Consider the following 71,062-nt stretch of genomic DNA (forward strand, 5'->3'; position numbering starts at 1 on the left):
GCATGAAGTGAAAGAAAAAAAATTAAAATAATAAAATACAAAGCTGCAGTAAGTAACTTTACAAATTTACACATCTTTAACTTGACTAATGTGGATAATTTTGGATCTTAGATATGTAAAATTGAATCGTTATTTCATTTTTCATTTTTGGATGCATTTTGTGCTTGACAGAGAATATTTAGCTCTTTACTTATAAAGATTTTGTATTTTTTTTTTTTTTTTTAAGAAGATGAGAACTTGCACGTTGGACACCTTTTTTGACATGGAATGTGACATATTTGAATCATTGAATGCAGACTTTTAAAATGATAGCATCAATGATCAAACAAGCAAATACAAAAGATGCAAAAAAGCCTAGTTTGCACTATGTTGGCATTACTTTCTTTGCATTTTTGGATAGAGAATTACACTTCAATTGATCAGATGCAAAAAAACCGAGTAATGAGCTATCCAAATTGGAAGTTGTTACCTATGAAGCACGGGTGTGTTTTGGGACTCGGGTGCGGGTGCAGGTGCGGGTACGGGTGCGGGACTCGGCAATTTTTGAAAAAGGTGGGTGCGGGTGCGGCGGGACTCGGCGATTAAAAAATTATTAAAAATATTTTTAATATATTCCTAAGCATGCTTTTTTATATAATAATAAAAAAAATCATATAATAATAATAATAATAGTATAGAAATAATAAGAATAAAATAAATAGATAATAATAAGTAAAACAAAAACAAAAAAAGTAAGAGGCTCTCACGTGTAGCTTTCTATTAAAAAAGAGAAAAAAAAAAAAAAAAAAAAAAAAAAGGAAGATGTGGCTCTCATGTTTGGTCAGAGTAGTTACAGAACACTTCCAGAGAAAAAAAAAAAAAAAAACAGAGAACAACTCAGAAGACGATGCAAAGAAGAACACGAAGAAGCAAATCAGTCCACCGGCAATAGTAGCATATCCATATCCAGTCCAGTTCAGAAGGTTTTTTTTTTTTTTTTTCCTTACCAGCCGATTTCCTTTTTACGGCCGAAACACGCCGATATTCTGCCGATACGATCTGATTTGGCCCGAATCGGCGCGAATCCGTCCGGTTCGGCGCGAATCGGCGTGCGTCGGAGCCGAATCGGCGCGAGGCGGCGCCGATTTGAGCCGCGTCGGCGCAAGTTGGGAAATCCACGTGGCACGACGCGACACGGACGCGCGGTCTGCGGCGTCCCTCCCGCGTCGCCGCGTCCCGCCGCGCGGACGCGGGTGTGCTGGGTCCGGAGCTGCGTCCGTGCATCCCAGGTTGTTACCAACCAGTCAAGCTAAGTTATTGCCTTTGAAACGTATTTCCTAATTTGCACCCATCACATTAGTGTTCTTCTAGTTTAAATGGAAAGTTAATGTTAACTAGGTGATAGTTAGCCTAAAAAACCATCAATAAGTTCTAATAGTTGATTTTTTTTTTTTTTTTTTTTTTTTGAAACCAAGTTCTAATAGTTGATTCAGATAATAGTTTAGGTGACAACGATTACTTGAATGACATATGAAATTTTTGATATCTTGTGCACTATGCCTGATACTATATATTGTACTGACATCTTGTGGACTATGCCTGGAACTTTAACAAAAAATTGTTTGGAGTTTCTGTCAAATTTAAAATAGGATTAAAATATAAGTCCGTTTAATTTGTAATTAGAACAAATAATTGTGATTTTTTTTTTTTTATAATGAATAAAGTATGAGTACTGAGAATTGTTGGGCTGCGTAAGCTTTAAAAAAAAAAAAATTATAATAAATAAAGAATGAGAATTGAGAATAGTTGGGCTGTATAAGCTGCAAAAAGAACTAGATTTTGAAAATAAATATCTTGAACACTAATGTTAGTTTCCTAAAAATGGATTATCATTTAGAAGCAATCCAAGTCTCCCACAAGAAAATTTCTGATTTTTTTTTCTTAAGCATATCCAAATGAAAAACATGAGCTAAATTAGTAATTGAGTTTCAATTAAACTCTATAAAGCAAAAGGATATAGTTATCTATTTTTCGTGATATGATATTAATTTATTTTTATGATATGTTTTAGCCAAGTTTTCACACCATGTGCATTCCATTTTGTTATTAGTTTCCTCCATTATTTTAATAAATTTTCATATAGAAAGATAATTTATTAATTTTTTCAAATATTTCAATAATTTTCCTTACAAAAATGGTAATATTCTGTGTTCTAATTTAAAGGTAAAATCACAAAACCAAAAGATAATTAAAGTAGTTTAGTGATATGATCATACTAAATGTATTTACAAATTTGAGAATTGTATGATATAGTAAGTTCCATGCTTACTCAAGAATGCAAATATCCTTTAAAAAAAAAAAGAAAAAAAAAAAAGAATGCAAATGTTGTTTTGATAAAATCAAAATGCAAATGTCCTTCAATTATTTTCTTTTACTTTTTTTTATGGGATTTTCTTTACATTCTTGACTGTGTGTTAATATATATTTTTTTGTTGGGTATGTTTTAAAATTTAAGCCCATGATATTTTGTTGTAAAGCCCAAGCCCATGCTCTAGAATTTTCCTTGGTTGGCGTGGGAATTTTTGGCAACAAACAAAATCTTCAATCTTCTCATATTTCCTTATAAAATAATCAGCCGCACCTTCCCATGATTTGCAGAAAATACATAGTGGCTTGTAACATCAATGGAAAAGAAAATTCCTTTGTTTTTGCCTTTTCCTTTTTCACTCTAATCATCTTTAGCTACTTCCTTTTTTTTAGAACTCTAACGCTCTGTTTGTTTCAACAATGATATTTTCTAGAAAATGAATCATTTTTCAAAAATTATTTTCTATAAAACTATCTCATTTTCCAATGTTTGGTAGCAATTTTAAATAAGTTGAAAAACAATTTCTTAACTTCCCTTATTTAGCTTGTGAGATAAAGTTGTTTTCCAAAAAAATTTAATGGAAAACAATGTCTAAAAATAAGCCATACTTTTTATGTTGACTAAAGATAGTTTTCCTTTAACTCATCTTTTTTTATGCTACCAAACACTGGAAAACACAGAAAACTATCTTTACACAAGATTTTCCATCGAAACAAACGAAAAGTAAGACTATCAAAAATTCAGCATATATGATATTAGTTAAATATATATATATATATATATATATATAAATTACTTTTGGTACTCTAGCTACTTTGTTTTTGTTGAAAATTTTCTCTTGGGCATTTGTGACAAATTCAAAACTCTGTTTTGGTACTCTAGCTACTTTGTTTTTGCTGAAAATTTCTCTTGGGCATTTGTGACGAGTTCGAAACTCTGTTTGTGATTGCACATTAACAGAGTTGCCGTTGTATCGACTGATTCATTCCAATGGGGGCGAAATCGCTTCTTAAGGACAGTGGATTTAGTTCCATGTCTCCACGATAAGTTTTACTTAATCCTTAATTTTATACGCTTTTGTACTTGTCTATTTTGCTTATAAGTTAATTTGAGCATATCTTGTTTTTTTGATATATTATTGATATTGCTTTGTAACTTTGTTAATCAATTTGGACAATTTTCCAAACTATATACTTCCAACAATCTTAAGAAGCGATTTATGTTCTTATTGATTAACAAAATGTATGATGTTCCTAATATTGTCTTAGAATCTGAGGCAGCACTTGTTTCGGAAATGAAGTTAGTCAATAACATAACTGATTGGGTAGTGGATACTGGGGCTACTAGGCACATTTGCTTCAACAAGGAGTTATTTCTTAATTATGAGGAAGTAATAGATGAAGAGAATGCTTATTTGGGAGACTCTAGTACTGCAAGAGTTGCTGGAAGGGGAAAGGTACTTTTGAAATTTACTTCAGGTAAGTCTTTAGGCTTGCACTCTGTTCTTCATGTTCCTAACATGTTTAGAAATTTAGTGTCTGGGTTCTTGCTCAATAAGGTAGGCCTAAAAATTGTTTTTGAATCTAATAAGATCGTTCTTAGTCAAAATGGTGATTTTGTGGGCAATGGATTTTGTCATGAAGGCTTATTTGTGCTTGAAACTGATTGTGAGAACATGAATCTATCTAGTAACTCTTTTGCTTATATTGTTGAATCTTTGGATCTTTGGCATGGTAGGCTAGGGCATGTGAATGTTGCAGCCATCAAAAGAATGAAACAAATGAACCTAATACCAAACTTAACTAGTTTAGAGCATTCAAAGTGTGAAATATGTGTAGAAGCAAAACATTTCAAAAAGCCTTTCAAAACTGCTGAAAGGAGCTCTGAACTTTTAGAACTCATTCATAGTGACTTAGGAGACTTCAAAAATTATACGAGTAGAGGAGGTAAAAAATATTATATGACATTTATAGATGACTACTCTAGATATACAAGAGTATACCTCTTAAGTAGTAAAGATGAAGCTGAAAACATGTTCATAAAATTTAAAACGGAAGTTGAAAATCAAAAAAAATAAGAAAATTAAAAGGATTAGGTCTGATAGAGGAGGAGAATATGGTTCAGCTTTGTTTTAAAAATTTTGTGAAGAAAATGGTATTATTCATGAAGTCACTGCACCTCGTACACCTAAACGAAATGGAATAGCTAAGAGGAAAAATAGAACCCTAAAGGATATGATGAATGCCATGCTTATTAGCTCTAGTCTTCCTTCCAACATGTGGGGGGAGGCTATCCTTTTTGCATGTCATGTATTAAACAGGATCCCACATAAAAAGATTAGAAAAACTCCATATGAACTATGAGAAGGACGTGCACCAAACTTAGGGTATTTGAAGGTGTGGGGTTGTTTGGCAAAAGTTGGAATTCCTGAACCACATAAAGAAAAGATAGGTCCTAAAATCAAGGATAGTGTCTTCATAGGATATGGACAAAATAGTCTTGCCTATAGGTGCTTAGTTTTGGAGACTAACACCATAATGGAGACTAGGGATGCTAATTTCTTTGAGCATATTTTTCCCAAGAAGAGAATGAGACTCACTAATGAGTCCTCATCAGTCATATCCCAAGTGAGATCAAGTTCAAACTTAGATGAAAACCACTTAACACAAGAGTTAAGACGTAGTAAAAGACCTAAAAACGGAACCAACTTTGGGCTTGACTTTATCACTACCTTTCTCAATGAAGATGACCCAAAAACTTATCAAGAGGCCATGAAATCAGTAGATGCAACTTTTTGGAAGGATGCAATCCATAGTGAGTTAGAATCAATTATGGCTAACCATTCATGAGAATTAGTTGAACTCCTTAGAGGATGCAAAACGATTGGTTGCAAATGGGTGGTTGCAAATGGGTGTTTAAAAAAAAAAATTAAAAGCAGATGGGTCCATAGACAAATTCAAAGCTAAACTAGTGGCAAAAGGGTATACTCAAAAGAAGGGATAGATTACTTTGACACTTATTCACCGGTGACAAGATTAACTACAATTAGGATTCTGATTGCTATGGCCTCAATACATAAATTGATTGTTCACCAAATGGATGTCAAAACAACATTTTTAAATGGTGATTTAGATGTAAAAATTTACATGGACCAACCAGAGGGTTTTGTGGTTCAAGGACAAGAAAGTAAAGTGTGTAAACTTAGAAAATCATTATATGGTTTGAAACAAGCTCCTAAACAATGGCATGAAAAATTTGATAACACTTTAATTTCTAATGGATTTGTTGTGAACAAATCTAATAGACGTGTGTATAATAAATTCTCTGGTGATAGTGGCGTTATCATATGCCTATATGTGGATGACATGTTAATTTTAGGAACTGACATGGATGTTGTAAAAAGTACTAAAGATCTCTTATCTTCAAACTTTGATATGAAAGACCTTGGAGAGGCTGATGTAATTTTGGGAATAAAAATCATAAGGAATAGTGAAAGGATTACACTTTCCCAATCACACTATGTTGAGAAAGTACTTAAAAAATTCAATCATTTTGATTGTGACCCTGTGAGAACTCCATATGACCCAAGCATACATTTAAAGAAAAATAGAGGGTCTCCTGTTGCACAATCTGAGTATGCTAAAATTATTGGTAGTGTGATGTTTCTAATGAATTGTACACTGATATTGCATATGTTGTTAGTAGACTTAGTAGATATACACATAATCTTGCCTATGAACATTGGAATACACTAACTTGTCTCTTGAGATATTTGAAAGGCACCATGAATTTGGACCTTACATATATAGGTTGTCCAATAGTATTAGAAGGCTATTGTGATGCAAACTAGATATTAGATAATGTGTGACCAACTTCACTAGTGGTTATGTTTTCACCCTAGGTGGAGGAGCTATATCTTGGAAGTCTTCTAAACAAACCTGTAATGCTAGATCAACTATAGAGTCTGAGTTTGTTGCTTTAGAAAAGGCAAGTACTGAATCTGAGTGGCTTAGAAATTTACTTGCTGATATACCAAAATGGGTAAGCCATTACCATCAATATCATTGCATTGTGATTCCCAAGCTGCAATTGGATGTGCAAGAAATAAAATTTATAATGGGAAGAAGAGGCATATACGCCTAAGACACAATATAGTGCGGCAACTCATAAGCAATGGTGTAATTGCCATAGAGTTTGTACGGTCAGAAAAGAATCTTGCGGATCCTCTATGATACATCGATGGGGATAAGACTTAAGCCCATTGAGTGAATCACCCATGATGACAACCCAACCTATGTCAACAAAGGTTCAATGGGCATCATGGAGAGATTCAGGATAACACTATTAGTGAGAATGAGATCTCATTGTCCCTCCCTATGGTGTAGATAGTGCTTACTACCAAACTAGTGAGGTTGAGTTTAAGACTCTTAATGAATTCATAGCCTTTATAGGTGGTGTGTGGCAGTACACACTTGATGAATTCAACTATGTGGGTGTGGAGTTGGGGCCGCCTCCTATGAGAGTGAGGGCAAACTCTCTAGAGCACTCATGAAAATCTAGGTGGGGTGCATGGCTGAAATGTGCCAAATCGAGAACTCGTCCAAGAATTCACAAGCAAAGGTGTTCGTATTCTTGTGGTTCATGAAACTGGTTCAAGATCTAGTATCACCAAGATTTTGTGAATTCTAGAATACAAATACCAAGTGTTGATTCAAGTCCACAAGACATAACATTAATTTCATCTTGTGATTGCCCAATTTTTTAAAAATCAAAATTTTAAAACATGTGGGGGATTGTTGGGTATGTTTTAAAATTTAAGCCCATGATATTTTGTTGTAAAGCCCAAGCCCATGCTCTAGAATTTTCCTTGGCTAGCATGGGAATTTTTGGCAGCAAACAAAACCCTCAATCTTCTCATATTTCCTTATAAAATAGTTAGCTGCACCTTCCCATGTTTTACAGAAAATACATAGCGGCTTGTGACATCAATGGAAAAGAAAATTCCTTTGTTTTTGCCTTTTCCTTTTTCACTCTAATCATCTTTAGCTACTTCAATTTTTTAGAGCTCTAACACTATCAAAAATTCAGCATATATGATATTAGTTAAAAAAAAAATATATATATATATATATATATATATATGTATATATATATTACTTTTGATACTCTAGCTACTTTGTTTTTGCTGAAAATTTTCTCTTAAACATTTGTGACGAGTTCGAAACTTTGTTTGTAAGTGCACATTAATAGAGTTGCCGTTGTATTCTGGAGAGCGACCGCCTGAGTCATTTGCACCAACAGATTTATTCTAGTGGGGGTGAAATCGCTTCTTAAAGACAGCGGATTTAGTTCCATGCCTCGGCGATGAGTTTTACTTAATCCTTAATTTTATACGCTTTTGTACTTGTCTATTTTACTTATAAGTTAATTTGAGCATATCTTGTTTTATTGATATTGCTTTGTAACTTTGTTAATCAATTTGGACAATTTTCCAAACTATACTCCCAACATTTTTTATGGACTTGTTTCAAGTAACTAAATTTGAGTAAGAATACCATATTTCAAGTTAATTGTTTATATATAAATCTTAGAAAAATGACATTAAAATTTAATTATATTTAAATAATTAATCCACCACTTAACATAAGTTTTTTGACAAAAAAATTCATAACATAATTAATATAACAAAATAAATGTATTTATCCTATTATTAACCTCAAATAAAAATAATTTTCTTATTTAAATTTTTTATAAAAAATAATCATATAAAATGCATCACATTTATCTAAAACAATATTCAATATTGCAATTTAGTATAACCACGGGACTAAATCGACACATCATTGAAAATGTTAAGAATCAAATTGACATAATTGAAAAGTTATGGACCAAATTTAGATATAGTATAAAGCAGAAGGACCAATTTTGTAATTTACCTTATATATTGATTAATTTTGAAATGACTTAAATTGGATCCAATGTTCAGTTGCACTAACCCATCTAGATGATGACACGTGTTATAATTGGATACGACCTGCGAACCCAACTTGACACGACACAAAATTAGTAGGTTATAGGTTGAGACTTAATGAGTTCGTGTTATATTTGGGTTAACACGATTAACCTGTTTAATAAACAGGTTGGGTTATTGTTAAATCCATGGAATCTATTCGACCCATCTGGCATGTTTAATTAAATGACATTTTATTAATATACCCTTCAAACCTTAAGTATATAAACTTATTAGTTGTTGTTGAGGACCAAAATTTCACAAGAAAGCTCATTCCATGAAAGGTAAAGAAAGACCATGGGTCTTAACAAAAGAAGGCCCAATTCATGCAGCAAGAAGAATCAACATCAAGGCCCTATGTATGTTCAGATTTCCAACAAAAAAAGCCATTAAAAATCTAGTAAAATCAAGTGAAAGAACTGGGTTGGGATATCCAAAGGCTTGGGATCCTCGGGATGTGTAGCACAGCTAAAGTGGGATTGAGATAGCTCAAAAGGGGTACCACGAAATACAAGAAACGAAGAACATATATATCCTTCTCAAGCACCTAGTGGTGCAGTAAAGAACCAGAAAACTTGGAGAGTGACAATTCATAAATAAAAGGCTGGTATCTCGGGAAACCCAAAATGAAGAACTATGAGGGGAAGTGGCTGGGAAAACCTTCAACCCAACAAGAATGAATTCCGCTCACTTGGGAAAAATGACAGCAAGAAGGACAGCCAAAAAGCTGAGTCTAAAAGGTAAAAAGCCTTGAAAGAAGTGAGGGTGAAGGTTAGATCTCCAAGGACACCCCGGAATGGAAATTCAGCGAGTGGCTTTTAGGAAAATAGGACTAAAAGAGGAAAACTATGAAAAATAGAGAAAGAATCAGCTGTCAGAATGGCTGGCATAACAAGGGCTCTAGTACCCAGGGAGCCAAAGAAGGGGAATCAGTGGTACCCTGAACCCTAAAATGACACTATAAAAGGGGGAGGCAGCCAACATTGAAAGGGGATTCAGCAAGAGAGAATCAGAACAAGAATCGTTGAGAAACCTCTGTTAAAAACTCAAAGAAAGTAGAAAATAGCGCCCAGTATCCCAGAACAACCACTATAGAACGTACTTGGATTCAATGGAATTCAAACTTTGCAAGTTTTAAAGGCTTAGATAGTCATTTAAGTCTGTAATTTTTGAGCTTATTTGGGCTTTGTAACACATCTTAGTGAGCACTTTGTAATTCACAATTAAGAAAAATAATGAAATATCTCATATTGATTTGAGGATTTCTAACAATTATTTCGCGTTTTTCTTTTTTACATTGTCTTCCTTTACTGTTTCTTGTTGCTCAATACATATATTATTGCTTGCTAATTTTCCTTTTACTTAGCCAAAAGCTAAGTCTTTTTACCGGAGTCCTCACTTCGACTTGGGCCTTGGACACACTTAGCCTCCAAAGAAATATATTCCAAAACATGCACACATCAGATATCACTCTCTCTCACAAGAATCATTCTCACCTAACTATCTTGGAAGGCAATGCCCAAGCAAAGCCACTTGGACTTAAGTTCCAAATCCCACAAGTCTTGTGCAAAAGCACTAAGTCAGTGAGAATTGGGGCCAGAATCCTCGTGACTGAATCATTCTTATGAAATTCATTTACATATATGTATATGTATTAAAATGTATATCCTAATTTAAGAAACTAACAATTATTTGAAGATATGTGTATTGTATAGTGTGTTTTTATGTAGGACCCATAGAGGTAAGGGAAAGGACAAAACTCCATTGCATAATAAGCATGGAGAAAGATTGTATAGTTCAGAGAATTAGCAATTCTAGATTCTTACAGGCCTAGTACCCCTGGGAACCACGACAGTACGCCCGAGGTACCACGACAGTAAGCCCAAGGTACCAAGTGAAGAAACTTTTTAAATGTTTACACAATAAAAGATAAGGCTCAAATATTCTATTTCAATCTCTTTCTCATTGTGAATATTATGAATAATTATTTTACTTGTTTCGTAAAAGTAAAGGGTCATTTTATAACACTAAAACACTTATAATGGTACTTTATTGCTTAGGAGGAATCGCATTTTGTCTTGAGGAGATTTATGTGATTTGTGCACAACTTGGTTTGTAATCAGCCTCCATATAGCTGCGGTGAACCAAGCCCAGTCCACCAAACAACAAGTAAAGAGCCTAGGATCCTTGTTTCTACTTAGGCCTGGGTACTGTCCAAAAAGGACCCTCACAGTTGTTATGGTTTTACTTTCTTTGACATATTGTGATTGATTATTTATTATATTGAGATATATTTTAGTTTTGAATTATTATATGTAATGCATTTACTTGTTAGTTTTGAATTTTAAATTTAAAAATATTTTTTTGTTTGTTTTTTCATATTTTTTTCTTCATTTGATAAAATCTAATAAATAGGTCGACACGACTAACCCATTTAATAAATGGGTCGTGCTAAGGTTGAGGAGTCTTGACCCATTTAAAAAACATGTTGGGTTAGTGTTGACCTATATAATCGGATATTCATGAGTTGACATGATAAGAATCCGACACGTGAACACGAATTGCCACCTCTACAATTTGGTAACTTATATTAAAAATGAAAATTTTTAGGATTTACTATGAAAGATATTGAATTATATGTGTGTATAAATGTATGTGTTTGTGCATATTTATGAAAGTTTGTATAACCTAATAAATTAATATTATAAGTTGGCATTCTCAAATAAAAATTTTTGCCTACACCCTTAACCATTCCTCACTTTGATATTAAATAGCCACAAAACGTTTATTATTTTATTATAACTATCTTCACTTCAAATAATAATAATAATAAAACTAGCCTTTTGTTTTTGAAGAGGGGGGGGGGGGGGGGGGGGGGCAACTATCCTTTTGTTAAATATTGATAACGTGATAAAATTTCATTAAATGAAATGTGTATCGCTTAATTGATAAAGTTTTTTTTTCTTCCCTTGATTAAGAGATTTCCGATAGAATTTTATGCACTGTGATTGTGATGAAATTTTATCTTAGGGTGGGGGGGGCAACTATCCTTTTGTTAAATATTGATAATGTGATAAAATTTGATTCATTAAATGAAATGTGTATCGCTTAATTGATAAAGTTTTTTTTTCTTCCCTTGATTAAGAGATTTCCGATAGAATTTTATGCACTGTGATTGTGATGAAATTTTATCTTTCCGATAGAATTTTAAGAACCAATAATTATGCAGTTCATAATCCGCTGAAGTTTTGCCTAACTGCTATGTCTACATAGACTGCCTTCCTTTATTGGCTAATGCAAATCTTAAAAAGGATTTGTTTTCAAAACATTAAAAATTTAAAACATTACCTCTAATTAAAATCTCTCATACCCTCGCTTTCAAAAAAAAAAAAAAAACTCTCATACCCTCTCTCTCTCTCTCTCTCTCAAATTCAACCTGCATTTTGCAAATCCAAGAAAAATCCAATCTTTACACTTTTTCGGGATCTGGGTCACCTTATTTACCCTGAAAAACGAAGAAAGAGAGTACCTTTCACAGTTTCACACGTACAAAAATTCTAGTTGAAGTCAAAAAAGTGCTTTCAATCATTGAATTTTTATAGTAAAATTCTGAGTCTTTGACCCGAGACTTGAAATGGGTATCTGATACCTGATTTTGGGTCTTCTTAATTTTTGCTAAAACATACAGTCACACACTTTTTAGAAGACACACACCCAGTACTTCAATGATTGTGTTACAGTCATCTTGAAAATTGAAATGGGTATCTCTATCTTGTTTCTAATTTGAGCATTCTTCAAATTTTTAAATCCTTTTTTTCTTCTAAAAGCTTCACAGTAGGAAGGGGAATATATGGCTTATTTAGCAGCAGAGCATGCTCATGTTCTTTTGAAGGTGGTGTTGATTTGCTCATTTTGTAGTTTGTTTTGGTGCGTAGTTGGACCATATCTCTTTAAGGAGAATTCAACTGTTGATACTTCTTCATGTCCTCCATGCCGCGTTTGTGATTGCTCTTTAGACAATTTCCACTCCATATCTTTAGGTGAGGTTCAGTTTTCAGCAGTGACCATTCAAAATTTTCTGATAGTATAGAAACATTGGTCAGTTTGGAAATTTAGGTCTGTCTACTTTGTTGAAATTATGTTCCAATTGAAAAATTACTATAGCATTGTTTGTAAGTTATTAGAGTAGAAATGATGCTTGTTTTGTTTTTGATTGTAATGGTGAGGAATAAGCCACATCAACTGGATGGGAAAGCATTGTGTATATCACTCATAATTGGGTTAGCATTTAATGGACAATTAATTCTTAACATTTTTGTTACTTTGATATTTGTCTCTTCTCTATTTGAATGTGGAAAAGTAGCTCCACTCAAACTGATTTGCTATTGATTTATTAAAGTATGTAAGTGTAAATCAAGATTATACAATTTTGAAGAGCAGGATGCTTGAGGAATATGTATAATTTGTATGACTGTTTTGACATGATTAAGCTAGGAGTCAAATTAGGCATCCAGATACATTTGGAATGGCTATATTGTTGTTTCTGCTATGGTTTACAAGTTTAGAATAAGGGATATGGGTGACTATTTGACTGATAGGTTTGTTAATAATTTACTAAGCCTCAACATTTGTTGTGTGTCTATCTTTGAGCTTTCTGATAATTGTTATATTTCGATGTCACTTCTTTTAATGCACTGGTTTGTTCTTTATCTTCTTGCAGATGTTCTCAACAGCTCATTTTCAGGTCAGTTCATGTGTCTTGCTTCTGTTTTTGTTGTCAAATTTTTATTGGTAGCTCAGTATTGGGATGGGATCATGTGGATCTGGCAGTTAGAACCACTAAAACTTGTAAACACTTCAGCTTTGCATCTAGTGGGAGATTAATTCAGTGCTTTCAAGAATAGGGTGCTGATGAACTTATTTCTAGAAAGAAATGAAATAGTAATGTGATTTACTGCAGATTTAAAATGAAGGGCAATTAGAAACTGTATATAACTAGAGATTTTAATTGAATCTATATATATATTAAAAAAAAAAAAAAAAGGAAAAAAGGGAGTGCATTTAGCTAGAGACTGTAATTAAGAGCTGTATTTGCTTCTTTTTTGGCAGTCTAAAGCTTTGTGTTGAAAATATTTTAAACATCCAAAGATTTAAAATTTTCTGATACATTAATGTTTATTTATTTTTAAATTGTACTAAAAAAAGTCAAATAAAATTTAATTCAAAGGCTTTTCATGTTTTTTGTTTGAAAAGTAATGATTTAAACCTTTATTAGTTTTTTTTACCATATTAAACTCAGTAAACCAGCAGTCTTCTGGAAAGCAATGCACACCTGAGATATGGTTAATCCTTCATTCGAAATTGGGGTCAAATGGTGGAAATTTAAGAACAATTTGCAAAAAGCTTGGCTTTCTGCCATTGATATTCAGATGGAATGTTTAGTTGCTTAAGAACTCAACTTGTTTTCTTTGAAATGTCATTATAGAGTTTATGATCTATGATTGAAAAACTGAATTTTGTAAGGAGATCCCTAACCTGAGAAATTGTGGTTTTCTATGAAACTTAAGGAGGTCAATTGCAAGAGATTAACTGGAACCTGAAAAGACAAGTTTTACTTGAAAAAATGGATAAAGCACCAAAAAAAAGAAGAAGAAGCTCATAGGTGCATTTATACATTTGCTTGATGCATGCCTTCTGTAACCTCAGATCAATTTGCAACATTCAAACATGACTATGTAGCAAGTTTTCTTCTGTATATTGTTTGTTCATAATATTCTTTATGTGCAGACTGTGATAAAAATAATCCCGAGATGGATAAGGAATTGAAGAAGGATTTAGTAGATTTACTGTCAGAGGAGCTAAATTTACAGAAAGATGTTGCTAATGAAAGTATTGCACACACCAAGGTTTTAATACTTGATGCTACAAAAACCTTGTCACACTATCAAAAGGAGGCAGAAAAGTGCAATGTTGGAATGGAAACTTGTGAAGAAGGAAGGGAAAAGGCTGAAAGAGAACTCATAGAGGAGCGCAAGCTTTCTGCATTGTGGGAGAAACGAGCTCGTAAACATGGCTGGAATGACAGTAGAAAAGTGCAATGCTGGAATTGAAACTTGCGAAGAAGGGAAAGGGCTGAAAGAGAACTAATAGAGGAGCACAAGCTTTCTGCATTGTGGGAGAAACGAGCTCGTTACCATGGGTGGAAAGGCAACAGAATAATACGTTCATGATTTTGGTTATCGTATTATTCTTTCTAATGTTGATGTTAGGCTTTTTGATTGTGACATATTATGTTTATGGTTAGGCTTTTAATTTTGATATAGCTTGTACACTAATCCTCAGAGGTCTTCTTGTGAATATAGGTACGCTTGACAGAATTTACTTTTCAATTGGTCTATCTATTGAGAATGAAAGAAAGGAAAGCAGTTTAGTGATAAGGGATTTGTTTTGTGGATTTTAGTATTTAGAGCTTCTCGGATCTATTTGATGTTGCCCAAATCTCTTGTTTGGGTGGAGGTGGAGGAATTGGTTTGGGAAGCATTCAATGGACATTTGGAATCATCTTCTGTTATGCCTGATGTAAATATTGTGGAGAGAATGAAATATTTGCACTTTTAAAGATATGGAAAGATCAAATCCCTGGTTGGAATCATTGTTGGTTGGTCTCAAGGGTGGGGTCTTTCACATAAGAGCTCCAGTTTAGATTTCATAGAATCACTTAAGTTTTGAGCATATATTTCTTTTGGGTTACTCTGTGATCACATTATATATAGTCAGCGAAAAAAAAGAGATTTTAGAATTCATATAATGTGACATATATTTTTGCTCTTGTTGATGATGAGCTAAGGTGCATAGTGTTCACCATGATAAGAGAGTGGCAAGTTTCTTTGGGCCGTGAGGGAAGGTTTAATGCTAGCTTGGATCTAGGCTTTCGGAACCTTTGGCAAGTTTCAGTTAAGCACCATCTACATAGAACCAAACTAATGTGGTGATTGGTGATATATTAGCTTCTATGGGAAATCTACCTATGCAGGTTCATTACTTACTTTGGACTTGTACTCCTTTTATGTATTTTTGGGGCTGATCTGATATTTTGAAATTGTTCTCTTTATAACATTATCCTTATTAATAATATTTACTGGAGCTTAGATAGAATTTAACATGTTTAACTTAACTGAAGCAGCTAAAAAAAAATACAGCATTAAGAAATCAGAAAATGCTTGTGTGCCTCCAACCCTACTTGGGTATACGTCGAGTATCAAATTAATGGGGTTAATTTTAGCCTTCATTAGGGATGAAAAATATATGTATATATATCATTTCTCTAGCTAACAGAAATGACCTCCAGTACAATATTGACAACTTTGACCCTACACCTTTGTAATAATATGGTACACTAACGTTTGTGTTGGAAATTAAGCTTACCGGTTTCAAATATAAAGCCAGGCACTCGCAGCCAACTTTTAAGTAATGGATGACCATTTTGACCATTATCATTACTATGACATTTCTGGATTATGAAAATTTTGATAATGCTGACCATTTTTTTAAATAAACCTCTGAGAAAAACCCCACTCAAAAAATATAGAAAAGTAAAAAAATAAAAAGCTGCTAAGTCTGAAGACTCCTAACTGAAGCTATACATTATACATCCTTAGTTTCTTACAGAAATTTTCATTCGAGAATTCATAAAACCCATGAAATCTAGGAAAGAATACAATGTAAATTTCCAAAAACTCAAAGCTGTTTGTATCAAGAGCATAACAGAATGCTCTTCCAAGAATTTATGGTTAGCTCTTTATCGTTGAAGTTGTGCCAAACTGTCGACATGATACAAAGAAGAACAACCCCCAAATCTCACCCTTCTCACCACAACAAACTCTCCATTTCCAATGAGGCAACTATATCTAGTTATCTACCACCTTTTGAGACATCACATTTTGAGGCATCATGTTAGTAACTGTCTGTGTGCTGTCAATTTCCTCGTCTTTGCAACATAAACATGTAAATGTGTACAAATGAGAGTTCTGTCAGCAAACAATGAGAATCTATACATATTAAAGAAACTGAATTTAGCATACAGGACAGAGATGTATAATGAGCAACACAAACATCATCAACAAATGCCAAGAGTCTTGTAACTCAATTGATACCTCTTACTGTTTCAACTAAGATGTCTAAAGTTCAAATCTTCCCTCCCCCAACAATTGAGTTATAAAAAAAAAAAAATTATCTACAATGCTTCACAAACTGGCACCATAGATGTTGATGGTCGAAATTGTCTGTAATACAATCTGGGAACCTCTGGCAAGTAGGTGTCAATATTGCAATCCTACAGAGAAGACATTTATGATTTATTAAAGACTTCTAAGCTTTATATCATATCACAAGTCTCCTCAAGGAAGAGACATAAATGAAAAGAAAGCTAATTATAATTCCAGATAGATTATCAGTGCATCATGCATGCACTGAGTACAAACTGAAGCAGCCACAGCATGGAGTGTAAGTGCAGATTTAGTAACAGCCAAATATCGCATTTTTATGCTATGACTGAGACGATCCATTATGAATACAATCATAAATATAAGGACAAAAAAAACTTTACATATCAGGTAATATTGGCTATCAAAATGAATTAAAACTCTAGCAATTTCTTTATTATCAAACAAATTGAGTACATCCACTGCTGCATTTACTGTCTATCATCCAACAATAAAATTTTTCTTTCTATCATGAATAATAGTAACTTATTTAAGTTGATAAAAAAATAAGTAACTTATTTTAGAAACAGTTATAGCTAGGAGAACAATAGTATTTGTTTGAAGAACAAAACTGGTGTAAATTTAACTTATTCACAATCCTTATGTCCTCATCAGGGCTCACAATTCACAAGGTTGGCTCTTACTTTGTATTAGGAGTGTAGTATATGAAGTTTTGCAGCTAGCAGACATATATTAAATTCTTTGGACTTCTTATTATAGTACTTGTTCACAATAAATACCTTAGCATATCATATTGGATGTGGATCAATCAAGATCAAATTCAAAATTCATATTACGGCGTACCTTTGGCTGGTTTTGTAGTCATCTCCTACTCCTCTGTTTTTGACTTTCCCATCATGCTTGTTGAGCGGTGGAATCTTTTTGCCAGAGGTCTTGGAGCCCTTGTTTTTCGGTCAAATCCTCTCACACAAATAAACCCTGCAAATCAGTGATTAATTATATTTCAGAAAGTTCTTAATTTCAAATGGTATCATTAGACAATAAGTATACATTTTAATTCCTTCTCTTTAGTTAGTTTTTATTTTTATCTTCTAGTCTTCTTTCTTTCTTTGAAAGAACTTCATAAGTTTTTAGCTACAATATGAAAGTATATATATTAGATGCATATTTGCAATTTTAATTTTCTTGGTAGTCTCTTTAAGTAATTTATTTTAAACTTCTTTTATAATAGCTGTCTTTGGTGCTCATCCACACTTCCAAAGTTACTTAGTTTTTTATTTTCTTTTTCTTTTTCTTTAAGTTAGGTATTTGATGTATGCATATAGATGTTATTTTTTTTTTTTTCTTTTTCTTTTTTTCATAACTAAATAATTACTTAAAAATGTCCAGGGGTGCCAGTATATCCAAGTCCCCCACTGCAACCAAAAAAAGGGAATAAAACTTGAATAGAAAAGAAAAAGAAAGGTGCATTGTACTGATATAACATATATTGAAGTGAATGAATTAAGAGAGAACCTTGTAAAAATATTATTAAACTCTTGGTTATGTGTTTAAAACATATGCAAATATAAATCTATACTATTTGGAGAACCTTTAACAGAACCCATTTCATTGTAGGCATGGAAAGGTTCATACCATTGACGAGATTATTTTTATTTCTACAATGGGTAGGGGAGACTTGAGCTAGCTAATTACTGTGGATACAATAAGTTACTGTTCCAAACCAAATAAAAACATGGAAAACTTATTGGATTATATGTCAGTTTTGGCCTCTCATGTTGACATTTAACTATGGAGGGACTGTTGTAATAGACAATGGGATCAGCTCCTTAAAACTCACTCTTCTAACTTTCATACTTCAAAAAACAGAAAAAAATCCAGTTAGGTGAAGCAGCAGCTCCTGAGAGGAAAATACTTTGACAAAAAATTGATATGACAGAGTTCCAATCTCTCCTTGTGCCTAAAGCTTTTTTTTAAAAAGATATCACCAAATCTAAACCTATCTACTAACATCCCAAGTGCGTTTTCTGTTGAACTCCCTACATGACAATTGGTTGCACAAAATGGACCAACGACCCCAACAAAAAAAGAAAATCAAACTTTTAACTAAAAAGCTAAAAGATCTAGAAACCAAAATGAGACAAATAGCTCGAAACAGACTGCTAAGTGGCTTCGGAACAATATCAAGTCTCTCTCTCTCTCTCTCTCTCTCTCTCTCAAAAAAAAAAAAAAAAAAAAGACGATAAAGAGCACAAAGATTTACTATCAAGATCTACTATTATGAGTTCAAAGGCTGATCAAGCTAATCTTACTTATATTTTAAAAAAAGGCTGATTAAGCTTATCCAGATTCATAAATTTTGTTGCTATTCGTGAGTGATATAGGCTCCTATTGTGTCTTTAGTGAAACATATTTCCTTTAGTCAAATACGTGCATTGGTTATATGGGATACTAGCCTCATTTGCAAGCATGTCATAATTTTTGTACACTGTATACTTTTCAGTCAGTTTTTTTTTTTTTTTTTTTTAATTATTATTTTTTTTCTTTACTATTTGGACCTTGCTTTATTTATTTATTTTATTTTTTTATCTACAATTCTCATAGTTTTTCAGTTAATTTCCATTACTATTTGGACCTTGCTTATGAGTCAAACAATTTCAATAGTGCTTTCAATCACAGTTATGAATATTGAGGGGCATAGTTTCTTCCCATGTGTGTAGCATTTCATAAATTCTGTAATTTCTTTGTATTCTTGAAAGCTATTAGCTAATATTAAAACTGAAGCAGCCTTTGATCACTGAGTCATACCTCTGATAAAGCAAGTCCGAATTTCATCTATTGATAAACCTGTTTATACCCCCCAAAAAAAAGGAATGTGTGAGACATTAATTTGACCTTATATTATTGAGCTCAATTTTTGTAATGCTTGTTTACCTCTAAGTATTGTTGTTGCTGAAGTTGCAAAGTATGCAGTTCGCCTTTCTAGATGCCATATCAATTCCCTAGGAACATTTATTGGGTTTTGGCTTGATTCATTATCAGCAAATACCTGCAAGAGGTTTTTCAGCTTGATCTAGAATGCTCATAATCTTATAAGATGGAAAACACTGACTAAGGAAGCAAAGAGTTTTTGAATAATTTCACCTCATTAACTTGAAAGTATGTTCCATTCAGTGGAAAGCTCCCTCTCATTGCCGTTTGACAGGGTATCTGTTGGATTGGTTTATTGGTCATATCTTACCAATAATAGTCAACCATATTTAATTGTAGCTATGAAAATTAGGATTTGTGCATGGGTTAGGATTTTTACTTACCAAAATTGTTCCGCGAATTGTGTTGGAGTTCTGTTCTCGAATACTGTTGCAAGAAAAGCATGTTTTCTCATTGCAGAGTTCTCCATCCTGGGAATTGCATCTTTTCTTCGGTGGTTCAAATGAATTGGCAGTTTCACCTGATATGAAACATTGTTGCAACTAATTTAATTAGCATGCATATGGAACTATGACATATTACATCTTGAGAAAGTCATTAGTGTCTCTTGAATTTTGACTTGCAGATCTTTCAATGTAGACAAATGGAAACATGTTATTTGAGGCCATTAACCACTACTTTTTTTCCAAAAAAAGAAAAAAAAAGAGAGAAAAATTAAGCATGAGTATCATGTATTGAATATGTCATATAGGTGAAATGTTTGATTGGTCAGTGCAGTACGGTATTGCTTTCTCTATGTTATCTTGTACCTGGTGTCCATATGGCAAGAAGGTATGGGCATGGATCATCATTTACTCGTCTATCAAGCTGTAAAATCATAGAAAAAAAGGTTAATTACATAGATGCCAATACTAGCTCTTGCAAAGTAGAAGGTGAGCTAACTTACTCCTTTAAGAAGTGGATGAAAATCTGGAATTACATAGCTGCAAAAAAATAGAAATTAGTCAGCACGTTTCATCCATTGTTATAATATTTTTTTGATAAGTATCATCCATTGCTATAATATGGTAATCAATTATTCATCAACAAGAAAATATAATAAATGTACCAAATTCTCAGCCTAGCTTTTGCAAACTGAAATCAATATTAGCATGTTTAGGAGTAAAAATTTATTGGATAGTTGTTTCTTCAACATTTTTCTCATAGGGCCTCCTCGTACTCTATTACGCAATTAAGGTGCACAACTTTATCTCATGGGATGAGATAAAGTTGGAGTCAACAACATCAATGAAGGAAGATGATCAATTCTAAAAGGTTCATGAAATACCTTATTTCAGATTGACAATTTCATCTCATTCCCAAAATCGCCACAATTATAGAGATTAGATCACTTAGAAAAATACTATGAAGAACATATACCTATTTGGAATTTCAATTGATAAATTACCACTTACCCTCCAAAACTTAAGCAAGTGAATTTAATCATTTAACCATGATTTTAACATTGGAAAAAATTTGACTTAAACATGTTTGAAGCTATCTTTTTCCAATCCACTATGTGGTGATTGAAAAAACCATTCATGTGTAATTTCAATCACATGACTTTGTTAATGACTCATCTGACTTGTTTAAATAATACATGAATAGTCTTATAAATCGTCATTGTAATGGGTAGGAAAAGATAGCTCCAAACATGTTTAGAGCCAAATTTTGTTCTTCAAACACCTCCCCCCTACGTGCGGGCCCAGATTTTCCCTTAATAAATGGGGCCTAACACATTGTTTATTTTATTTTTAAATGTGAGGTAGTGTGGAGATAGAGTTCAAACTCAAGATCACCTAATCTCAAGATATATTACCATCTGTCCCAAAAACTTAAGTTGTTAGGAAATTGTGAAATTAATCATTTATCCATGATTCTAACTTCCTTAGACAATGTGACTATCACATTTTCAATGTAACCTCACCTAATAAGTAGTGGGGTTTCATTGGTTTTGACTTTATTTGACAATCCAATTGATGTCATTAAATTGACGCATTCCCAATTCATACATATCTAAATTTGGACCACGAGCTAGGACAAGGTGCAGAGTTTATATTTTCTTTATTTGTTGTATGATAATGTGAACATGAAGATATCTACTTACACTTGATGCTCTGTCCTTAAGCGGCTAACATTCTTCAGTTTGGGCATGCGGATGAAAGCAGCTTCTGCAGTTAAAGCAACTAAAGCTCTTGACATGTTATTCTCATCCAGATTCTGATGTGCTGTGAACTTTTTACCACTGAGGTTGATTGTAAGAATTTCATCAGGATCATCCTGAGAGAAATCTTCAATGTCCCTTTCTGTTAATTCAATATATTCAAGCTCTGGTGATGTTGGTTCTTCAATGATAGGTGTACATTCAGGCTCTGGTGATGCTGGCTCTTCAATGATAGGTTCACAGTTCTTGGTTTGATTCTCTGATGCTTGAAGTTGGTTGGGCTCAAGAAGTAGCGATGTTGGGTTGGTAACTGGATTACAGTTTTCTGCTGTACTGGGAACCATTGAAGTTGCTATACTTTTCTCTGCTGGTGCTGGTAGGGCACGCCTCGCACTGCATGTAGTACATTAGATGTGATTCATAAATATTCCATCTATATATGTAAGTGAGTGAATTTAGAGAGAAACTATTGTAACTCTCTGCATGTGCAAATGTAGCAGTCAAACCCTGTCTCCTTAGGAATCTAATGGATGTAAAGGTAGGAAAATATTAATCATTTGACCATCCCAAATTCAATTATTATTTATTTAAATTTAAAACCTAAGAACACCTTTAATCCAAGTATCTTTTTTAATGTTCATATCATAGATATTTTGCATGAGCATGTTAAGATTTTATTCTTGATTCATGGAATATTATATTTATGGCTAAGATCATCCAGGTGACTTATTCAACACCCAATGATCTCTTTCTTTTAGCTTTACATATTTCTATGTAGATATGCATCGTAGTTTAATTTTGAAATGTTGAGAAGTAAATGTGTTCAGACCTTGCAAATGCGCTCGCGAAGTGTTTGCATTCTCCCTTCATTGGACAAGCAATGCAATTCGGTTTTCTCTTTGTGCAGAAAACCTGTAAGAATTTTGAAGCATGTGGTCACCAATTCACATCTTGTTAAAAAATCCAAAGCAAGGAAATCATTATGATGCTTTAGTGACTTATACAATAATATACCTTTCCAAAGGTTATCAGTTGATAATGTAGTTCATACCTGTAACAAATGATATATCATGTAATTTTTTTGGTTAATTCACAGAAATTGTGCTGTTAAATAGAAATTTGGTATATATTTGAAATACAAAGAGATCATTGTTTAGAGAGAAGTTGAGAATTACAATGTTGGTTGATCAAGGTTACACAGTCGTGGCCATAGATATTTCTGAATGGTATCCATAAGTGGGTACCTATGCCAAAAAAAAAAAAAACAAAATCAAAAGTTTTATCTTGAATGAAAATATTAATGGTGCAGCTCTTCTGTATATGCCACTTACTGTTCTAGAAGATGTATTTGGAGTTCTTCAGGCAATGGTTGGAGGGGGACCCATCCTAGACGCACTGCTATCCGACCAACATTTGTATCCACCTTATTAAAAAGAGAATTTTATTTTGTGTCCACTCAAACTTTATTTAGAAGACAAATAGTCAGTATATTCAATGGAATACTTACTGGGAAGGCAATATTCTGAAGTGCTAAAAGTCGTACACACTCCACACTTTTCAACCCCAGTCCATTTACTTCCAAAAGGTATTTCCTATAGAATACATGATGTAGATTATCACATTTCAAATTCAATACAATTAATATCAGATTATAGTGATGATCTAAAGATTTTATTAAATGTTTCCATAAGATAGAATCCTATGTAATGGATTGGAACGTCATTGTGGGCTTACTTTGCTAAATCAGGTGGCACATTTCTTAACCATTCAAGGTCGATGCTTTTATGTAGTGTAACCACTCTGTTAAGGAAGTCCTGCAAAAGTATGCAATTATAACTATCATGAAAAAGATTTCACATATGATGAATACCTTGAGGTCTCATTGCTAAATTTAGTATTCTTAATATAAACTTTTTCAATACCTTAATTCGTCCCGCAATAATGTTTTGCTGGCCACGATCTTTGATGGCTGTGGCAATCTCGCTATTTTCTGCACATCTAACCGCCTCCCAGTCCACAGAATCCATGTGATTGCTGCTTCTTGGCTCAGTAGTGGAATAGGTTCTCCTTAGTTCATCCCAATCAATTTCTTCTTCCTTTTCAACCTTTTTATTCTTCACTCTACGAGTAGTTGTCTTTGTCTCCTCAAACACCATGCCAGAAGAAGATTTTTCTTTTGAGTTTGTATTTTTCCCTTTTCTCCTTTTCTTATTCAAGGAATTGGCATCACTGGTTGGCTCCATCTTTCCTACCATTTCATCAACCAAGCTTTCAAGCTCATTAGCAGCTATCTTTTCTGTTTGAAAGTTTGTTCTTCCTCCTTCATGACAATTTTTAGTATGTGGACCTTTTTCTATCCCACAATCACCTTGTAAGTTGCACCCTGGGAGAAAAAAAGGCTTATCAAATGTATATGATACAACTTCAGTTGCTTCTTGAGTTTTTGATGGCATCTTCTGCTGAACTACAACTTCAGGGCAGGAATCTTCCATAAGAGTCGGGTTTTTGCTCATGTGGTCTACACTCCCAGTCTTGCAGTCCTCCAAGATTTTCAGATGATCCACTTCTACATTTGAAGCGAAAAAGGAAATTTCAGATTCATTGGCACCTTGGTTAAGTGCCAAGTCATTTATTCTGTCGCATAAGTTTCTAATTTCATCATCCATTCCTCTTGGTTCTGTATATTCATTTTCAGTGTTCTCGTTACTTGACAATATATTGCTTTTGTTACTACATGATTTCTGCAGTAAGGTGGTTTTTTCAGACTGTAGAGGCTCTGAAAAATCCTTGGAACTTCCCATGCTAAAGGGTGTATATATTGTTCCAAGATCTGGTATGGATCCACAGGAATATGACAGCTGGCTTCCATCAGTGGTTTGCACTCTAAACGAGTCTTCAGATTTACAAGGTGCATCTGCATCTTTGACAGGCCCCTTGTCTTGAGTTCCTTCCAAGTGAGCCCCATCTGCCCTAGCAGCCAAGAACTCAGCTCCATTATCGAATCCATAACTCATATCAAGTTCAGTTTTTGAGACAAACAGCTCATTACCTTCTGAATCAAATGCTGGCGCAACATATTCTATACTATCAACTTTCAGCAGATTTTCATTGCTTGCTTTCTGGTCACTTGATGGGAACTTAGAGGCAAGTGAAATGTAGGCAGAACTGTAGAAAACATAAGTTAAAATAGTATCCTTCTACTACTTATTAAATTGTATCAATTTGTATGAAAAAGAATCTTTTTATTTTACCTTGAAAGGTGGTCTGACACATTCTGTGTTAAAAAAACTCCAACCACAGAGTCCACAACTGAACCTTTCCATGGTTTGAAACGTCTATCCCCTGTAGAATTTATGACTATTAGCCCATTTTTATATCAATTCGTAAACTGATTCATTTTATTTTCTGTTACAATAATAGTGAAGGATTTTACAGAACACTTCATTCTTTACTCTCTATTTCTTGTATCAGTCTATCAGAATTAATCAGAATGAGACAGAAAAAGCAAAGACGAGAAGATTACCTTGTTTAACATGCACATACACACATACAGATCAACCTCTTGTTTGGAAAATCTCTTCCTGATCAAATTGGTTGCTTCCGTAGTGAAGAAAAATCATTAAGTGCTTATTTAGACTTTAAGTTAAATACTTTCATTTAAAAGTGGATGTTGTTCTTGCTGTAGGATCAAACAGTACCAGTGTACCACTAATTTGTTCAGGCCACTGACTATTGTGCATCTAAAGAAAGACGATGTTTTGTATGAGTGGTCAAAGGGTGAGATAAATTAATTATTGATGTATACCAAATTTGTTGTGTCATGAACAGCACTGCATTGGTGAGTGCCTATTTATCAAACCTTAATTACCCTTTCGATGTGTGTACATCACTGCAGCAACAACAAGAGTGATGGTCTTTTTTTGGAAAAAAAAAGGAGAGGTTTTGTCCAATTTAAAAGAAATCTTCAATGATAGGGCTCTTTTATTATGTTTCAAATCCCACCCCACCCAAAAAAAAAAAAAAAATCAAGAATGTCACAAATGCATTAACTACTCCTCTCCCTAAGTATTAAACTTCATATGACATAGTTATCCTCTTAGGGAATTTCAAGTATCTGACCGGTTGAGGATAACAAAAAGTAGCAAGAACGTACCTTGGATTTGATGCATGCGGGAAACAAATGCATCAACCCGTCCACGGAACACATTCCTTTCTTCATTCCACCATTTCTTCTTTTCCTCATCTGCTTTTGTTTCACCATCACTAGAACCGTTATCCATTAGCTGCTTCCAAACTCTCATTGTCTCTGGATCAAGGTCAACTTTAACAAGTTGTTGCCGTTTTTTGGTAGGCTCAAATGGCCCTTGATAGGGAACTAGTGTGCCATGTATGTTGGTAGGATCATGTGCATTATGGCCTTGCTCCTGGTAGGGAACTAGAGTATTGTGCCTGCTGTTAGGACTATGTGTTCTCTGCTCTTGCATTAAAATTAGGGCTTGTCCATCACTACTGATACACTTTAGTTCCGAAGCGTGGGCATCACTTCTTTCTTCCTGCAGAGCTGCATCATAAACAATATAAGCTGCTGTAAATGTTTCAATATATAGGAACTCATATAAAGTAACTTGAGCTTCTTAAACAAAGAACTTTCTGCTAAAGGGAAGTACCTTTTGATTTGGTAGGGAGCAAGAAATGCTCATGCTCCAATTGACTTTTCTCACTTTTGTTAATATTAAACCCCAAATTTACAGGAAAGGGTCCCATCTCAAGATGCATTGCCATTACACTCCTTTCCTGGTCATAAGCATCCCTAGTTGAGATAGTGCTATGCCTTCTGTTAGGGTTATGTGCAATTTTTTCTTGTTCCTCAAAGGGAATTAGTGTTTGAGGCCCATTATTAGGACCATATGCATTTTGGTCTTGCTCCAGGAGATGAGTTTGTCCATTACCGACAAGCACAAAATTTTCAAGAAGGGACTTGATGCTTTTTTCTTGTGTATCTGCATCAAATGAATTATAGAAAATGTTATTATTGCTTGCATGGTTAGGAATTAATATGTAGGAACATGTACTACTTTAGAAGAAAATTAGATTCTGGAAAATAGAAGTACCTCTTGATTTTGAACTGAGTCGAAAATCCTCATGTTCTCGTGGGTTTGCACTAGTTTCATTGTGACAACATAAATTTACAAAAGAGGGCTCCATCTCAGTCCACATAGTATTGCCAACAAAAGAAGGTCCTCTCTCGGTCCATGTTACAGTCCTTTCCAGATTGCTGTCAAACAAAGCATCACCGGTTAGGCTTCCATCACTTTTACTATAATGAAACTCTGAACTGTCACCAGTACACATCTCTGCTACAGTCCCTTCATGGTTGTCACCAAATAATAAAGCATCATTAGCTAGGCTTCCTTCAGGTTTTGCATCATGAAACTCTGAATTGACAAAAACATCATTGCAAGTTTCAGGTTCACGGGAAATCTCAATTTCTTGTTCTTGCCTAGCACTACCAAGTATTTTATGTGTGGATAACTGAGTATGATTATAGACATGAAATGCAGACAAGTTAGAAAGGTTCCTCCTTTGAGTAAGCCCCTTGGATCTCTTTTTTGTTCCAATTTTATACGGACGTATAATTAAGTCATCAAAGCTATGCCTACGAATGCGTGTGTCGGACCTCCTTTTTGTTGTCTTAACTTTGGGTTGGCACAATGTATCTTTAGTTTTGAAACTTATATCATTCATGGCTGTCATGGATTGCATTTGAATAATGAATTTGGCTGGGATTTCTGACCAAAAATCACTGTATGTCTTCCTTCTTTGTCCCTGCCTGGTCCTTCTTTTCCTCCACATCTTAGGAAAAACTGGACCTAGTTTTCTGCTATTGATATAACATTTATTTACTTGGAATTTCCTTTTGTAAACATACATGCCATTGTGTTGACAACCAGTATGATTTGTTCCTTGGTTACAACATTCTAACACTGGCTTCTCTGCTTCTGCGGTAACTAATTCTCTATGATTCCTGTTTTCATGAATGGGAGCAGCACTCTCAATTTTGCCACTATAGTTTTGGAGTTGATGTTGAGAAGCAAGTAAAGAAATGTTTTCTTCTTCCAAGTGGTTTTCCAAATCTAAACTTGAACTCAGTCTGCATGAATTTTGAGGTTGAAGATGGGAAGTGGCTCTTGCCATGGCGCTATCATCTTGGGACTGATTCTCTAAGTCAAAACTCAAAGCCCGCTTGCATGTCTTAATGACAGAATAATTTTCCTCTCCAATGACCTTATCTGAGGTGACAACCAAATTACTAGCCTTGCTTTTCCTCACATATTTCCTCCTCTTCAGCACTGTTTTCTCGGAAGAAGCATGTTCTGGAGTTTCAGGCTTTGGAGCCTTGAGTTTTGGAGTCCTTTTGGGTTTGTCCTTTTCTGCAACCACATCTACAGAGATAGTAACCATAGCACGCTTTGGAGTTGCAGGTTCTGGTGTCATAGGTTTTGGAGTCCCTTCTCCAACCACATCTTCAGAGGTATTAACCATCACATCAGAGGGAGTAACCGAGTTTTTGAGGCTGCTTTTCCTTACATATTTCCTCTTCTTCGACATTTTTGTCTCCGAAGAAGTGCACTTTGGAGTTGTAGGTTCTGGCATCTTAGGTTTAGGAGTCCTTTTGGGTTTGCCTTCACATACCACTTTGGGCCAATATTTCTTTTTTTTGGATCTCTGTCGTGGCCTTTTGTTCAAGTCTATGCCATTTTGCAGACTTTCATTCACATTCTGTTTCTCTGATTGATATGAAAAAGTGGAATTCGAGCCATTGATGGGCTGAGAGTCATCTGCATTCAGAAATACAATATCATATATGTATAATATTTACTTTTTATCAAATCTCATAGTATCAGTTAAATGAAAAAAGATAGAGCCATTTGACACTACATCAGCCCTTATTCTTGATACTGATTTAAAATCAGTGTCAAGCAACAACTAGGGCTAATGGTAACATTCACTCTCTATTTTGATCAACAATGCCAAATTTAGCTACAAGGGCTTTCCTCCACTAAGATTTAAATATTTTTCATCAATCATATACTAACAAAATCTATCAGTCACAGATTAGGAAAAAAAAATTTCTTTAATTTTTTTTTTTTTTTCCAGTGAATGATGACCTCATTCTAGCAAGCACAGACACAAACAAGAATTAAAAAACACTAACTATGATGCTGATACTAATAAAATCCAACGAAAATTTATAACTTACATTGAAGTACATGAGTTTCTGGGCTGTTAGAATTGTTCCAATTGCTTAAGCCAGGCGAGAGGTCATGCTCTACGTGCAAAGAAGTGTGGGCGGCAGGCTCTTCTGATTCTGCTTGTCTTTCACTATCAGATTGTGAAACAAGAAAAAAACTATTGGATATTGACTCAATTACAGGCTCCATTACTGCATGTTCAGATGACTGAGAGGCTGGAGCTACATTTAGTAAACTCAAGATGTCCGTAGAAAGGATATTTGCCAACGGTACATCCCAAGCATCAGGATCTTTGTTAGACTCTCTAGAGTGCAAAAAGTCTAAGCCTTTAGCTGCTCCACCAGCACATTCACTTGTATTCTCCATTACTTCTTCACAGTCACAAGCACTTTTGTTCAAGTCTATCATTCCCAAAGAACCAAAATCTGTGCGTTCCATACCATTAGAATTACGTTCCTCACCCTTTGTAGTCAATGCCACATTCACATCACACACACCCTTGTTTTCATCCAAGGAAGAACTCAAAGACACCGCACTAGAAGCTTGGGAACTGTTTAGCAATTGCCTTCTAACAAAGACATTCTGCAGCTTTGCAGGGGTCGCTGGAAACCAGGAGATCTGTGACTGAACATCTTCTTCCATTGCATAGTCAGATTCAATAACTTTTGCTTTTCCCGGGTAATTATCTTCTAAAGACATTCTTTGTTAAACCTAAAACCCTAAGAACCACAACCCATCCAAGTGTTACAAGTTACCAAAAAAAAAAAAAAAATTTGTTGCAAAACATCAGAGAAGGAGAATAAGCTGTTTTGGAGAAAAACTTATGTAAGAATAATAGAAGTCAAAGAACAATGAGGAAAAAACTAATGTATATTAGTTTCAGTTATAACATAATAAAATCTATAATAGTAGTAATAAGAACAATAACAAAGAAATAAAACAATCCAAAATCACAAAAAGAGAGAAGTTATCCACTAAAAACCTTGCTGCAGTCTTGGATAACTGTTTTGCCACATCAAGCATAAGCTGAAAATAAGAAAAATAAATTACCAGACATAGTCAACATCAGAGAGATTATTCTACTAAACAAAACTGAAAACTAAAAAGTTATTATTTTTATTATTTTGGCAAAGAATGGGCATCTCAGAGGGTAGGCCTTCCTTTGTGAACCTCTAAATAGGGTGAATGCTGATTGAGTCTCAAATCTCTCCTACAGTAGCAGCAAATGGCATTTTAATTATTCAGATATATTTGTTCAAAAAATTTATGATATATTTCAACTCATCAAAACTAATACTAAATTTGATTGGATTGTATAAAAGATATTCTATTTTGTGTTTGGACACACTTAGATTGAATTGAGTATCGTATTTTATATTTTTTGTTAAGAAAAAAAAAAATCTAACAAAAACATACATCAAACCAGTAGAGGGTTTCAACACAAGTGGCATTCAACAGCAACTACAAGGGATTTACCCCAATAGGGTTTTTTAGTCTCCAAATTCTATTTTTCGTCCTCAGTAACTATTTCTCACAAAATCTACCTATGAGAATATTGTGCTTGCAGCCAATGCACACAATATCCTAATTTACAATGATTTCGAGGTGATTACTCCTATCTAGGTCGTACCTTGCTAGTATTCTATGCTTATGAAGAAGAATTTGACTTTTGCACCTAAAGAGCCAGCAAACTAACTATACTCAATTTAGGAAACTGCTATATCTCTACACAATTCTAAAATACTTAGCACACAATAACTATATTCTGCCACAATCAACAAAATTAAATACTGGCAATTTTATACAAGTTGTGAGATCAAAACTTCATTAGGCTTGTAATCATTTCCCACAACAAAATGTTACTTTCACTGCACCTAATTTTGGAAACACTCATAATCTTCATGATAGGATCTATCAACTCAAACCATGGTCCCATAATACTAGCAATTCTGCCACATTTGACAAAATTAAATACTGGCAATTTTATACAAGTTGTGAGATCAAAACTTCATTAGGCTTGGAATCATTTCCCACAACAAAATGTTACTTTTACTGCATCTAATTTCGGAACCACTCATAATCTTCATGATAGGATCTATCAACTCAAACCATGGTCCCATAATAATTTCCATACTAAATCCTAAGTAGCACAGACACTTCAAAAGCCCTGGTATGTCAGTGTCAACACACAAGGACACTTGCATGCGTATCCTCATTATGACATTATCTTGGTAGTAAAATACTGAAAAAGAATTCCTTTAATTTTTTATATGTGTACACACACACATATATATATATATATATATATAAGTTGCTATTTATTTTGAAAAGTTATAAATAAACATATATAATTATAGTATCCCCACTGAGTCATGTCTTAATTTATTAAGAATTGACACATAGCCATGTCTTGTGCCACGTCATGTCGTGTCGTGTCGGTATCCATGTCCATGCTTCATAGACCTTAAATATCAGCAAATTTTGAGTGCACTACAACTAGAATAATTGAAATTCCCACTAACTAAAATAAATAATGTCTCACTAAAAATATTCATGGAATCCAAAGAAACAAAACCCATTAAAAAAAAACAGAGCCAGAAATTAGAAACCAGCAATTCCACAAAAAACAAATAAATAAAGTCTGAAACTTTGATTTAAAACGTACAAGTTTGGATTAGGAAGCATTGGCCAATACCTACACCTCCACCTTGTCATTATCAAAATACTAATGCCAATGTAAGTGGCTTTCTTACACGGAGTTTTCTCTCTCAAATGCTTCTCTATTTCTCTCATTTCTATTGCATGGGCTCAAGAAGAAGAAGAAAAAGTTGGGAATGGCACAAAGGATTCTGATATTATTGCTGTCAGTTCAATTGGTTGAAAACAGAGTGAGAGGGAAAGAGAGGAAGAGAAGGGAATTTGGGAATTTTACTGGTAGTGTAAAGGATAATATTGGGACTTCAATGCAATTCTTGAGGAGTATAATGGTAATTTTAAGGAGGATGCTAAAATTAAGGACAAAAATGGTGATTTCCATTCAGCTTATACTCTTAAATAGGAAAATTACGCATGATCAAGAATACAACAACTCCATTAAAGTAATGCTACAGACAAATTATTTTATAATATTTTTATAAATTGTTGATGGGGTTTTAGTAATTTTTAAATAATTTTTTTTTAGAATGTTTAAAATTTCAATGTGATGTTAGTAGTGGACTTATATTAGAACTAATAAAAATTTGTCACACCAATAGTTTATAAAAATATTGTAAAATAGTTTATGACTATAACATTACTCAAAAGAAAAAGAAAAAAAATAATACAATTAAACAACAATAAAGTTCAGTCTTGTAAATTAATTTATATATTTTAATATTTCTAATAGAAATACTCACAGTTCAAATTTTCTTTTTTCATTGTAACTTGAAGAAAAAAATGACAATAATAATAATATTTCAAGGTTTCCATAAACAAAAAAAAAAAAAAAATCAGCAATAATATAAATTAAGGTTTTTTTTTTTTTTTTTAAATTCGACTGTTGGCGGAATGGAAATTTGAATCCTGAATATCTTTATTAAAATGACATAATTTATATACAATATCATAGGTGCTGTTCCTTAAGTTCCCCTTATAAGATTCTATCATGTGGCTACTTAATTAAAAAATACATTTCCATCCCATGAGAAAAAAGTCACGTGGTAGAATCTTAAAATGGGAACTTAAGGAACAGCATCTAAGTACTGTACCTAAATCATGCTCTTATTAAAAACACTAAAAAATGTGAGTTAAGCTATCAAACTTTTTTTCAACAATATGAGAATAGTTATGAATTCTTTACAAGTTAATCAAGGTCATTTACATGTATTTGTAGACGACATTCTAACTTTTTTTTGTTTTTTGTTTTTTGTTTTTTGTTTTTTTATATATATTAGTGTTATTATAGGTATTTCACAACTTGTTGCACCAAATCATTCTTCTTAATTGGTGTATTAACTCTCTTTTGCATGTTAAGAAATTTATACTTCAATTGGCTTATTATTATTATTATTTACAACAAATTAAAAAAGTACAGGGTTTAAATTTCTTCTCTTCAAACTATCAAATTATAAAAAATAAAAATAAAAATAAGACTCACTTTTTCAACATAATGTATAAATTAGTGAAAAAAAAATTGGGTAAAGATTAGATCTAGTATTTTTGTGTATAAATCTCATTATAAGGATTGTGACACATCTACTTTTAGCCATATATTATGATTTTAATGGATACAAAAGACAGAAATATTGGACTCAAGCGCCAAAGGCCTTGTAGCTTAATTGGCACGTCTCCATGTACAAAGTGTTTGGGAGTCTAGCGAGGAAAGGGTTCGAACTGCGGCGTTAGCAGCATGTTGTAATTGTTTTTCAAAAAAAAAATATTGGACTCAAGCCAAATTCAAAAAAAAAATAATAATAAATAAATAAATATTGGTTTTAGATAAAACTATTGTTTTTACAAAGTGAAGGGGTAGTTCAATGTAATTTCATATTTTCTTTTAAAAAAAATTATAACTATATGATTTATATCACTCAAACAGAACTTAAAATGTTCGAAAAAAAATATATATGTATATCAACCCTTTTTTTTTATGAGAAACATAACATTATGGATGAAAAAAAAAAAATCCCAAGTACACAAAGATGTATGCAATGGACACACAATCAAGTTCTCAAACTCTTGATATCAGGGAGAGAAGTAAAAGAAAATGAATTCAAAGCTAGTGAACAATGAAACAAACAAAAAATTAAAGAAAAACGATTTTAAGGTCGAGAATAGTCTTCATATGCCCTCGAAACTTATAGCTTTTCCTTTCGACAATCTATTTGTTTATTTTTTTAATTAATTTCAAATAAATTATCAAAAATTAATATAGAAAATTCAGAGTCTAAACACTGAACGCAAAGCTGCATTGGCTAAACTAGCGCGTATACCTCCCATATTATCTTTTATTTCATTAATTAATAATTCTTAATTACTTATTAATTAAAATGCTCCTACAAAAATTAATTAAAAATATTATTAACTATCTAGGAACCCTCAAATGCTTGTTCACACGCGCCTAATACGCGAGTGACGGGTGGCCATAGTTGGAGGTCATCTTCAACCTCCAGCAACGCAAAGAATATTTCTCAGAAACCCTAGCCACACAGAGATCTTCCAAAGCCTATATCTCTCTCAAATTATCTCTGTTTCTCAAAAGCTCCGTGTCACTACAATCCTTGTGAAACACACTATAACTTAGAAAAGAAAATAGCATAAAAAATCAAATTTCAACGAGAAAATCACACTACAAAATCCGTACTCAACACATGCAATCTGAACCTAAAGCATGTGATATCTCATCACACACTCATCCAAACCGCGTGTGGTTTGTCTCATTATAATCCTTACAATAAAAGGAATCCATCCATATCGGTTTCATCGCTGGAAACTCACCTGAGAGTCGCCGGCGACAAAAACCATAATCTAAACCTCATGCAAAAAAATAAAAACTTCTGGATCCTCTTCCTGTGGATGATCTTTAGGTATAAAGTAACAAAAAAACTATCTGGGTATCTCAAATTTTAAAAAAATAAAAAAGAAAAAGAAAAAAAAGGAGTATTATAGTTCATACCTGAAATTTTTTTGTGAGATACTGATCACGTAGCGGAAGAACCACGACCTTTTTTGACGTACCCCACGAGCCTTGAAAACTTGCTCGTGAAGAAAGGGAGTTCTGGAACGATATAGAGATAAGCTTAGAGAGTTCTCAGAGAGAGAGAAAGAGAGAAGGAGAGGATGGAGGAAGATATATAAGTAAAAGTAGAGTTTGTAATTACTAATGTGTGTATGTATTTCAGTATTGTTAGGACTCAATAGTTGTCGCCGACTTTCAATTATGAAGAATCCGATTGGTATAAGTTTGTTTCAGAGTGTGAATTGAAGTGAGTGAGTGAGTGAGGTGATTAGTGCTATTTTTTTGCTAAGTTTCGTTTTGACTTAGCTGACTAGGTTTAGCTTGGTGGTTTGTAAAAGACTGCTTTATCCTTTTACTAAGTCAACCAATGGGATTTTAATAAAATTCTTTGGAACAGCAACACTGACATTACATCTCTAAATTTTTATTTTAGACAATTTAATTCTTAAACTTTAGTGTCAAATTGTTACCTTTGTTTAATCAACCATTAAATAAACTAACACCAATACAGTTAATCTGTTTATTATAGCCAATATCATAAATTATTAATCAAACCCATATAAAGTTAATGATGAACATACACTTAGATTAGATTATAATAGAATTTCTATCTTATATAAAAATAAACAAATAAATCATACCACTCAATAAATCATATCATTGCTGATAAGTAGCCAGTAATTGTACAAGCCATTAATTTTTTTATTTAATAGGGAATACAAGCCATTGTTAGCCATTGGTAAGCAATGAGTATTCTCAAAATACTTATATCTACAGCTATGGCAATAGGCATGTGATTGGGTAATATGTCAATTTGTCCACTATTCGTAGATCAAATGATTTCTTTAACCTTTGAATCCCAAACAGTTCGATTTGTCATTAACTTGGTTACATAAAACATCTACCAAATCACAATATGTATTAGGGTATTTGAAAAGAGAATTCATTAAATCCCTTAATTAGCCTAGTTTGTTCATCTTCCTCATCACTTTCTCCAAAAAAAAATCTTTCAACCAGTGGTAAGCAGGACCATGAATGACACAATCAACAACTCAAAAAGCGTAGTTTGGAAACAAGCTAGACCACAAACTCTCGTAATGTTGCAGTTTGATTGAGAGAAAACAACTGATTTGATTTTCTCTCTCCTAGGTTTACCCTTTTTTTTTTCCTCTATCTCTCAAGCAGTCAAATAGTTGAAATTGGAATTTGGAGATTTTCTCTCAAGTGAGTAGGACGTTAGTCCATTAAACGGTAGACTAATAAGAAGTTGCAATTTGGCACATAGGTTAAGTTTAATTATGTACTAAATTCGGTAAAATAAAAGTCAGGAGTTATAAGTATCACTATCTCAAAGGTCATAGGGTATATGGACATTTTTTTCCAATTCTTTTAGATCACAATTTCTATCACCCCTAAGTGACAAATTATGAGTAGTTACTTATCATTTTCACATGAATTCAAAAAAATTTCCCCATAATTTACAATCTCTCATATTGGAATTTTGGTACAAAACTTGTGATCACATTATTTCTCATTTCATTTAATAAATGTGACCTCACTCACCATATTAAGGGTTTTCTTTTTCTTTTTAGTAGAGAGGGGGGGGGGGATTTGAATATAAAATTCCCTCATGGAGATCCAACAAATTTTACCAAACTACATTGCCCCTACCCACCACACCATAGTTATGGTAGTGAAGATTGGCTAGCTAGGACCTAGGAGTTTTGTGTTGCATGTATTGTCTTATTTTAAAATTATGAATTAATTCCTGTTGCACAAGAAAGTTTGAGAGAGAGAGAGAGAGAGAGAGAGAGAGAGTTGGGGGATATTTAAAAGTATTAATAAATAGCAGATAAAAATAGACATTTGCTTATAGAAATTAAATTAACAAACAACCCGATACTATGCTCATCTTTTTCAGACAAAATGACCTAATACTATGCTCTTTGGAAAATTGTTCATATTTCAAAGAGCATTTTCTAGAAAACTATATTATTTTACAGTGTTTGATAACGACCTTGAGATTTTTTTTTGGTGTTTGGTATACAATTTTTATTATTATTTATTTCTTGTATAATTTAAAACATGTGTCTTATGTAAACCAGCTAATGTAATCAATATAAATAAATAAAAACCCAAGAATGAATTTGGTTTTCATACTAAAATTTTGACAATATATAGATACAATCAAATTAGTTGTCAAATTCATGATTTCTACCACTCATCTTGCTTATATATATGGACAGTAACACACACACACACACACACACACACACACACACACACACACACACACACCAATCTTTTGTCTATATATATAAAATTGACAGGGGAATGCATCTTCAATAAGTACAAATAGTCAAATAGCAATAATTTTTAATTGTCTACTCTTTTTGTTAGTACACTAATTATCTACTATGGTCAACCACAAGTCTTCAATATTGCTCTAAATTATGTATTCACATAATATATTTGCATAATATATCATCACTACATAGTTTCTGAATAATGCATCTCCCACAAATGCAATTCTCCTAAACAATTATCATTCATTATATAACAATATTATTAATTTGCCATAAATATTGTCCTATGTAAAAGCAATTTAGAGCAATATAGGCACTATATTTAAAATTTTCGTCTTTTACTTCATTCATTCTTTCTTCTTCTTTTTATTTTTTTATTTTTTTGCACTTTTAAATGAGGAAAAGAAGTGACTTCTGTCTGGAATCCATCAAACCGAAAATTTCTTAGAGAAAGAGGAAAATCAAACTTGAAATTCAAAGTAAAGAATTTGGATTTTGGTAGAGAGGAATGAAATAATTACCATTGCAAATCGAAACTATTGATTGATCAACGAGGGAAAAAAAGATCTAATCAGAGAACTGTGTTACAGAGAGAGAGAGAGAGAGAGAGAGAGAGAGAGATTTGGGAAAAAGAGAGACCAGAGTTAGTGGCAGTGAGGGTATGAGGAGATAAAAAATAAAGGGAAGAGAGAAAAAGTGAGAGAACTTACCATGAGAGAGAAAAGGCGAAAAAATTATGCTTCCCGTGACTACAGACAAAGATAATATTTATAGGAAATGCAACACGTGAGAGAGAGATTGTTTTCCCCTTTTTTTTTTCTTTTTTCTTTTTTTTTTGGAAAAACAACCTATAAAATATAAGCCTTATTTTTTAATAGAATTCTTTTTTGAAAAATGTTCAGTAATCCACTTTGGAACAATGACACTAACATTACATCTCTAAATTTTTATTTTAGCAAATTTAATTCTTAAACTTTAGTACCAAATTGTTACCTTTGTTTAATCAACCATTTAATGAACTAATATCAAGATAGTTAATTAGTTTATTATAGCCAGTATCATAAATTATTAATCAAACCCATATAAAGTCAATGATGAATATACACTTAAATTAAGTTAGAATAAAATTTCTATTTTATATAAATATAAATAAATTAAAAAATCATACCACTCAATAAACCATACCTCTATTAATAAGCGGCAAGTAATTGTACAAGCCATTAACAATTTTTTTTTTTAAGGGAATACAAGCCATCGTTAGCCATTGGTCAATAAGGAGTATTCTCAAAATACCTATATCTACAGCCATGGTAATAGGCATGTGATTGGGTAATATGCTAATTTGTCCACTATTAGTAGATAAAATGATTTCTTTAACTTTTGAAACCCAAACAATTCGATTCCTCATTAACTTGGTTACATAAAACATCTACCAAATCACAATATGTATTAGGGTATTTGAAAAGAGAATTCATTGAATCCCTTAATTAGCCTTGTTTAAGTTCATCTTCCTCGTCTGGTTCTTTCAACCAGTGGTAGGCAAGACCATGAATGACACAATCAACAGCTCAAAAAGCATAGTTTGGAAAGGAGACCACAAACTCTGGTAATGTTGCAGTTTGAATGAGAGAAAACAACTGATTTGATTTTCTCACTCCTAGGTTTACCATAGTTTTTTTTTCCCCTCTATCTCTCAAGCAGTCAAATAGTTGAAATTGGAATTTGGAGATTTTCTCTCAAGTGAGTAGGACGTTAGTCCATTAAACGGTAGACTGATGAGAAGTGGCAATTTGGCACATACGTTTAGTTTAATTATGTACTAAATTTGGTAAAATAAAAGTTTAGGAGTATAAGTATCACTATCTCAAAGTTAATAGCGTATATGGGCTTTTTTTTTGCAATTCTTTTAGGATCACAACTTTTGTCACTCCTAAGTGACAAATTATGAGTGACTACTTATAATTTTCACATGAATTCAAAATTTCTCCATAATTTAGAATCTCCAATATTATAATTTTGGTACAAAATTTATGTTCACATTATTTTCTCATTTCATTTAATAAATGTGACCTCACCCACCATATAAGGGGTTTTCTTTTCTTTTGTCTTTTTAGTATAGGGGAGGATTTGAATATGAAAATCCCTCGTGGAGATCCAACAAATGTTATCAAACTGCATTGCCCTTACCCGGCCACCACACCATAGTTATGGTAGTGAAGATTGGCTAGCTAGGACCTAGGAGTTTCGTGTTGCATGTATTCTCTTATTTTAAAATTATGAATTAATTCTTGCTGCACAAGAAAGTTTGAGAGAGAGAGAGAGAGAGAGAGAGAGAGAGAGAGTTGGGGGGGGGATATTTACAAGTATTAATAAATAACAAATCAAAATAGAAATTTGATAGAAAATAAATTACCAAATTATTTAGGATTTATTGAGATAAAGATAAATTCAAAATAGAGATTTGATAAATAAATAAATAAATAAAAACTTAAAAAATTTATTTAAGATTTATTTAGATAAGATAAAATGTAATGTAATAAGAATTCGTTTAGTATCAGGTTGTTTTGTCTGAAAAGATGATGCTTTTAATTAATATCTCCATTTCGAAAAACCACTAGCATTAGGTGTTTTAAATGGTAAATATTTAGTATTTAGAACACCAAATATAAAAAACACTACTATACGAAACATTTCAAATATTGTATTAAAGTAGCAAAAAAAAAAGTTTTGGTTTGTGATTATTTTTTTTTTTTTTTTTTGCAACAGTTGATGTTCTTAAAAAACAATATTATTTTGTATTTTTTTTTTGTCTTTATCGGTAAATGATTGCATCTTAATGTATTAAGAAACAATGAATTTATGTATTGATCTTGGTTGATAGTTTGTTAGTATTATATGGATATTTATTTAGATTTTTTTCTTCTTCTTATACTTCTACCCCCCCTAGCTTGAAATCCTAGGTCCGCCCCGATTAGAATGATAACAAGGAAAAAAAAAAGTGAGTTTTCTGTATAATCGAATTCTTTGACTTTTGGTTGATCTCTCTACAATTTTCCACATCAATATTTTTTATTTATATTTTTAAATTTAATTTAAGGCTTTTAAGATATATTCAAACGCAAACACATCATCTCTCATACAATAATCTATTTTGTTTCGGACTCTTCCTTCCCTCCTTCTCTAATTCTCTGGTCACTACATCATTATTAGGGTTTTTTAATTATATTTTTACTATGTTCTTTAGGCAAACACCTCCACTCTCATATGGTTTTTTTTTTACTCTTCCTTTTCCCCTTCTCTAATTCTCCGGTCACTAGATCACTATTAAGGTTTTTTAATTATAGTTTTACTATGTTTTTGTTAATAAGAATTGTCAATTTTTTCTGTTATGTAGTCATATGTTTTTTTTTTTAATTTTTTGCTTTGTTTCAAATAATTTTTAGGCACTGAAATTTTTTGGTTTTTTACTCTTTCTTTTGGTTTTTTAGAAGTTTTAACATCTAAATTTTGGGTTCATATTTTGCAATATATGAAATTGTTTTGACAAATTTCAATTGCTATGATCATGGATTATTTTTTTAAGGTAACCTATCTTTCTTTTATATTTTTTCTATTATATAATCATATGTTTTTTTTGCTGATTCTTCAACTTTTTAAGCCTTTACGATGTTTAACAACTTAATATTTTTTATTTAATTTTTGCAATATTTAAAACTATCTTGCTGCTTTCAACTACCAGCCATGGACAATAAGTAATAACCCATCTTTCCCTTATATTTTTGTTTCTATTATGTAGTCATATATTTTTTTTTTTTCAATAATTTCTAGGCACTGACTCTTTTGATTCTTTGCTCTTTCTTTTGGCTTTTTAGAAGTTTTAACATCTAAATTTTGGGTTCATGTTCTGCAATATATGAAATTGTCTTGACAAATTTCAATTGCTATAGTCATGCATTATTCTTTTGAGGTAACCTATTTTTCTCTTATATTTTTTCTATTATGTAGTCATATATTTTGCCTTACCATTTAAATTAATGTGATTTAAGAATTATAAATTACTGTTATTTTTAAAAAATTATTTTTCATATATATGAAATTTTTTTGCATTTTTACTCTTTTTTTTATATTGTTTTTTACGTTGCTTGGTCTTGAATCTTGATGAACAAGCTTAGGTTTTGTGTTAACTTCATAAATTTGTTCTTCAACTTTTTATTATTTAAGAACCAAAAAGGGTGTTGATATATTTCTTGTGGCATTTTCTCAATTACATTACCTGAAGGCAAGAGCCCCTTTCTATCACCAAGAATAAAATTTGCAATCATAAATAGATGAGAGGCAAGAAGGTGACAGCCGAGACTATGCAGATAATAGAAATATTCCAAGTGCTTCCTAGATTGGTCGTCTTCTATCTTGATTAAAACTCTATGACCTTTCAACTGGTAATTCCTTCTTCTTCTTTTTACATTCATATATTCCGCAATCTATTCTTTCCAGTGCATTTAATTGTCTTCATTCTCTATCAAAGTCAATTTATTCATCTTATACAACTTTTTGTTGTTCTTCTACATGTTAAAAATATTATAACTTTTGCCTATAACACTAAATTAGCTTTTCCAATTCTTAATATATTTATATATTTATATATATCTTTTCCAAAACCTATTGCTCTAGATTAATGACTCTTTCTGAGTGTCAATGCCAAATCTAAGTGTAATTAATTACTATTTTCTATGTAAAAACTTCTATAGTTTTTATTTTCTTATTTTTGGGTTTTTTGGTTGCATTTTATATGGCAAGAAAAAGCTCAGGATTTTGCAAACAAATTGAGTAATGAGAGGGATTATATTATATTAAAAAAAATGATTGAGACCTTAATTTTCATTAAAGAAAGGATTCCATTGATAATAGACGTGGCATGCCTAACATTATTGGTGTTAGTATATTTTTACCCTCTTAAATTGTAACTTATTTTTTCAAATGATCATAACTTTAGGCAAATTTAAAATTTAAAATTTTTGTTCAATTAATTTGTGCACCGCACGGGTTAACAACTAGTTAGATTCTAAATTGGATTCCAATTGTTGTCGAATTTTGCGTCATATGTTCTATTTATGTTTTTAAATTTTGTTCTAAGTGAGTTAATGTTGTGCAAAAGAAGAAGAGTCTAATATAAATAAAACATGAAAAACCCAATAAAAAAAAGAATAAACTCATGTGTATATAAAAATAAAACAAAAAAAAGAAGTGAAACTCATATATATATATATATATATGTATATATATAGCTTAAAAAATATGTAACTCTTACACTAGGTATAATTTGAATTCATATGTGTATGTGTATAATTGTGATTATTTTTAATTGTACCATGTATATGCATATACTAATGTTATACCCTAGTTTATCACTCATTGCAACAGTCAAGAGTTTTGTTAGTTTTATATTAAATGTGATATCACTTTCAATAAAAACTATTTTTTCCCCCTCAAAGAAAAAAAACCATTTTTTTTTAAATATAATAATTCTATAGCATATTGAATTTATAATTTTTAGATTTTTATTTATTTTAAGACAACTATAGAGCTCCCTTAAAAATAAAAAAATAAACCTTATCATTTGAAACTTGAAATAGAACATTATTATGAAGCTTTTTTAAAAGTTAGCAAAATATAATAATGATCATATTCAGCTTGTATATTTAAAATATACCCTTACATATGCATGGTGATAATTTGTCCAAGAAATTTAAAACATTCATCAATGTCTCACAAACCCACCATTAACACACTCTGTTGCCACCTTGATTGGCAGTCCCGTCCTATTTTTTAAAGCTCTCTTGATTTCTTCCATTTTTTTATGGTGTTTTTTGCTACTCAATATTTTGCAAGTTGCTAAAAAATTCCCACTTCTTTTTTCTTCCTTAATCTAATCAACATATTTAACAAGCTTGGTCATTAACAATTAACTTTTAAGAGTAAGATTCTTCTAATTTCAATTTATGTCAACTTGTTTTGAAAGATCACTTGATTTCTTTCCATTTTTGTTGGTGTTATTTGCTATTTAATATTTTGAAAGGTGTTAACAAGCTTAATCATTTCATCCTTTTTTTTTTTTAATTGTCAAATTATAATCATAATTGACTTTTTTTTTTTTTTTCTGTCTTCTTTTTTGCCGTTTTAGTAATTGTTGAAACAACTTGTAGACCATCAAGACTAAAATAATAAGGGCCACAGTTATTAGTATTGTACAATACAAATCATATCGTGTACACAAAACTATGTATCATAAGTATTTACGAATCGTTCTCACAAAATTATGTAACATAAGTATTTATGAATCGTCCTACACATAGTTTAGTATTGTATAAATCTTATTATATAATTGAATCATACATATTATATATACAATACATAAACATGTAGGTTTAAAATGAGTTTTTTATATTAAAATTTGCGGTTTTGTTTGATTTAAACAAGTTGTTAGACTTTTTTTAACATAAAAGTATTGAGATATATACTTAATTGACTCCAATAAAATAACATGTCCATGAGTTTTTTTCCCCCCTCTTTCTCCTACAAAATTTAGACTACACATTTGATACTTCACTTTCATATTTGAAAATTTCTTTCCTACTCTATGAATAATGTATTAAATGGAAATTTTTTTTTTTTTTTTTGTTATTTTGTTATTATTGTTATAAGTCTTAAAAAAGCTTCTTCTTTTTTAGAGATGATTTCAACCTATTACATTCACTCTTGATAATAGGCCTTTATTATCAAACCAAACCACCAACTGATTTTTTAGTATATAGGCTAAGAAGCTAGAATGCAAAGAAGAATTTTTTTTTTTTTTTTTAAAGAAGAAATTATTAGAAAAAAGAACAAGAAAAAGATGGTAAATGTTAATGACGACATTGATGATGAAAATGTCAATAGAGAAATAATTTTGCACGATGATAAACATGATGATAAAATTAACTTAGATGAAATTGATTAGGCAAGATGATAAAAAAAATTATTATTTTGGCTCATATATAATGAATTGTTATTACTTCTAAGTTTAATCAACTTGAATATGTATGTTACAAACATATGTTAATTTGATTTATTTACTTGGTTTTGTTAAATATTATTACTTATGTAATGATTAAATTGATTATTAGTTGAATATATTCAAAATTTATAATTAATATACTTTTTGTATATGTATATTTATAATTTTTTATAATTTTATTAAATGTTTGTGTTCACGTTACAATACACGATATAGTAAAATAAAAAATCAATTCACAAACATTTAATAAAATTATCGTGTTTTAATAAAACTGAGCATTGTCAAATATCAAGATCATGGAATTTTGTGATAGGTGTTGCATGCTCACAAGCGCATAAAATCAATGACAAGTTCTCTTGGTTTATTTGAGTTGAAAACTAATAGGCCAGCTCCATCAAGTCAAATATATACTATCTAAGACTGCAAATCCTGCTGCGACACCACCTTCATCCGATGAAGATATCTTTGTCCGCATCAAGAAACCACACTGGTCATTCATGATCACCTTGTCCTTGTTCCTGCACATTCCAGACCAAGTCTATTAGTACTTTGCAATCGAGAAATGTGAAAAATATGCAGCAGGTAGTGGTTGCTTGGTATGTTACAAATAATGGAGGTATGAAATTTGTTTTGCAAAACGCATTTGTACAATATCAAGTGACAGAAACATGTGCCTCTAAACACATTCCTATATGCTTTTTTTTTTTTTTGGGAGGGGAGGTGGGATGCTTGGGGAAACTTCCATTGCATAACTTGCAAGCTAACGTACCTCAAGTAAGCACCATAGATCCCAAGTTCTGAAATGGCATGGTCTTTATGACAAATGCCATCACGCATCAAAAATGTGGGGAAAACAGTTGGGAATATCCTTTGCATTAGAATGTAAGCTGCATTTCCATCGGTCCCTTCCTTCTGCAATCTTTGGAGGGTTTCCCTCACATCAACACCATAGATATTGTTACCTGAAGTAGAATGAAAAAAAAAAAAAAAAAATTAATAATGTTATTAGTGACAAGAATAGCAAAGTTCAGTTTAGAAATATATGAGACCTCCGCCTTCTCTTTGGGGTTTCATAACAAACAGCTCAGGCTTTTCAATTGCCTTTTCGACAATATCTGAGTCATCCAAACTCCACAAACCAGCAAAGCATTCCCGCAGTTTGGCAATGTCCTCTTTATTGTCAAGAAACCTGTTAAAGTGAAGGCCCAAAAGCTTAGGGAATAATTGGAGCAAAGATGTTCAGCTATAATTATGAAAAAGTAAGGTACCGATAATTTTCAGAAGTAAAATGCAAGAGTGAAATATAAGGTTATGTTTGGTAACAGTTTTTGTTTTCTATTTTCAAAAACTTTTTTTTGGGAATATAAAGAAAAAAAAAATTTCTTGTATTTTTGAAATCAAAAACATGTTTGGTTAGTTGAAATAAAAAATAAAAAATAAATTGAAGAAAAAAATAGAAAATACTAAAATATGTTGTTACTTATTAAATGAGACAAATTCATTAAATTAAATGCATTTTTTCATTGATTTTTGAAAATTAGAAACTGAAAATAACATTTTGCATATTTTTAGTTTCCTCCACAAATTGAGTTTTAAGAACAGTTTTTGTTTTCTATCCATTTTGAGTTTCTAAACAAGTTTTTTAATCCCAAAAGTAGAAAATTGTTTTTGAAAACAGAAAGTAAGGGAAAAAACAGTTACCAAACATAACCTAAACGTTTCTATCATTGTTTTAGCTTGTAAACATGTAAAGTACTTCAGATTCTAGTCTCTTGAATAAATTAAAGTCCCTCCTCCACTTTCAGTAGAGATTAGAAGGCATTTCTTGGGGTTGAAGGTAAGTCACTTAACACTATATATATGCAGTTTCACACGAAAATTATTTGCATTAACCTATTATTAACAATTCTTCTAGCTTTCAGTACCAATCTTTTTTGGAGATTGCTTTCAAACACATAATCCTGCTATACCTCTCAAGTACATTGGGTTTTGCAAGTTCTTGTTGAATCTTCTTGGTTCCTGCTAAATGATAAGATATTGATGGGCACTTGATGGCAGATGACTGCTCCATAAGTAGCCTAGCTCTCCATTCCTACAAATTGAGTAAGAATGAGTATGAAAAAAATCATATCATAGACATCATATCCTGAGCTCAACCCATCTTTTAGCATTGAAGTATCAAAACATATTGTTGGCTTGGTATAATGATATTCCAGCATATGGATATTAGCATTTTATGATTGTGAACCTTTTCTTTATTGGTAAAGTCACCTATGCACCTAGTGAGTTTTGAACCCATAACCTCACCTTCTATCAACACTTTTGAGAAGAGAAAGTGCCATTTGAGCCACGAGTCATTGGGTTTTATGGTTGTGAACCATTAGAAATGATTTAGCATGTAACCAGCAGAAAAAGCTCAAAAAGTTAGAAGTCATTGCCAGATTTAGAAATTATCCAAAGCTTTAATGATCTGTGTTATCCCCCCACCCCCAAAAAAAGATAAAAAAGAAATATCTTTGAAAAAGTTGAAGATAACTGCAAGACATTAAGTTTTAACTTAGTAACTTTTTCAAATGCCAAGCCTTGTAGCTCAACTAGTTGGCACCTCTTGGTGTTTCCAAGAGAGACATCCAGGGTTCAAATCTCCCCACCCCCAACTATCAAATTATCCACACACACCAAAAAAAAAATTTACAAAAAGGACATAAAAGAAACTGAACTATATAAATCTAATGATGAAGTAAGGAATAGTTTGGTGCCTTTCCATACAATCTAAATTATAAATCATGGTCACTCAATTAAACAACACTCCCCCCCCCCCCCCCCCCCCCAAAAAAAAGGAAAAAAAAAACCATCACATATACTGTCATGCACACACTTAAATTTCCAGTAAAATCTCCCACTTATGGATATTAGGAAGGTTTAGCATTCACAACTCTGCATGAACTGATTCTTGAAAAATGATATTGGATATCCGCTCTCATGGTGTACAACCATTCACAGTCAAGTAGTTTTTTCCAGACTTTATAGAAAATATAAAGAGGCACAGGATTACCCGGCAGACCTTGTCAATCTCAACAATGACAGGACAGATGTTTAAGTGACATTAAGGACTTAAATGCTTACCGATTCTGAGGGATAATCATTTGGTGCATATCCGGCTCTAAAATAAACAATTGCAATTGCTTTGCCACCCCTGCAAGTGCAAAGATTTTGTATATTAAATTCAGAAATATAACATAGTAAAGCATCAAATCTAGATAAGGAAAAATATTCCGAGTCGTAAGGCTACATACACGAGAAGTGTTCCATCCGGTAAAAGTTCTCCTTCTGCATCAATTTCTGCCAATGTTTTCCGAATAGTTTTAATGTTATGTGTGTTATAAAGTTAAGGAAGTTAAGTCTTTGCTGACTCTGGAAAAAAGCTTTCTTGCCAAAAAAATTCTAAATAATAAATAAAAAATATATGGCAAATAATTTTCTAGAATAGAAAAAAAAAAAACAATAGCTGACAAGTAGTTACGCTTAGTATGTACTTTTTACCCAAATGCTATCTTAGAAGCACCATAAGTCTTTTTCAAATAATGGGAGTGTGTCATAGACACAAAAAGGATATCTTTCATTCAGAACGGCAGAAAGCCAATGTTGATCATACATGTTACGTTCTTCAGCCTGAACCACAAACATAACTACAGCCCTGTATAATTTTATTCACAGTAAAATACATATTAAATCCCCCAGTGAATGCAGCAGCATAAAAGAAGCAGAGAAATCATCTTTTCAAATCTAACCTCGGGTTATTATATTCATTCCAGGCTTTAGCAAATGCCTCCACAAAGTGACTCACAGCCGAGTTGCTAGGAATCCTTTTAGGATCTAATCCAAGGTCTTCACCATGTTGATTAAGTAAGCTTCTGCAGAATGAACAGTAGACGTTGAAATACTTCTTGATCATTCTTTGTTATTACATTTCCCAAATATGCATCAGAAGATATACAAAAAACACTAATTATGATCCAAAGGTTAATTTATAAATGATATCTCTAGCAGACCAAAGTGTTAGCATTATGGTCCTAGGGCCAAAAAACAGGGAAACAACTGCAAACTGCTGAAGCAAATTGAAACAGGCAGGACAACAACCATGTCAAGATGGTGCTAACATAAATTTTAAGGTCATATTATGTATGATCAGATTTTTTTCCATAAATGAATGGCAAAGACATACTAGATAAGTCACATCGAAAATTCAGTTCTGAAGAGCTTTGTTTCATTATTCTAATTCCCATTCCATTACTGAAGGCTCAAGAGAATTTTCCTTGCCTGTACAGAGATCATTTAATTTGATCAAGATGGACCAGTATATAGTGTCTGCTTCATGGGTCACGGCCTTTTAACATAAAATAAGGAATCTAGAAAATCTTTGCAGCCACTTCAATGCGAGAAATCAAACTCAGCACACAAAATTTTCAAGAAATTCTCAAAAAAGATTATTCATAAATAAAAAATCTTTAATAAGATTTGAGATGCAAATTCCACAAAATACTCAACCTTTGGAGCTCATTGACAAGACAACTAAGGCCAGGGAATGAAGATGAAATTGTATTCAGCTCAATTTGGAGGAGCAATTTTGTTTGTTCATCAAGCATATAATCTGAGCGATGTAAACCCAAGCGTATTTCCTATGTACACAATTAAAAAAGATTAGTAACTTCCCCACGACTCAACAATAAAAATTACAGTACCTTGTCGAATTTTAAGAAAATGAAACTAATGTGTAAGGGTTGTAGGGAATTACACAATACCATAATGATTCTGTTTATCTTTCATCACTTTTATGAGCAGAGCGTACCCTTCATTTAACAAAACATACATGTAACTATCACTCAAAATGTATTTATTTATTAAAATAAAATCTTTTTTTCTTTTTTGAATGATAGGTAAATTACACATGCGTCCAATGGGTTTCGAACCCACAAATTCGCCAACCATCCTGATCTTAATGGTAGAAAAGTGCTATTTGAGGTAAATTCATTGGCTATTAAAAGAAAATCTCATTTATGTACCCTCAAACTTTATAAAAAAGAATTAAAAAAACACTCAAGTAAATGACCAAGTAGCTCTATAAAGATCAAAATAAAGCATCTCACAAGAATTTGAGTCCATATACCCTATCAATATACGCTTACCTCTTTCTTGTTAATCTCTAGCATCTTGGAATGAATATCTAAAAGTCTGGAGGTAAAAGAATCTGCTTTCTTAGTTCTGCAATGTGAAGGATAGAAGAGTAATATCAATTCACAAGTATCTTCAATCTCTTTAACCAATTGAGAGAAAATTGAAATTGAAGAAAAACAGAGGCAAGAAGTAGAAGTTATCAAGCTTAAAGGTAGATAGACAGGAAGCAATATAGCTGTAAAAGGAATTTTGTGAAATTGACATATATAAGCTTTAAGGAAACACGTGCGATAAAGACAAGGACATGCTAGAGTGGTGGTGAAACTATTTTATTAATATGCAATGCAGATACCAACGACATAGTAGTGCAAAAAACATTGATGCCAATCATTAGAGGGAGAGATAGAGAGAGAGAAGGGCTAGGTGGAAAGCTTAGAAATGATTGGATGGACAGTAGACAACAACAAGAAAAAAAGCATTAATCCCACCTTATTGGGATAGTGAGCACAATTGATATGAGCATGTTGACATGGAAGAGTGGCACAGAAAGAAAGTTAATGTTTAAATCTATATATATTTGCAAGAAGTTGGTGGTAATTCTCAACAGGAACAAGAAGAAAATGGTAGAGATGCTTCAAACTATGAGCCAACTTAATCAAGACAGTGATTCAGCAATGAAAACCTAATAGGGTGAAATACTGGAACTTGTTTGGCAATACCCATGCCAAGTGGGTTGGATGATGCTTTGTTCAGTTCAATAAATTAAGCTGTTTGTTAATATTCATGCAATCGCGTAAATAATAATAATTGGACTGTGTGTTTGTATGTAGGAGAGAGAGAAAGAGAGTACCTGGACAATGAGTCCTGTAGAAATTTTCCATCCAAACTTACTCGATCAACAAGTTCACTGAATATAGGGGCCAACTCACACGCTTGAGTCCAATGACTTTCTGGGAATGGCACGGGCAATAAGGCAAATGGAGCATGTACCAAGCCTACACCAGGCACTTTTCCTGATCTCTGTAATTTGAGGCACCCAAACATCAAATTCTAGTCTATATTGACAACATAAAGGGCATAATCTCCTACATTGTGTGTCAAGGCCTATACCATCACCCTCCCAAAAGAAAGAAGAAAATCAAACTTAATCTTCTTTGCTAGGCTACCAACAACTTAATATCAATTCCTAATCAGAACAATTAAGATGTAGCTCTCTAGCTTTTTATGAAAATTATTATAAACTCAGAATGTGAGCACCATACTATCAGGCTCATACGAAAATCTATACATTTTACATTATGCTTTTGATTCCCATGAAACTAAAATGAACAATACCCAATCATCAATATATTTAATAAATGCTGAACCAAGTTGATATTCTCATTTTTTAAAAAAGAAACTACAACATAAATATATATAAATAAGTAATAATAGATATGAAACTTATATTAAACAACCAGAGGAACAGCAAACCAATCAAAAACAACCAAAAAAAAAAAAATACCTTAAACGCCACAAAAAGTTAACAAGAAAGAGAGAGATTCAAAAGGATCATCCTCTATGTCCACTGACCTGAGCAGACTTGTCACCAACAACAAGGCCATGGAGAGAGCTCCAAACAAGAGAATCATAAACCATCTCCTGAATCAAATCCTGATCAATCCCATGATAATCAAACATGGGTGTTGGTTTTCTCACACACCCCTCTTCCTGAGTCTCCACCTCCTCAACTTTCCCACACTTCACAGCCAAACCTGAACAAGGAAAAGAGGTCTGTGCCATGGTTTTTATTGGTTTTGCCAAATGGGTATTGAAGATTTTGTTTGTTGGGTACAAAAATGTGTTGAACTTTGATTCAAGATTGGATTTTGATGAGGCTTTTGTGGTGATAGTAGGAAAGGAGAAAAGGGTCTGAGAGGAAAAAGTGAGGGAGTGAGTGGAGCAAGAGGAATAAGCAGCACCCATGAATTTGCTTTCGGAGATTTGTGCTTGTTTTGACCCAAATTGATTTTGGGCTTACATTTACTTTGATTGATTGTGGGGTTGCTGAGATGTACGTGTTCCAAATGAAACATTAGGAATGTTTTTTTAAGTCCCTCTTTTTAAGAGAGGCATTTATTATTCGGGGAAAGAGAGATCAAAAAGAATACAAACACGAGAGATTCTCGAATCCTGCAAAAACAATTTCGGGGAAAAATATGAAAGGAAAATCTGTTGCAAATTTAAGAATTTGTTAAGGATATGATTGAGAAAACAATAAAGTGAATATAAACTAATATAATAGTACGACCTACTAGGGGCGGAGGTAAGTAATAGGTTGGAACTTGGGGGGGAATTTTGAATTTTTTTTTAAATATATATAATTTTTTTTATATTTTTAAAATTTAGTATACAAAAATAAGAGTTACCTCTCATATAATTAAATTAGTCCAATGATGCTCTTAAAAAAAAAATTTGGTCTAATAATTATAGAAATATAATTTTTTTCTTAATTTTTTTTATTGTAAAATGTGCTCTTATATCTATAAAATAGTTTGACACCAAACATTTTTAAATCTATTTCTTTCAACTCGTTATGTGGCGATTAATAAGTTACCGACTCATTTAAAAAAATCTTGTCACTAAAACAATACATTAAATGTCTTTTTAGTAGCCACATAATGGGTTAGAACAAGATAGTTTCAAATATATTCGTAACTTAACTTATTCCTCCAAGTTTTGGATCAGTTTTTGAAAATTGCATTAGTTCAATGGAAAGATTTTTTTTACTAACTTTAGTATAAAATTTGATAATTTGTATCGAAAATAATACTTTTTAAGAATTTCACTATGAAAATGGTAAAAATGAATTTTATTTTATGAATGATCGCCATCAAATATAATTTTGATTGAAAATACTAAGTTTTTTGTTGTTGTTGGGTGTGTGTGTGTGTATATAGATATAACTTATGAAATAAAAAATGTGTGTGTTTATATATATGTGTGTGTGTATATAAAATAAAAAAGCGTGTATGTATATATATGTGTGTGCGAAGTTATCTTGATAAATATATTAATACCGCAACTTGGCCCCTCAAACAAAAATTTCTAACTCCACCCCTGCGACCTACCATCATGTAAGAGGAATAAATATATTATATCATTATTGATTTATTATGTAATATTGTGTAACTAGTTAGTAATTTATGCAATACAATGTAAAGTTTAGTATAATACAATTTTCTCTCTTTTTTTTTCTAATAAATATGAATTTGATAATTATGATAATACAATTTTCTCTCTCAGTAAACACTAGCAACCAGCAACCATTCTCCGTTGACTTCTCCTGAACCACCCACAAATACTAATACTAAAGTCATGAATATTGAAAATGAAATCCATGTACTTGCATGGTCTTCAATTATTAGACCATAAAGAATCTATGCCAACACAATTTCTTGAATGGAATTATCGTGTTTGTTAATTCCAATAGATACTAATTTCAAACTCATATAAACAATGAAAATGATATCCATGTCTTTTGCCTTCAATATGTAGCAGAAACTTAGTGAGTGATGGGTGAGCACCATGTAATAAGCCTTTGGTACAAGTCTCAGCTCAAGCCTAGAATTAATAAAGATACCTGAACTCTTAGTTAGAACTTAGAATTCATCTTGAGAATGAATCATGAAGGTTGTACCTCGACTTTTTGCACTCATAACTATTTCAGCTCTTTAGCTCCTTAAATCTTCTTTATTTTCTTAATGCAATTTATCCTGTCTTTAGGCTGATCATTTTCTTTCCTACTTTTGCTTGAGGGGGGCAATAAAAGATGATGGTGCATCCTCTCCTAGAAACTTTCTAGGATTAACATACAAGCCCTTTCTATCTTTACAATGTGGTGGATAAGAGGCATTGTCAATAGTCAACACCAGTCCATTGAACTTGTGGGAGCTCATTGTTATCTTTCACATGATTATTTCTTGTAGAGTTAAGATGGCAAAAAAGGGTCTGAAATCTTTAAAGCATAGGACTCCTCTACCTCAAGCTTGGCTTCTAAAACCATACCTTCACAAGTCCTTTCCTTGAGTGACTAGTTGCTAAATTTGGTCACTCTTAGTAGTAAGTTCTTGATGTGAGGCATTAGAAGCATACACTTGGGCTAAACCTTGATTAGTAGGACTGCCTAAAGTCACGGTTTTGATGGCTTGTGTTTTTAAACTTTTCTAAATGAAATTGAAGAACCTGTGACGAATGCTCAGGGATTGAACCTGGGGTTTCTCTTGTACCCATTTGTTCAATTTTTTTTTTCCTTTTATATGAGGCAAGTTATCAATGTGAAACCCTTATGTATAAATGAAAAGACAAAATATTTGTTGTTAGGTTCTAAAGTCTTAGGATTTTATGTATTTAGAACTCTAATTTGTATTGTTGGCAAACCATGATCAAAACAATGTGTTTAGAAGTATTTTAGTCTAGCTCAAAGTTGTGCTTTTATGTAAAGTTGGAATCGAGTTAAAGCAAGAAAGCATTGTGCCTTTCGGCCTAGCTCCATCGATCGAAGCTTAGGCTCGATCGATCGAAGCTCGGGCAGAATGATTTTCTGCAGATTTTTCCAACTCAGTCCTAGGTGTTTTAAAACGTTTTTAGGGTTTCTTATTTGTCCTAATTATAAAAGGCAAACTCTAGTCACGTTTTAGTGTTGCTCATATTTGCGGTTTGTGTAAATCTCTTGTGAGATCTAGAGGAGTTTTCCTTTACACAAACTTAGGGTTTTCAAGGAGAAGATTTATCTACACCTTGATGATCAATTCAGTTGCTGCCATTGAAGTTTAAAGAAAACAAAAGCAGGTGTACTTGTATCTGGTGGTGAATCCAAGAAAGAAGGAGTCCGTGGATTCGGAGCTTACACGTGGTCGTGTCAGTAAGTTCTACTGGTTGGTAGCAATAAGAAGTCGAGCGTGGGGGCTTGTAAGTCTTATTGTATGAACTTCGATTCTTTCAAGATAGTGGATTCAAGTTTACCTTGAGGATAGTTAGATCAAATCCTCCCCAGGTTTTTACCGGTTTGGTTTCCTGGGTGATCATATCTTGTGTTATTTATTTTCCGCTGTTTTGCATGATTTGATCTTTGTTATTGTGATAACCTAGACTTGTTTAATTGGACTAAGTAACAACTTGGTTAATTACCTAGGTTAAATCAATTGTTTTAAGGAGTCTAAAAACTATCAAGTGGTATCAGAGCGGGTTGCTCTTTTGTTATTGATCATTTGATCACTGAGCTGATCCTTGACCCCTGTTGTCATGGAACACGGACACTCTCTAGTTATTTCTCCTCACTTTGATGGGAATAATTATGCTTATTGGAAAGTAAGGATGAAAGCATTCCTGAAATCTATTGATGAGAGAGTGTGGAACTCCGTTGAATACGGATGGGAGAAGCCCACTACTCCTGTTAGTGAGTGGGAAACTTCTCAAAAAGAAGCAGCTGTGTTTAATAGCAAGGCTATGAATGCAATCTTTAACGCTGTTTCTATGGAGGAATTTAAGAGAATCTCTAATGTTGAGGTTGCTCATACTGCTTGGAATATCCTCCAGACTGTGCATGAAGGCACAAAGGCTGTCAAAATCAATAAATTGCAACAATTGACTTCTAAATTTGAAAGCATTAGGATGTCTGATGATGAATCTTTTGATGAATTTTATGCTAAATTGAATGATATTGTTAATTCTGCTTTTAACTTGGGTGAAATCTATGATCAACCTAAAATTGTTAGGAAAATTCTTAGATCTTTAACTGAAGACTTTAAACCCAAGGTGACTGCCATTACTGAAAGTAAGGATGTGGACTCCATCCCTGTTGATGAACTTGTAGGATCTCTTCAATCTTATGAGTTGGATCTACCCAAAACTACCAAATCCAAATCAATAGCTCTTAAGTCAGTTGATGATATTGAAGGTGGTGGATTTGATGATGAGCTCTCTGCTACAGAGATTGCTTACCTTGTCAAGAATTTTAGGAACTTTCTCAGGAATAGTAATAGAAAGGCAAGAGGCACAAACACTGCTGAACCTAGAAACTTTAGGAAGCATGATCCCATTAAGGTTAACAATAATGATAAACCTAGAGAAAAAGTAGGTCAATCTTCCAATAATTCTTTGGGCTCTCAGTGTTTTGGATGTCAAGGGTATGGACACATGAAATCTGAATGTCCTACCTATTTGAAGTCTAAAGGTAAGGCTATGACTGTAACCCTTAGTGATGGTGAAGTTTCTGATAATGAGTCTGATTGTGATGAGGATGGAAATTTCATTGCTTTCACCGCTACTACTGTAGTCGATGAGAGCATATCTATTGAAGAGAACCCTTCTGATGGGGAACTCTCTGAAGATGCAGATCTTCAAGAGGCCTATAATAAACTTTACAAAGTTGCTGCAAAGGATGCTATGAATGTTGAACTTGGCCTGAAGAAAATTGAATCTCTTGAGCTTGAAAAGAAGAATTTGCTTGTTAAACTGTTTGATACTAATGAACTTTTGAACAATGTGAAAACTGAGAATATGTTTTTGCTTGATAAAGTTAAATCTTTGGAACTTAATTTATCTATTACTAGATCTGCTAGTTCTAAACTTTATCAAATGTTGAGTGTTCAAAAGTTTTCTTCTGACAAAACTGAATTAAGTTATGTTGAAAGCATCTCTATGTCTGCTCCCCATTCCACAAAGTTTGTTCCTTCATCTTCTTCTTCTTAACCTTCTATGAGTGAGATAGTGAGTGAAACTGTCAAACCCCCTGTGAGTGAGGTTGTCAAGTTTCACCATCTAGGAAGATTAGGGTTGATTTGAAAGAATCTAAGTCTAAGAAGCCTACCCTATCTAAGGACAAAACACATGATAAACCTGCATGGGTTTGTCACTTTTGTGGAAAGTCTTGACACATTCGTCCAAACTGTTACAAGCTGCAAACTGCAAAGAGAGCAAACAAACCAAAAGTACTTGTGCCTCAAGCATAAGATCCTATGGTACTTATTGGTGAATTGGTAAAGACTTTAAACCTTTATTCCAATCTTGGAGTTGGTAATCACTCCCATGTGAATAAGAACTCCAATGCTCATGGTGCATCTAAAAGGTTTTGGATGCAAAAGACTCGACTTAACTAAGTCTTTTTGACATGGTCCTTGTGCTTCATTGCTCTACCTTTTATGACCATTGTTCTTTGGTTTTTTTTTTTTTCTAGGATTTGCATTGCATAACATTCATGCATTTCATTCTAGGTGTTGTTTTTTTTTTTTTAATAAAAAAAAAAAAAAGGAAGAAAAAGGAAGCAAATTTTGTTTTGTACTATTTTTCTTGGTTTTTGAGAATAAGGTTGGTCAATTTATTTTCACATAACATGTTTTTTGTATCTTGTTTAGCTTTGATAAGCTTACTTATTGCACTTTACTAGTTGAAGTTTTGTAGTGCATGTTGTGTGGGAAAGATGTTTATGGTTTTTGATTACTCTGTCTTAATCTTGAAGTTACATGTTTTTGAATGTTTAACTTGAACTTTTAGAGAAAGACATAAATAACCATCTCACCACTGTTCACTAGCCAATCATGAACACCTTAGTGCATATCGTAAGATTTTGTGCTCGAGAAAGTGTAGCACATGCACAAAAAGAACATAAGGTGAAGCCTCGGTTTAAATAACTTTAATACTTAAAATTGGTGTGTACTATTAGGCTTGATGCCAAACTCACATGACTTAAAATTGATATGTATATTATGAGGCATAAATACAAGAAACTTACATGATTGCAAGCTTATGATTTAGGAGATGTGAGAGTTATATGATGTAACTCTTTAGGTGATAGTTTCTTTTGAATTCTTTGTGATGAATTTTGTAGACTTTGTGATTGATTGCTATTCACATATCACCTCACATGTATTTCAAGCTTTTACTAGTTGCACACACTACACGAGTTACTCTTTGCTAAACTTTGTATATGTTATTGTGTGTGTCTATGGTCTGACCAACCAAGTTTTGCAAGTACTTTGAATTTTGTGCAAAATTGATTTGTTGCTTGAAAATTTGTGGAGAATGCAAGAAATTTTATTTTTGGGAATTTGGGCTTAAAATTCTTGTTTTGAAAATCATATCATCACATACTCGTGAATTTTGTTCTTAAAATTTCAATGCTTTGAGTTGTTTCTAAATGTTTTTCAAAAAACTGTATTTTTTCCTCAATTTTAGTGAGCCTCTACCCATTTCGATCGATCCATTTTGATTTTCGATCAATCGAAAATTTTTAAAAATGTGAGAAAGAGCCTCTGTCTGTTTCGATCGATCGAAACTGATTTTCGATCGATCGAACACTTTTCAAAATGATTTGATAGAGTCTCTATCTGTTTTGATCGATCGAGGCTATTTTTTGATCGATCAAAACTCATGAAACATGTTTTTAAAAAGGTCAGAATGTCTTTTTCAAAAAATTTCAAACATTTGCTCTCTCTCCGACTTGGCTAAGGCTCCACCAAAGATTTTTTGTCATTTTCCTCCGGAATTTTTACAAAGTTTTTGTCTTTCAAAGCCGGTAAGTCCTTTTTTCCCTTCCTTTTGCATTTTATTTCATGATTTCATGCATTCTTCATGCATTGTATTGGGTATTTTCGGCACTTTTCATATATTGGGGTTTTTGATGATTCAAACCTTTTTTGGTGAAATTGATCAATGGGTTTTTGTTCTAGGATGCTATTATCATGATTCTTGTAGATTAATTTGATCAATTTTGTGGTTTTTGAAAAATTAGAAATTCTAGGGTTTGAAATTGATCCGAATTGGGGATTTTGTCAAAATTGGGTTAAATTGATGTATTTGGTCATTATTTTTTATACTCTACCATGTCTAATGATCAATTCGTCAATATTTTTCAAATTGAACAAGTGGTTTTCAAAATTTTGGGGTTTTTTGTGTTAATACCTCTATGTTCAAGCCAATTTTGTGAATTTGAACTTTTTGGACTTAATTGCACTGCATTAGAACATGCATCATACCATTTAAATTGTTCATGCATCATATAGATTTTTATTCTATATTTTTTTTGTGCTAACTTGCAGTCTACCCTTGGTTTTGTCTTTTGTGTTTTTGTTCTTTTGCTCTGTGTTTTGGTCCTTATTCTAGTACCATGTCTAGGAAAACTAAAGCACATAGGACCCCTTCCACTTCCTCTGAGTCTCCCTCTAGGAGTGAGGTGTTTAGGAATGATAAGTGCAGAGAGGCCTTTGATACCTTGAACTGTAAGCGTAAGATATGGGCTAAGTGAGTTGTTGTGTTAGATGAGCTTGATCCGGCCATTAAGGCTAACTTTGAGTCTAGAGGTTGGTTGCCTCTCTTAGAGATAGATCATCCACCCTCGACAGCCCTGATTAGAGAGCTCTTCTCGAACCGCTCTTGCCACGTCTATGATTCCAACATCCTTGTTAGGAGTTGGATACGAGGTGTTGAGTTCACCATTACCCCTAGGGTAGTGGCTGAGGCTCTTGGGGTTCCAGTTGTTCGGGAGCCTGTCTATCCCTATGATGAGTCATCCTCATTAGATGTTGTCATGTCATACATCACTGGGTCATCTATTCAGTGGGGTTCTGATCCTCGGATCACGTCCACTGAGCTTATTGAGACTGCCTATCTTTTCTTTAAGATAACGTGTCATTCATTGTGGCCTATTTCTCACTTCCACACCATCCCTTTAGAGCGATCTGTGTTTTTGTATGCCTTTGTTTCTAGAGCGTCTATCAGTTTTCCTTACTTGTTCCTTCATTCTTTGAACGAGGTTCATAGGAGTTCTGCCGTAGGGCATGCGCTTATTCATCCTATTTTCATTCATAGGATTTTGCTCTTTTTAAGTCTAGATGGTTTTCTGTCTGGTGAGTCTGTGCATGTTGTTGCTCCCATAGGTGCCACCTTTCTTAGACAGAGGGCTGCTCACTTGAAAGTTGCTCCTTCCCGACCTAGAGGTGCGTCATCTAGTGCTGTTCCCCCTCCTCCCTCTTCTATAGGTGTTGATGCTGCTGAGACATCGGGTGTTGCTGATGATGATGATGTTCCTCCATCGACTGCTTCGGATGATTCAGACATTCGTTGTACGTTGGATCATGTCTTGACCGTTCAAGCGGCTCATGGACAGATTTTGGTGGACATGCTCGATGAGATCCGTGCCTTGCGTGCGGAGTTGGCGCAGTTTAGACCACCTCCCTTTTGATGATGGATTTTTGTTTGCCCTTTGGCATTCTGTCACAAAAAGGGAGAGTATTTGTAGAGTTTTTGCTTTCAGGGGGAGTATATATTTTTTGGTTGGAGCTTGTGGAGTTTAGATTGTATCTAGGTGCTTCACTTTGTATTTTACCTTTTTAGCTCTTGCCATGTTTTTGATGGGATATTCATGTTAGGGGGAGTATTTTTTTTGTTGGTACTTTATATGTTTCTTGTTTCAAATTTTTTATTGATTTATATTTATGAGTTATTCATTGATATATGTCTTTATTGTATGTTGTTTGAAATCAAGAATTTAATTTGTTTACTTGTATTGTTTCCACACATGCCGTTATGCATTTTGTTTAGTATTTCAGGAAATATATAGGTTGATTCAATTGAGCTGCTGTCTACACTTGCAACTGATGGATAGTAGTTAGGATTGAATTTGTTTTATGAGCATTATTTTTGTAAAGGGCTTTTTATTTTATAAACTTTGAGCTTCTAGTTGTGTTTTGTCACGGATTGCCAAAGGGGGAGTTTGTTAGGTTCTAAAGTCTTAGGATTTTATGTATTTAGAACTCTAATTTGTATTGTTGGTAAACCATGATCAAAATAATATGTTTAGAAGTGTTTTAGTCTAGTTCAAAGTTGTGCTTTTATGTAAAGTTGGAATCGAGTTAAAGCAGGAAAGCATTGTGCCTTTCGACCTGGCTCGATCGATCGAAGCTTAGGCTCGATCGATCGAAACTCGGGCAGAATGATTTTCTGCAGATTTTTCCAACTCAGCCCTAGGTGTTTTAAAATATTTTTAGGGTTTCTTATTTGTCCTAAGTATAAAAGATAAACTCTAGCCACGTTTTAGTGTTGCTCATATTTACGGTTTGTGTAAATCTCTTGTGAGATCTAGAGGAGCTTTCCTTTACACAAACTTAAGGTTTTCAAGGAGACGATTTATCTACACCTTGATGATCAATTCAGTTACTTCCATTGAAGCTTAAAGAAAATACAAGCGGGTGTAATTGTATCTGGTGGTGAATCCAAGAAAAAAGAAGTCCGTGGATTCGGAGCTTGCACGTGGTCGTGTCAGTAAGTTCTACTAGTTGGTAGCAATAAGAAGTCGAGCGTGAGGGCTTGTAAGTCTTATTGTATGAATTTCGATTCTTTCAAGATAGTGGATTCAAGTTTACCTTAAGGATAGCTAGGTCAAATGCTCCCCAGGTTTTTACTGATTTGGTTTCCTAGGTGATCATATCTTGTGTTATTTATTTTCCGCTGCTTTGCATGATTTGATCTTTGTTATTGTGATAACCTAGACTTGTTTAATTGGACTAAGTAACAACTTGGCTAATTACCTAGGTTAAATCAATTGTTTTAAGGGGTCTAAAACTATCATTTGTGTAAGTGACAATTACAACAAATTTAATAACAAGAAAAATCCCATATAGAAAAACCAATAAAAGATGATAAAACCCATCATAGTAAACAAACAAGTATGATCATAGCCAATAGAAATATGAAAATCTAATAAGCAAATGAAGTTATAAACAAGTCTCATCCCTTTTACCACCCCCCCCCCCAAAAAAAAAAAAAAAAAAAAAAAACCACTTAAAAAAAAAATAAAATAAAAAAATTAAATTGACAAACACCCCCACCAGTTTTTATAATCCGCGATATTAACATTACTTCAAATTTTCTAACATATATATTCATAAACATCTCCTGTGGAATTCGAAAATCAATAGTAAAATAAAATAAAACAACGAACTTCTACCAAACCCTTACAATGAACTATTGTTATATTTTCAATTTTTCATCAGGTGGTGACGCTGCAAAATCATTACTCTTACTTTTTGTCTCCATAAAATTAATAGGAAAATCATATTAAAAAAAAAAAAAAAAACATCTTAGAGATATGTTTGCTTATGTGGTGGGCCTTTTTTACAATGTTGGGTTAGGCTACCTCCTGCAGTACTGTGCCCAAGTGTTCTAAGTAAAGGAGTTGAGACCGATCCAACTGTAACTCAATTTGGTCCGGCTTGTGTGCAAACTATACCTCGTTTGCCAAGAGCATGCTTACGGCAGGCAGAGTTACTTTAAATGAGTTGTGGCAAGCAGACATGTAATAATAATAAAAAAGTATTTTGGCTTTTAATCAAAGTGAATAAGTAATCCCCAATTAAAATGATAATCACAAGCACTTTTGTAAAAAAAATAGTGGGAATAAGTGGGTAAGACACAAGTTAACAAAAGAAAGAAATAAGATCAATTTGATGTACCAAGATGTGCTACAGGACCAAAACTAAAGAGGGAAGAACGTTTTCCCTCAATGTGAATAATCTCCCGAGAAAATCTTGCCGTGAAAATTAATCACTTTAAGGAAAACGGACCTTAATGGTTGGTGCCCAAGAGAACCCTTTGCTTTTGACAAAGAGCAGGACTTTGAGAGGGAGAAAAGGAATCAACCTATTGGTGCATGCCTGGCGTTCTAAGTTCTCTCTTTTTCCTTTGGTTCTTTCCTTCCCTTCTTAGTACTTACTCCTGTTTTTATGATTTTCTCTTAGAGATTATTATTACCGTGATTGTGATCCCCTCATGTGCACGGCAAGGGCCCCTTTTTACAGTGCCTGCCGTGATTAGATTTTACTATTTTAGCCTTTAACCACCTTTATCTGGTCTAGGTGTACTTGCCGACCACCACTAGTCCGTCTGTGTTGGCTGTGCCACTCCCTATTACCAGACAAAGAAGACTATTTTGTCTGTTTGTCTGTCGTGGCACCCTTACCTACTACGGTGTGGGTGTTTTCTCTTTATCCCTTATATCATGCACTTAGTGATTCCAACTCATCCTTACTTCTTTTGGGCGGTATGTCATCCCAACAGGACATTTTCCCCAAAAGAGCTTAAGTAGGAACCTCAAAATAGGTTTTCCCCTCTCCCCATCGCCAGATCATGCCCTCTTACCTCTGACCCATGCTTTCACGGTGTCCTATATTAGCTGGGTACAGGCTAGTAATGTCTAGGCCTTACGCGTGCCTCACTTTTATGTATGTCTAAAATCTGCCTGCTGCTCATGCGTTTGTCGTGGTCTAGAGGCTCGTCTGCACAGTCTGCCGCCCGTCCTTGACTTCTTGTGGCGTGAGCTGTTTTCTGATTTCCCATTCTTTCATGGCTTGCTCCCCTTAGGGGCTGAGCTTTATTTGATGGTGGGCTTTGCCTTCTTTTAGCCTACTCTTTTACTGTTATCATTTCCTGCCTTACCATTTTGCCATTCCTGCTGTGATGTTATTTGACCCAACCCTACTGGGCCTCTTTGGGCCTGCCGTTTATTCTTCTCCCAATGACTCAGTATGGCCATTAGTTCTTTTATTACATTACTTGAGGGCTCCAATGTCCCATTTGCTTCCTTTTAGGCATCCTTGGCTCATTTGCTTTCCCTTGGCTTCCTTGGCCCTTTTCCCAACTCTACATTCCCATGGGCTTTTACTAACTTCTTTGAACTTTTCTGGCCCAATTACCTTATCTCTCATCCTTGGGGCTCATGAGCTTGCCATCAACCTCATACTTTCTTTACTTGCATTACTTTGAACTTGCTATGGCCCATTCTCACTTTTCTTCATCACATACTGCCCATGAGTTTGCTGCTTCTCTCTTTCCGGGCTCCTTTAAGCCCGTTTGCTTCCTCAAGGCCTATTTGTTTATTTCATGGACCTGTGATCCATTATTCTTGCCACTTGGGCTTAATGATTTTTCTATCCTCTTACCAACTCTTTTCTGCCCATGTTGTTGGACTTCTTCTTTCTATTCGGATTCCCAAAATGATCATCAACAGCTTGCAAAAGTCTTCTATTTCTATTACACAATTCTTGTATTTGTATGCTGATGATTCTCCCTTTATCAGTGGGTTGATAGGACTCGAACGTTGATCTTTAGGCTATTTCCTGTAATACAAAGGACACAGAATCAGAGGGGACCGGTGGGGGACCGGCCAAAAATCCTCCGATGATCAAGTTAGTTACTTTGAACTCTCTGTAACGAAGAAATGCTCTCTCAAAAGTAAAAGTGTCTGACCCCCCTTACCTTTCATCGAAGAAGCCTTATATAGTGTGTGTGTGTGTGTGGAACGGTTTATCTGTTTAGGAACCGTTCCCAATGTCGAGGAGTCCGGCGAATTAGGAGTAACTTCCATAACCGCTGTGGAAGTTACCTAGGTCGGACGCTGATGAACTCGTCCATCCATAGTCAGGATGGATGACACCTCAAGGATGATCTCGTCCATCTTCAGTGGAAGATAACGAGATCATCTTGGAAGGCTTGACGTTCATAACTGATAAATAGATCTCACGAGGTATTGCTCGTCCATGTATGGACGAGGTTCGCCAGTACGCTTGTAATTTTCATCGCCTATTGTAGCTTCTTTTGTTGGACGAGACATATGGACGAGTTATGGACTTGGGGATTTATGACACCATCAGTTGCCCCCTCGTCCATGTGAGTCGTCCAAATGGTTGAACGTCTTTGGACTGGTAATTGGTTATTAATTATTCGCACCACGTGTCATTTTTTTATTGGTGGCTAATTTCGTCGATTTATATTTCCGAGGTAGATGCCACGTGTCGCTTTCGTATTGGCTGGGTCGTTTCGATTACCTAGGTCAGCATCCTATAAATAGTGGAATGCCTCCCTTAACCCTTTTCATTCCAGAGATTTTCTTCCTTGACATCCGTCGTCTAGAGCCTCGTCTAGGAGTTTCTCTGCGTCTAGAGTCTTCTTCCGTCTAGAGCCAGGTACTCTTCTTCTCCTCGTCTTTAGGTTTTAAGTTTCTTGTTAGAGATGTCCGCTGCCTCCTCGTCTACTGATAGCCTTAATAAGGCCATAGACGAGTACTGTGAGGATACTAGTGAGAGGTCTAACTCTAGCAGTGCTAGTGATGAGAGTGGAGGAAGCACGGACGAGAACTACTCTTCTGGGGCCCCTGGGCTCCCTATTGAGGTCGTCCAAGAACAGCTTAGGAGAGCTTCTGGCTCTCAAGCTGGTTCTCCGTCCAATCCTACGGACGAGGTAGAAACCGTCTTCAGCTGCGCTGTAGGCGTCCATTCTAAGACGGACGAACAGAGGTTAAATAGCCTTAAATCCTGGTATCAAATCCCAGACGAGTTTAACCCTAGGCTGCCCGTCCGTGGAGAGTGGTGTTGTGAGCCCCGTTTTGGTATAGGCGTCTATGAATCTTACTTTTTAGGTGGCCTTAGGTTTCCTTTAAATGCCTTCGATAGAGAGTTATTAGTTAAGTTAGGTTTAGGTGTTTGTCAATTCAATCCTAACGCATGGAGACTAATTATCTCCATGCAAATTTTGTGGAGGGAAGTTTTTGGTGGGGACCGTCCTCTTACAGTGGACGAGTTCCTTTATTGTTATAAACCTTCTGCCATAAGTCAATCTGAAGGTTTTTATCAGTTTACTGCTAGAGGGAATGATTGTAGGTTGATCAAGTCCCTAGCTTCGTCTGATAGGAAATGGAAGACGGAGTTCATTTTCGTTTCAGGCTTCTGGGCAGGGAACCCTGTGGACGTTGGCAGGGATCCCTTTCCCCCTTACACTGGGGAACTAGGGAACCTTCGTCCAGAAGGTACGTCCCTTCCCCTTGTTTATTTTTATTCTTACTTCTATTTGATATATTTACAATTTCTAACCTTTGTTTGTTCATTGTGTTGTAGCTGCCAAACGTCCGTCCCTGAGTAAATTCCATCGTGACCGCGTCCATAGAGCTCGTCTACATACAGACAGGAGCTTTCGTTCTCTTGTCACGCTAAGACGCTTAGCCAAGTGGGGTTTAGGTCCTGAGCCTTCAGACGAAGCTATCGCCCACGAAGTTACTGTGCGAAAAAGTAAGTTCTTAGCTAAACCTCCTTTTCTTTTTCTTTTTTTGTGTACCTTCCTAACTCGTTCATCTCGTCTTAGGAATGTCAACAATGAAAGAGAATAGAGGGAAGGAGATTGCAGGAGAGGGGAAACGTCCTGAGGGTCAAGCCCAAGATCGTCCTGAGGGTCAGACTCGTCCAACGGTTGGGGACAAAAGGAAGTTCTTGCCAAAAAATATTGACTTGGAAGGGCTCCCCAGTCGTAGGGACAAAAGGGTCAAGTCAGGCTCGTCCAAGGTGGTCAAGTCCAAACCTCCCCAGTCCCAGCCTGCCGTCCAGATAGTTGATGTGGACTCGTCCACTCCAGTGGAGTCCACGCCGTCCAAGACTCCACCCAGAACTCCTTTGGCCAAGTCTACCACGCCTGGCTCGTCCCAGCATTCCACGAACATTATTGAGAACGAAGACCTGGCTTGGAAACGTTTCCAGATGGCTGTCAAGGACGAAGATATAAACGTGCTACAACATGGGTTTAAAGGAATTTGAACATTCAGGCGTCCATGACCTCTTCAAGGTATGTCAGTATCTCTCATCCTTATTTGGGTAGCCACTTTTCCTCATTTAATCACTCTATGTTGCTTTGTCTATTCATAGGCCATGTCCAAGTTTATAGCAGCGTCTAGACAGGCAACAGAGCTGGACAAGACGAGAGTCTTGTTGGAGACGAGGATTCAGCAGGTGAATGCTGAGTGTAAAAAATGGGCTGGGGTTGCTGAAAAAGCTAAGGACGAGGTCAAGGAACGTAACAAGCTGATTGAGGAGCTAAGGACGGATGCAGTGGAGAAGGATACGCGCATTGATCATTTGCAGAAGATGAATGATGAATTGAATGCTCGTCTCTCCAAGGCAAAAGAGGACGCTGTGGCTGAGTTCAAGTCGTCCAAAGAATATACAGACACTTTGGATCGCAATTATGCAGCTGGTTTTGAAGATTTCAGAATGGACGCTATTGAGAACTTCCCTGAAGTTGATTTTAATGCAATCAAGCTTAACCTTGCTGCTGCCACAAGCTCTCTTCTCCAGACTGGCTCTGATGACGTCAACGTGGAAGACGATGCTAGTACCCAGCCTCAGGACGCACCAGTTGTGAATGCTCCCCCTTCTTAGGACGAGACTTTTAACCTTAGTGGTTTTTCTCTTTTTTTTTATTTGGTCCTTTGTTTTTGGACCTTCCTTTATGTAACAAGAATACATTATACTCGTCCATGGTTTTAGGACGGGTTTTTAAGTAGTTTCTGCTTTCCAAACTAATCAGGGTTTTTTGGACGTAGGAAGTCTACCCTTTGAATGAATTTTTATTATCTTTGCATGGACGAGTGATTTCATTTTCATGGACGAATGTTGCCAAGCTATTTTAACTCCAACTTTAGCTCGTCCATATCGAGATTACATATTTTTCATGTAGTCTAACTCGTCTTAGTAGGTAGTATTTTTAATTAGCTTGATTCGTCTTAGGACTTGCAAACTAATTTTACTTACCATCTTACTTATTTTGCCAACTTTTTCTCTCGTCCAGATTTTGGATTGTTTCAGTTGGCTCTGTCTCGTCCATGAGTTGGACGAGTGTGGATGTGGTTTTTTCCTTAGAAAATTTAGACGTTACATCTCTGCGTCCAGAGATTTTGTTCGTCTTGGATCTTTCAATCCTCTTGAGGATTGACTTGGACGATAATATCATGGAGAAATTTCACACAACATTTAGCACATAACATAAATATTGTTTACAGACAAGGCATATGCACACTGATGCCTTTTTATTTAATAAATACATACTTCATGACTTCGTCCATAACCATAACACAACTATAATAAGTAATAAGATCATAGTTTCAAACTCCACACATAAGCAACACCAAATATAATAGTATCAAACACAAACAGCATCATACGTAGTAGTAGGGTAATTAGACTTATAAGACCCAGTCTCGTCCATAGGTTCACTCTTACTGGTAGTACCTCCTCAGGTGCTCCACATTCCAAGGATGTTCCAGCTTTCTCCCGTCCAGGGCCTCCAGGTAGTAGGATCCTTGCCTTTTACAGTTGATAACTTTATAGGGTCCTTCCCAGTTTGGGCCCAATTTCCCATGTGCCGGGTTCTTGGTCGACAAAGAGACCTTTCTCAGGACGAGATCTCCAATGTTGAAACGCCTAGGCTTCACCACCGCGTCGTACTGCATAGCCATGAGATTCTTATACTTTGCTGCCCGGTGTTCTGCATTTGTCCTTACCTCGTCTATTAAATCGAGGTTCAGACGAAGCTGATCTTCATTATCCTTGTCTTGATACATCATCACCCTATGATTAGCCATATGTACTTCTGCAGGTATGACTGCATCACTTCCATAGGCTAGTTTGAAAGGAGTCTCTCCTGTAGGTGTCCTCACTGTGGTCCTATACGCCCATAAAACTCCTGGTAATTCATCTGGCCACACTCCCTTTGTCCCCTCAAGCCGAGTCTTGATGATTTTCAACAAGGATCGGTTTGCAACTTCAGCCTGGCCGTTGGCTTGGGGGTGTGCAGGCGAGGAGTAATGGTTCTGAATTCCAAAATGTGAGCAGAAGTCCTTGAAGAGTGCATTGTCGAATTGTCGTCCGTTATCAGACACCAATACCTTCGGCACTCCAAATCTGCATACGATGTTCTTCCACACGAAGTTTTTCACATTCTGTTGCGTGATATTTGCCAACGGTTCTGCCTCCACCCATTTGGTGAAGTAATCGATGCCCACCACTAGAAACTTCATCTGCCTTACTCCCAAAGGGAAGGGACCCAAAATGTCCAGTCCCCATTGTGCGAAGGGCCACGGTGCCACCATTGGGGTGAGGTATTCCGATGGTTGCCTGGGGACGTTGCTGAATCGCTGGCACTGGTCGCAGACCTTAACGTATGCTTTAGCATCAGCTTGCATGTTCGGCCAGTAGTACCCTGCACGGACGACCTTGTGGACAAGTGATCTTGCTCCCGAATGATTGCCACATGCCCCTTCATGAACTTCTCTCAGCACGTAGTTTGCTTCGTCCGGAGCTAAACATCTAAGGTAAGGTTGAGAGAAACCTCTCTTGTATAGAACTCCATTCATAAGGACGTATCTAGCTGACCTCACCCTCACCTTTCTGGCCTCGTCCTTTTCTTCTGGTAGTTGTCCGTCTTTCAAATAGGATATAATGGGAGTCATCCAATTTTCTTTGTTATCAACCTGCTGTACTTCCTGGGCATCTATACTTGGCACATATTGAACTTCGTCTGACTTCTCTAATGATTCGTCTGCTGAGGCCTCCTTAGCTATAGTATCAGCTTCCACGTTCTCCTCCCTTGGGATTTGAACGAAGTCAGCTTTTTCAAACCTTTTCACAAGGCGCATCACCCTACCAAGATACTTCTTCATTCGTTCTTCCTTCGCCTCATACGTCCCATTCACTTGCCCCATGATCAGTTGGGAATCCCCCATGACACATATGGACTTTGCTTCCACGGACTTTGCCAATTCTAGCCCTTTGAGAAGGGCTTCATATTCGACTTCATTGTTTGTCGCTTGGTACTGTAGACGGACTTTATGTTTCAGTTTATCTCCCTCTGGGGACTGCAGGACCACACCAATTCCTCCTGCATGCCGTGTGGACGAACCATCCACATGAACGATCCATCTCTTACTGTCCTCTGTTTCGTTATGACTTGGGGTAAACTCCGCAATAAAATCTGCTAGGGCTTGAGCTTTAATGGCATGCCTTGGTAGATACCTGATATCGAACTCACTTAGCTCCACAGCCCACTGGATTAATCGTCCTGCAGCTTCCGGCCTATTCATTGCCTTTTTAAGAGGATGATCTGTCATAACATTAATGACATGTGCTTGGAAATAATGCCTCAGCTTCCGTGATGCTGTGATTAGTGCGAAGGCCAACTTCTCCATTTGCGGATACCGTCCTTCCGCTCCTTTCAATGCCTTGCTTGTATAGTACACAGGTCTTTGCACTTTATCCTCCTCTCTTATCAATGCCGAGCTCACGGCGTGCGGGGTTACTGCTAGGTACAAATATAGTTCCTCTCCTTCCACTGATGGACTCAGCAGCGGTGCCATGGTAAGGTATACTTTCAAATCTTCAAAAGCTCTCTGACACTCGTCGGTCCATTCGAATGCTTTTTTGAGAACCTTAAAAAATGGCAAACATTTATCAGTAGCTTTAGAGACAAACCTGTTAAGCGCAGCGACTCGTCCAGTGAGGGATTGGATTTCCTTGGTATTTTGCGGTGGCTTCATGTCCAATATTGCTTGAATTTTATCTGGATTCGCTTCAATTCCCCTGTGGGATACCATAAAGCCAAGGAATTTCCCTGATGATACTCCAAAGGCACATTTGCTAGGATTTAGCTTCATGTGATACTGCCTTAATGTCTCGAATGTCTCCTGCAGGTCGTCTAGATGTCTTCCTTCGTCTTGACTTTTCACCAGCATGTCATCTACGTAGACTTCTACATTCCGCCCAATCTGTGGACGAAACATGTGGTTGACCAACCTCTGATATGTTGCCCCTGCATTCTTCAAGCCAAACGGCATCACCTTATAGCAGAATAAGCCTTGACTGGTTACAAAAGATGTCTTCTCTTGGTCAGCCTCGTCCATTCTTATCTGATTGTATCCTGAAAAGGCATCCATGAAGCTAAGCAATTTGTGTCCTGCAGTTGAGTCTACTAACTGGTCAATGCGCGGTAGCGGGTAGCTATCCTTGGGGCAAGCCTTGTTCAGATCAGTGAAGTCCACGCACATTCTCCACTTGCCATTCGCTTTTTTGACCATTACTACATTGGCCAACCAATCCGGGTAATACACTTCCCGAATGAACTTTGCTACCATCAGCTTCTGGACCTCGTCCTTGATTGCACTATCTCTCTCAGGGGCAAACACCCTCTTCTTTTGCCGCACAGGCTTAGAGGAAGGACATACATTCAAACGGTGGGTAATGACACTAGGGTCTATACCCGGCATATCCTCGTGACTCCACGCGAACACATCAATGTTTTTCTTCAAAAATTGGACGAGGTCCTTTTTAATCTTCTCTTCTAAATCTGCTCCAACCCTGGTACACCTCTCAGGGTTAACTTCATCCAAGGAAATATCTTCCAATGCTTCAGTAGGCTCTGCTACAACCTTCTTTTCTTCAATATTCATTGCTTGAACTTGTTCATCCATGGCCAGCATGGCCAAGTAACATTCTCTTGCTGCCAGTTGGTCACCTTGTACCTGTCCTACCCCATATTCCATTGGAAACTTGACTGATAAATGGTAAGTGGAGGTAACAGCTTTCCAGCTATTCAAAGTTGGTCTTCCAATGATGGCATTGTAGGAGGATGGACAATCTACCACAAGGAAGTTGACGTCCTTGGTAAGTTGTTGTGGATATGCCCCCACTACCACGGATAAGGAAATGGTACCCACTGGTTGCACCTTCATCCCACCAAAACCTACTAGGGGGGAGTTCACTGGACGGAGCTGGTCTCGTCCTAATCTCATTTGCTGAAAAGCTGGATAGTATAAAATGTCTGCTGAGCTTCCATTGTCCACAAGCACTCTTCTGGTTGTGTAGTTTGCAATTAGTAGGGAGATGACGAGGGCATCATCATGAGGGTGATGAATTCTGTCAGCATCCTCGTCCGTGAAAGTGATTGCCTGCTCGTCCATAGACATTGCTCTCGGTGATCGTCCGGTAAGCTGGACGTTC

The 71,062-nt window shown here is 34.5% G+C and overlaps 6 protein-coding genes across 7 annotated transcripts; 3 read left to right on the forward strand and 3 right to left on the reverse strand.

The window, feature by feature from the left end:
• The first annotated feature begins 11,771 nt into the window (after positions 1-11,771).
• On the forward strand, positions 11,772-14,743 carry LOC115981715. The gene is made up of 3 exons (XM_031104041.1): positions 11,772-12,397; positions 13,078-13,101; positions 14,145-14,743. Exons 1-3 carry the CDS (start codon positions 12,208-12,210, stop codon positions 14,465-14,467), a joined length of 537 nt encoding a protein of 178 aa, XP_030959901.1. The 5' UTR covers positions 11,772-12,207; the 3' UTR covers positions 14,468-14,743.
• Positions 14,744-15,979: 1,236 nt separating this feature from the next.
• On the reverse strand, positions 15,980-34,748 carry LOC115981714 (protein ROS1A-like). 2 transcript variants are annotated; one of them, XM_031104040.1, is made up of 23 exons: positions 34,620-34,748; positions 28,975-29,685; positions 26,825-28,552; positions 26,381-26,713; positions 25,867-26,274; positions 24,965-25,055; positions 24,763-24,878; positions 23,636-24,678; positions 23,448-23,527; positions 23,221-23,305; positions 23,045-23,136; positions 22,889-22,957; positions 22,728-22,764; positions 22,543-22,625; positions 21,657-22,106; positions 20,457-20,493; positions 20,320-20,377; positions 19,894-20,030; positions 19,724-19,789; positions 19,514-19,628; positions 19,388-19,426; positions 17,423-17,557; positions 15,980-16,689 (listed from the first exon to the last, which is right to left on the reverse strand). In XM_031104040.1, exons 2-22 carry the CDS (start codon positions 29,663-29,665, stop codon positions 17,448-17,450), a joined length of 5,868 nt encoding a protein of 1,955 aa, XP_030959900.1. In that variant the 5' UTR covers positions 29,666-29,685; positions 34,620-34,748; the 3' UTR covers positions 15,980-16,689; positions 17,423-17,447. The 2 variants fall into 2 exon arrangements, with proteins under 2 accessions (XP_030959900.1, XP_030959899.1); XM_031104039.1 differs by having other exon boundaries at positions 23,636-24,878.
• Positions 34,749-44,284: 9,536 nt separating this feature from the next.
• Positions 44,285-51,426, reverse strand: LOC115981748 (glutathione synthetase, chloroplastic). Its single transcript, XM_031104090.1, has 12 exons — positions 50,790-51,426; positions 50,068-50,237; positions 49,229-49,304; positions 48,591-48,721; positions 47,834-47,956; positions 47,659-47,739; positions 47,339-47,419; positions 47,169-47,238; positions 46,013-46,134; positions 45,092-45,231; positions 44,812-45,004; positions 44,285-44,560 (listed from the first exon to the last, which is right to left on the reverse strand). Exons 1-12 carry the CDS (start codon positions 51,180-51,182, stop codon positions 44,437-44,439), a joined length of 1,704 nt encoding a protein of 567 aa, XP_030959950.1. The 5' UTR covers positions 51,183-51,426; the 3' UTR covers positions 44,285-44,436.
• Positions 51,427-63,893: 12,467 nt separating this feature from the next.
• Positions 63,894-65,798, forward strand: LOC115980138. The gene is made up of 4 exons (XM_031102420.1): positions 63,894-65,052; positions 65,141-65,311; positions 65,385-65,721; positions 65,774-65,798. The coding sequence occupies exons 1-4, from the start codon at positions 64,260-64,262 to the stop codon at positions 65,796-65,798; spliced, it is 1,326 nt and encodes a 441-aa protein (XP_030958280.1). The 5' UTR covers positions 63,894-64,259.
• A 1-nt stretch (position 65,799) lies between these two features.
• On the forward strand, positions 65,800-66,451 carry LOC115980139. Its single transcript, XM_031102421.1, has 2 exons — positions 65,800-65,858; positions 65,939-66,451. The coding sequence occupies exons 1-2, from the start codon at positions 65,811-65,813 to the stop codon at positions 66,449-66,451; spliced, it is 561 nt and encodes a 186-aa protein (XP_030958281.1). The 5' UTR covers positions 65,800-65,810.
• Positions 66,452-67,942: 1,491 nt separating this feature from the next.
• LOC115980140 lies at positions 67,943-69,423 on the reverse strand. Its single transcript, XM_031102422.1, has 2 exons — positions 68,400-69,423; positions 67,943-68,211 (listed from the first exon to the last, which is right to left on the reverse strand). Exons 1-2 carry the CDS (start codon positions 69,421-69,423, stop codon positions 67,943-67,945), a joined length of 1,293 nt encoding a protein of 430 aa, XP_030958282.1.
• Positions 69,424-71,062: the final 1,639 nt, after the last annotated feature.

Source organism: Quercus lobata, chromosome 3 (genome assembly GCF_001633185.2).
Source record: "Quercus lobata isolate SW786 chromosome 3, ValleyOak3.0 Primary Assembly, whole genome shotgun sequence".
In the NCBI taxonomy this organism is placed as follows: domain Eukaryota; kingdom Viridiplantae; phylum Streptophyta; class Magnoliopsida; order Fagales; family Fagaceae; genus Quercus; species Quercus lobata.

What these genes read in the sequence shown, in the direction of transcription:
- LOC115981715 (XM_031104041.1), top strand. Translation starts at nt 12,208, where the DNA reads ATGGCTTATTTAGCAGCAGAGCATGCTCATGTTCTTTTGAAGGTGGTG. An exon ending in TTTCCACTCCATATCTTTAG is followed by an intron (nt 12,398 to 13,077) that starts GTGAGGTTCAGT and finishes ATCTTCTTGCAG; the next exon opens with ATGTTCTCAACAGCTCATTT. An exon ending in TCTCAACAGCTCATTTTCAG is followed by an intron (nt 13,102 to 14,144) that starts GTCAGTTCATGT and finishes CTTTATGTGCAG; the next exon opens with ACTGTGATAAAAATAATCCC.
- LOC115981714 (XM_031104039.1), bottom strand. Translation starts at nt 29,665, where the DNA reads ATGTCTTTAGAAGATAATTACCCGGGAAAAGCAAAAGTTATTGAATCT. An exon ending in TTCGCGAGCGCATTTGCAAG is followed by an intron (nt 22,107 to 22,542) that starts GTCTGAACACAT and finishes TACTACATGCAG; the next exon opens with TGCGAGGCGTGCCCTACCAG. An exon ending in AGCAACAACAATACTTAGAG is followed by an intron (nt 19,427 to 19,513) that starts GTAAACAAGCAT and finishes GGGTATAAACAG; the next exon opens with GTTTATCAATAGATGAAATT.
- LOC115981748 (XM_031104090.1), bottom strand. Translation starts at nt 51,182, where the DNA reads ATGGGTGCTGCTTATTCCTCTTGCTCCACTCACTCCCTCACTTTTTCC. An exon ending in TAGAGATTAACAAGAAAGAG is followed by an intron (nt 48,722 to 49,228) that starts GTAAGCGTATAT and finishes TTGTGTACATAG; the next exon opens with GAAATACGCTTGGGTTTACA. An exon ending in ATGATTATCCCTCAGAATCG is followed by an intron (nt 46,135 to 47,168) that starts GTAAGCATTTAA and finishes CTCAATTTGTAG; the next exon opens with GAATGGAGAGCTAGGCTACT.
- LOC115980138 (XM_031102420.1), top strand. Translation starts at nt 64,260, where the DNA reads ATGTCCGCTGCCTCCTCGTCTACTGATAGCCTTAATAAGGCCATAGAC. An exon ending in AGGGAACCTTCGTCCAGAAG is followed by an intron (nt 65,053 to 65,140) that starts GTACGTCCCTTC and finishes ATTGTGTTGTAG; the next exon opens with CTGCCAAACGTCCGTCCCTG. An exon ending in CGAAGTTACTGTGCGAAAAA is followed by an intron (nt 65,312 to 65,384) that starts GTAAGTTCTTAG and finishes ATCTCGTCTTAG; the next exon opens with GAATGTCAACAATGAAAGAG.
- LOC115980139 (XM_031102421.1), top strand. Translation starts at nt 65,811, where the DNA reads ATGGGTTTAAAGGAATTTGAACATTCAGGCGTCCATGACCTCTTCAAG. An exon ending in GCGTCCATGACCTCTTCAAG is followed by an intron (nt 65,859 to 65,938) that starts GTATGTCAGTAT and finishes GTCTATTCATAG; the next exon opens with GCCATGTCCAAGTTTATAGC.
- LOC115980140 (XM_031102422.1), bottom strand. Translation starts at nt 69,423, where the DNA reads ATGGCACCGCTGCTGAGTCCATCAGTGGAAGGAGAGGAACTATATTTG. An exon ending in TGGAGTTCTATACAAGAGAG is followed by an intron (nt 68,212 to 68,399) that starts GTTTCTCTCAAC and finishes GTCTGCGACCAG; the next exon opens with TGCCAGCGATTCAGCAACGT.